A 72,089-nucleotide genomic window follows, 5' to 3' on the forward strand; every position below is an offset into this window, starting at 1 on the left:
CTGATCTTTTCACTGGAGCTATCTGGCAAGTGAAAATTCATCAGTGTATAAACGAATCCATGTGCTTGTGTAAGAAGCTTCTAATTAGCACATACGGTGAATTGTGAGAGTTTTCTGTACAACATTCTCTGGCTGAGGTTTAAACCAAGGTCTGTCCTCTGAAATATGTGGACAGCTGCTAGGCACTTTAACAAAATAAATAAATAAAAGGAAAGGAAATAAGTTGTTAACTTGAGACTGTGGTATGGATCTTGACTGTATCTCCAGAACAGATGTTTCAGGTCTGGGACATTTTACATGGAGTCATTAGAGACTTCATATCCAAAGGCTCCTGGGAGCTGTCTGACTGTTTTGTTTAGTTAATATATCTCTTCGCAACTTAGAAGCAGAGAGGCAAGGAGACAAGGATAGATGTGTAGTATTGTTTTTCCACCTGAAAACTGGTTATGTTTGCTCCAGGTGGCCTTGGAGTGATCACCAAGCTTCCTTATCCTTAATTGAAGAGGATACGAATCCTTCCCTGTTTCACAGGGAGATGTCAGAGGACCCAAACTAATGAAGTATACCAGTTGTGTGCTTCCTGACAACCCATTTTTTTTTAATACTTAATGCTTTCTTTTTCTCTAAAATCATCATGAATTCAAGGCTATCATAATTTGGGGGATTACAGCCACATAATATAATATTTTCACAATTGTTTAATGGCACTAAACAGTTTATATTTTTCATCATGTATGTTCAAACATTCAACAACAAATTTAGTATTAAGCAATTTCATAATAGCTTAAAAAAGAGAGAGAGAGACTTTGCTCTCCTGTGCTCAGTGCACCCCTCTTTGATTCATAAACCTGGACACTTGGAACACTAAGGAAGTGAACATGAAACCCTCAATAGTATGCTTTGTACAACAACTAAAAAGGGCATCTTTCTTCCTGTTCTGATGATTTACAAAGTAATCGATGATAAGGAACATCACTAAGCTCCATGCCTAACAAAGTACCACTCTTCAGCTATTAAGAGGATATTGTCTTAATATTGACAAGGAAATCAAATGTTTCCCTGAGTGGTGGTTGCATGTTTTCTTCATGGTGGAATATGATTTCCTATTGTCCTTGGGAGGAGAACATACCCACCCCCCCGCAACATCCTCACCCCACTGGAAATATTTCCACTCTCTTTGCTTCCTCAAAGGAAGAGACTTTCTATTCACTTAGTTTAGTTCCCTAGAGACCTGAAGTCATTTCACCTATAGAAGACAGATGACTTCAACCCTCAGTGTTGAGCCTGAATTGCAATACAAACTAAATTAGATAAAATAAATCAATAATACCCTTGCAGGCCAAATTCACTTAAGTAACATTTACAGTACAATTGCCCACTTTGCCCATATACTTTAATCCATTAACACTGTACATCTGGTACCTGAATAAATATGTTACCCCAACTGAATATAATAAATGAAGTAGGATCCCACCATTATTTTGTGTTGAGTGAAAGGTTAGTAAATTTTCATTTCTTTTAAAAAATGATTTGAAATGAAGCAAAAGCTGGTATATTGTGAAGCCCTAAGATTGTGAGTAGCTACTGCAGTACCTTCCAAGTTTATTGATGGCTTATAAGTTTATACTGAATTATGGACCATTGCATTCATACATTATGATTCTCCAAATACAAATATGGCCCAATACATTTATATTTGGATTATAACTTAGAAAGCAGACCTCAGATAAGGAACAATAGACATACATGCTGAACTTTGGCATAGAAAACTTCAAAGTGGGTTTTGTGCTTACAAAATTAATAAGACACCTGTGGCAAACATGGAAATAACTGAAAGATATTGGTCAGTCCAACTTGTTCCATTTTTTATGTAAATTACAAGTAAATTAGTCCCTCTAATTCCCAAAGTACCAATGGAGTATAATACATTACACTGTGGGTAAGGTCTTTAATTAGTCATTGGTTTCAACTTAGGGAGAGCTATCAAACAATTTTTTTAAACCATTATCAGAGCCATAGTAACGTCAAAACTTGCTCTCAGCTGGAAAGGTGACACTGGAAATCAAGTCCCGGGGTTTAAGAATTAGAATGAAAAGCAATCAAGGTATATGGCTAGGCAGATATATTTAAGACCACTACAGTTACAAGATTGTTAGTGACATAATTCTCACCAAATGTACTTTTCCCAGTGCTTGACTACCTTATGTTTTTGGCTTTTTTTTTTTTTTTTTTACCCTCACACACTGCCGAGGCAGACTACTCATGGGCATGTTTTACATTATAGCACAGGGGTTAGGATAAAAGCTTTAGTGTTAGGGAGCTGGATTCAAAAGCTGATACTGCTACTTACTTTCTGAATGACCACGAGAGTGTCACTTATCCTTATCTAAACTTACTTGTCAAAGATCTACAACCTAATTCTTAAAGGTTGATAGTGAGAAATAAGAGAGATAAGGATGGAAACACAAAAGGAAAAGGAGAGAATGAATGACAATTTAAGTAGGAAGCGGGCTTGACATTGGCCTCAAGGCAGGTAGATATGGAATGGAAATGAGTTGGTAAATGGGAGATTTGACTCTCTTGTCTTTTCAGATGGTCCTAATATATAAGCCTCTCATATAACATTGTCCTAGATCACCATGCTGAGCATGATCCTAATAACTAAAGATGTAGAGTTTTGCTCATGATGACCAGTGAACATACCAGTATTTCACCTGGTGCTCAAAAAATCTTTTCCATCCTTAGGAGAAAGACTGTGTTTATACTTGAAACAGTAGTATATTGGTCTGCAACATGTCACTTTCCTTAAGAGATTTTTGGTGGTTAATAGACTATACCTAATTTTCATCATATGTGATGACTTTAAAATGTTACCCAGAATAACAGAGAACCCACCTTTCTGGGCCAGACCAAACTCTAGAAAGTACTCTAGAATGTTCATAGATCAGAGCATACAAACTGACACACACTGGGGATTAAAGTGACTCAGGGACCACCAAATGGGTACATTAGAGTCTTGAGAAATGGCTCCTCCATTCAACTGGGTTCTAGAGTTCTCTCATACTTAAAACTGGTTGTTGATTCAGTAGGGAAAGCCATAATTCGAAGATAACTCACAGTACTTATCCAGCAAATTGTGTTGATGAAAAGGGAAAAATTAACTGCAAAGAGACAGAAAGCGTTTGTGCTACAGCCTAAATCACATGAAAAACAATTTACATAATGAGCATTTTAATAGAAAAAGCAGGATGTTTTTACTGGTTAAAAAATGCTGCAAAATGTTGGCAACAATAGTTTGCATTCAAATAGTCAAACCTAATTGTTTGTGAATGCAACATAATTGAGTCTTCATTGTAAGAGCTTTAAGAAAAGCAAGTAACATGGGTTTTATGACATTAAAAACAAATAATGTGTACAGAGTTATTATGTTTGAAGAAACACACACCCACCAACCCATTAGATTTCATTAGAGACAGACACAAATTGTTAAATGTTTTGTTTTGTATCTGCTTTGAATTTCACAAAAGATGAAACTCATTTCTTTTAAACATTTTCTACTCTCTACCCTTAGAAATAAACTTTTAAGGTATGCATTAAAATAAAGCCACACTTAAACACAGCACCCATAATTACTAGTAGCTGTTAATTTTATTAATCAACTCTCAGGAGCATTAACAGTACTATCAAAACCTCTACAACTGAAATCGATGCTCAATAAACACTGAAAATTTTGACCTCATTGACTTAAGTGCAAATTTTTATTATTAATGAAGATACTGCTCAGTCAAGAAACAAAAGGAGGGATTCAAAATAACCTGGATGAGAGCAAATAGAGTAACATATCAAAAAATAAAGTCAAGTCAACAAATTTAAGTGACTTTCAGGAACTTTAAAATGATACCCAGCTTCTGCCTTTGTTGAGCCCTATTGCACACGTAACACTGAAGTGAGAAAGAATTAAGCAGAGAAGCAAGTTATGGATCACACACTCCAGTGTAATCAAACTCCAGCAGTTACCGCAAGAACAAAATGTCAACTCTAACTAACTGCCTTATTGAATTCTCGAAATCTATGACCCACAAGATAGCCATATTAATTTGGTCATGCCCAGAGCCTAAGGGAAATCAGTCAGGGAATAAAGAACATCTGACAGAGACAAAATGAAATGCAAGATAATCTAGCTTCTACAATAGGCAAAGAATTATTTCACCATAATGACCAATTTGCCAGGTTTGCCTGGGACTTACCTGGTGTTAGCCCCAAAAGTCCTGCATCCCAAAAACCTTGCAGTCCCAGAAAAACTAGGAGAGTTGATCACCCTCCCATTTAATCTGAGAATATCATTACTGCTGACTTACTCACCTGAACTTACATTTGACTAAACTATATAGAGAGCAGTGTTGTCAGACTTTATGGTACATAAGAATCACCTGGAGAGCTGTTAAAACAGTGTGTCCTGGGCCCTACCCCTTAGATTCTGATTCCATAAACTGAAGTGGGGCCGATGAATCTGCAGTTCTACCAAGCTCACAGGTGATATGAATGCTGTTGGTTCAAGCATCACATTTTGAATAACACTGTTTCTAACTTCATATACCCCTTTCATTTCCCAATTTTTTCTTCCCATGTCCTTGAGTTTAGTTTTCAAGGATGTATGCATGAACAGACTACATAGGTCTTTTAGAAATAGAAATGTCTTGGCATAAATGATGCCAATATAATTAATGGAAAACTTATCCAATAAACTAGTTATTTCTACAATATTAAAAGATGTGATGAATTTGGGGCGGAGCAAGATGGCAGAGGAGTAGGAGACCTAGATTTCGTGTGGTCTCAGGAATTCAGCTGAATAGGGATCAAACCATTCTGAACACCTACGAACTCAACAGGAGATCGAAGAGGAGAGTAGCAACAACTCTCTGAACAGAGAAGCGACCACTTACTGGAAGGTAGGACGTGCGGAGAAGTGAATCCGAGGCGATATTCGGGAGGATAGACGGCGGGGGAGGGGGCCTCCGCCTGCCGCTTCTGGCAAGTGATAGAGCTGAGGAGCACAAAATCGGACCTTTTAGAAGTCGGCTCCGCTGAGGGATGTCGCTACAGTGGCTAAGCGGGGAGTGGAATCCTCCCGGGACAGTGTGGTCTCAGGACCCTTGGGGTCACAGAAAGACCGGGGGTGCCTGAGTGTGCCAGAGCTCCCAGGTATCGGAGCGGGGAAGCCGGCTGCAGAGACGGAGCCAAGGCGCGGGCTCTCAGCATGGGGTTGCCATAAACTGTGATCCGTGGCCCAGTCGGGCCACTGCTCCTCCAGCAGGGACCCAGCAAGTGGCAGAGCCAGGGAGACTCCCCTTTCTCCCCCGGGAGGAGCAGCGCGGGAACGCACCGCAGGGATCTGTGGGTTTGGAGACTCCCCACGGGGTCGGGTGCCAGAGATAGAAACGCTCGGTCACAGGCCGAGTGAGCATGGAGTGCGGCCGGAGACCAGGGAGACGGGAGTGACTGCTTTTCCCTGGAGGCGCACTGAGGAGCGGGACCCCGAGTTCTCAGCTCCTCCGGGTGGAGATTGGGAGTCCACCATTTTCGCCCTGGTCCTCCAAAGCTGTACCGAGAGCTTGCAGGGAATAAAAGCTCCTGAGAGCAAACCCAAGCAGCTTGCTTAGCCCGGACAGACAAGGGCGGGGCAATTCAGCCTGCGGCAAAGACATTTGAAAACCACGGCAATGGGCCCCTCCCCCAGAAGATCAGCATGAACAGCTAGCAAGCCAAGACCAAGTTTACCGATCAAGGAGAACGGGAGAACTCCAGCGCTAGGGGAATACTGCACATAGAATTCATGGCTTTTTTTTTAACCATGATTCATTAGTTCATCAAAGTTAATTTTTTAACTGTTTTTTTTTAATTTTTCTTTTTCCCTTTTTAAACCAACATCTTATCAATCTTTTTAAATTTTTTTTTATTTTTCATTTTTAGAGTCATATTTTATCCCTTCATAGTAGTTACCCTTATTTTTGGCATATATATATATAAGTTGTTCTCCCTTTAAAATTTTGAGATACAGTTTCTTCTAACAGATCACAATATACCCTAAATCACTAGTGTATGGCTTTGTTCTAGTCTCCTGCCTGATCACATTCTCTCCCTTTTTTCTTTCTTTTTTTTTAAATCTTCTTCTTTCTTTTTTCAAACAACTTATCAATTCCTTTTATAAAATCTTTTATAATTTTCATCTTTACAGTCATCTTCCATCCCTTCATTGTATCAACCCTTATTTTGTACATATATGTCTTTCTTCCTTTAAAATTTTAGGAGGCACTTTTTTCTAACAAACCAAAATATGCCCAAAATCTAGTGTGTGGCACTGATCTATGTACTAGCCTGATCATATTTAATCATATTCTGCTTTTTTTGTATTGTTCTGTTTTTGTTTTTATCTTTTTTTTTCTTTTTTTTTCTCTTTCTTTTTTCTTTCTTTCCCTTTCTTTTCCCCTGGTTTCAGGTCTTTTCTGATTTCTATACAATATATTTGCTGGGGACGTTGTAAACCTGTTAGCATTTTGTTCTCTCATTCATCTATTCTCCTCTGGACAAAATGACAAAATGAAAAAAATCCCCTCAGCAAAAAGAACAAGAGGTAGTACCGTCAGCCAGGGACCTACTCAATACGGACATTAGTAAGATGTCAGACCTAGAGTTCAGAATCATGACTTTAAAGATACTAGCTGGGCTTGAAAAAAGCGTGGAAGTTATTAGAGAAACCCTTTCTGGAGAAATAAAAGAACTAAAATCTAACCAAGTGGAAATCAAAAAGGCTATTGATGAGGTGCAATCAAAAACGGGGACACTAACTGCTAGGATAAATGAGGCAGAAGAGAGAATCAGCGATATAGAAGACCAAATGACGGAAAATAAAGAGGCTCAGAAAAAGAGAGATAAACAACTACAGGATCACGAGGGCAGAATTCGAGAGATAAGTGATAGGATAAGACGAAACAACATTAGAATAATTGGGATCCCAGAAGAAGAAGAAAGAGAGAGAGGGGCAGAAGGTATATTGGAGCAAATAATAGCAGAGAACTTCTCTAATGTGAGGAAGGAAACAGGCATCAAAATCCAGGAAGCACAGAGAACCCCTCTCAAAATCAATAATAATAGGTCAACACCCCGACATCTAATAGTAAAACTTACGAGTCTCAGAGACGAAAAGAAAATCCTGAAAGCAGCTCGGGAGAAGAGATATGTAACCTATAATGGTAGAAACATTAGATTGGCAACAGACCTATCCACAGAGACCTGGCAGGCCAGAAAGGACTGGCAAGATATCTTCAGAGCACTAAACGAGAAAAATATGCAGCCAAGAATACTACATCCAGCTAGGCTGTCATTGAAAATAGAAGGAGAGATCAAAAGCTTCCAGGACAAACAAAAACTAAAGGAATTTGCAAACACGAAACCAGCCCTCCAAGAAATATTGAAAGGGGTCCTCTAAGCAAAGAGAGAGCCTAAAAGCAGCATAGATCAGAAAGGAACACAGACAATATACAGTAACAGTCACCTTACAGGCAATACAATGGCACTAAATTCATATCTTTCAATAGTTACCCTGAATGTAAATGGGCTCAATGCCCCAATCAAAAGACACAGGCCATCAGATTGGATTAAAAAACAAGACCCATCAATATGCTGTCTGCAAGAGACTCATTTTAGACCCAAAGACACCTCCAGATTGAAAGTGAGGGGGTGGAAAACCATTTACCATGCTAATGGACACCAAAAGAAAGCTGGGGTGGCAATCCTTATATCAGACAAATTAGATTTTAAAACAAAGACTGTAATAAGAGATGAGGAAGGACACTATATCCTACTTAAAGGGTCTATCCAACAAGAAGATCTAACAATTGTAAATATCTATGCTCCTAACATGGGAGAAGCCAATTATATAAGGCAATTAATAACAAAAGTGAAAAAACACATTGACAACAATACAATAATAGTGGGGGACTTTAACACCCCCCTGACTGAAATGGACAGATCATCTAAGCAAAAGATCAACAAGGAAAAAAAGACTTTAAATGACACACTGGACCAAATGGACTTCACAGACATTTTCAGAACATTCCATCCCAAAGCAATGGAATACACATTCTTCTCTAGTGCCCATGGAACATTCTCCAGAATTGATCACATCCTAGGTCACAACTCAGGTCTCAACCGGTATCAAAAGATTGGGATCATTCCCTGCATATTTTCAGACCACAATGCTTTGAAACTACAACTCAATCACAAGAGGAAAGTCAGAAAGAACTCAAATACATGGAGGCTAAAGAGCATCCTACTAAAGAATGAATGGGTCAACCAGGAAATTAAAGAAGAATTAAAAAAATTCATGGAAACCAATGAAAATGAAAACACAACTGTTCAAAATCTTTGGGATAGAGCAAAGGCAGTCCTGAGAGGAAAGTATATAGCAATACAAGGCTTTCTCAAGAAACAAGAAAGGTCTTAAATACACAACCTAACCCTACACCTAAAGGAGCTGGAGAAAGAACAGCAAATAAAGCCTAAAGCCAGCAGGAGAAGAGAAATAATAAAGATCAGAGCAGAAATCAACGAACCAGAAACCAAAAGAACAGTAGAACAGATCAACGAAACTAGGAGCTGGTTCTTTGAAAGAATTAATAGATTGATAAACCCCTGGCCAGACTTATCAAAAAGAAAAGAGAAATGACCCAAATCAACAAAATCATGAATGAAAGAGGAGAGATCACAACCAACACCAAAGAAATACAAACAATTATAAGAACATATTATGAGCAACTCTATGCCCGCAAATTAGATAACCTGGAAGAAATGGGTGCATTCCTAGAGATGTATCAACTACCAAAATTGAACCAGGAAGAAATAGAAAACCTGAACAGACCTATAACCACTAAGGAAATTGAAGCAGTCATCAAAAATCTCCCAAGAAACAAAAGCCCAGGGCCAAATGGCTTCCCAGGGGAATTCTATCAGACATTTAAAGAAGAATTAATACCTATTCTCCTGAAACTGTTCCAAAAAATAGAAATGGAAGGAAAACTTCCAAACTCGTTTTATGAGGCCAGCATTACCTTGATCCCAAAACCAGACAAAGATCCCATCAAAAAGAAGAATTACCAATATCCCTGATGAACATGGATGCAAAAATTCTCACCAAAACACTAGCCAATAGGATCCAATAGTACATTAAAAGGATTATTCACCACGACCAAGTGGGATTTATCCCTGGGCTGCAAGGATGGTTCAACATCCGCAAATCAATCAACGTGATACAATACATTAACAAAAGAAAGAACAACAATCATCTGATCCTCTCAATAGATGCCGAAAAAGCATTTGACAAAGTACAACATCCCTTCTTGATCAAAACTCTTCAGAGTATAGGGATAGAGGGTACATACCTCAGTATCATAAAAGCCATCTATGAAAAACCTACAGCGAATATCATTCTCAATGGGGAAAAGCTGAGAGCTTTTCCCCTAAGGTCAGGGACATGGCAGGGATGTCCACTCTCACCACTGCTATTCAACATAGTATTAGAAGTCCTAGCCACAGCAATCAGACAACAAAAAGAAATCAAAGGCATCCAAATCGGCAAAGAGGAAGTCAAACTCTCACTCTTTGCAGATGATATGATACCGTATGTGGAAAACCCAAAAGACTCCACCCCAAAACTGCTAGAACTCATACATGAATTCAGTAAAGTGGCAGGATATAAAATCAATGCACAGAAATCAGTGGCATTCCTATACACGAACAACAAGACAGAAGAGAGACAAATCAAGGAGTCGATCCCATTTACAATTGCACCCAAAACCATAAGATACCTAGGAATAAATTTAACCAAAGAGGCAAAGGATCTGTACTCAGAAAACTATAAAATACTCATGAAAGAAATTGAAGAAGACACAAAGAAATGGAAAAACGTTCCATGCTCATGGATTGGGAGAACCAACATTGTAAAGATGTCAATGCTACCTAGAGCAATCTACACATTCAATGCAATCCCCATCAAAATACCATCCACCTTTTTCAGAGAAATGGAACAAATAATCCTAAAATTTGTATGGAACCAGAAGAGACCCCGAATAGCCAGAGGAATATTGAAAAAGAAAAGCAAAGCTGGCGGCATCACAATTCCGGACTTCCAGCTCTATTACAAAGCTGTCATCATCAAGACAGTATGGTACTGGCACAAAAACAGACACATCGATCAATGGAACAGAATCGAGAGCCCAGAAACGGACCCTCAACTCTATGGTCAACTTATCTTTGACAAAGCAGGAAAGAATGTCCAATGCAAAAAAGACAGTCTCTTCAACAAATGGTGTTGGGAAAATTGGACAGCCACATGCAGAAGAATGAAACTGGACCATTTCCTTACACCACACACAAAAATAGACTCCAAATGGTTGAAAGACCTAAACATGAGACAGGAGTCCATCAAAATCCTAAAGGAGAACACAGGTAGCAACCTCTTCGACCACAGCCGCAGCAACTTCTTCCTAGAAACATTGCCAAAGGCACGGGAAGCCAGGGCAAAAATGAACTATTGGGATTTCATCAAGATAAAAAGCTTTTGCACAGCAAAAGAAACAGTCCACAAAACCAAAAGACAACCGACAGGATGGGAGAAAATATTTGCAAATGACATATCAGATAAAGGGCTAGTATCCAAAATCTATAAAGAACTTATCAAACTCAACACCCAAAGAACAAATAATCCAATCAAGAAATGGGCAGAAGACATGAACAGACATTTTTCCAAAGAAGACATCCAAATGGCCAACAGACACATGAAAAAGTGCTCAACATCACTCGGCATCAGGGAAATCCAAATCAAAACCTCAATGAGATACCACCTCACACCAGTCAGAATGGCTAAAATTAACAAGTCAGGAAATGACAGATGTTGGTGGGGATGTGGAGAAAGGGGAACCCTCCTACACTGTTGGTGGGAATGCAAGTTGGTGCAACCCCTCTGGAAAACAGTATGGAGGTTCCTCAAAAAGTTGAAAATAGAGCTACCATATGATCCAGCAATTGCACTACTGGGTATTTACCCCAAAGATACAAATGTAGGGATCCGAAGGGGTATGTGCACCCCAATGTTTATAGCAGCAATGTCCACAATAGCCAAACTGTGGAAAGAGCCAAGATGTCCATCCACAGATGAATGGATAAAGAAGAGGTGGTATATATACACAATGGAATATTATGCAGCCATCAAAAGGAATGAGATCTTGCCATTTGCAACAACGTGGATGGAACTGGAGGGTGTTATGCTGAGTGAAATAAGTCAATCAGAGAAAGACATGTATCATATGACCTCACTGATATGAGGAATTCTTAATCTCAGGAAACAAACTGATGTTGCTGGAGTGGTGGGCGGTAGGAGGGATGGGGTGGCTGAGTGATAGACATTGGGGAGGGTATGTGCTATGGTGAGCGCTGTGAATTGTGCAAGACTGTTGAATCACAGATCTGTACTTCTGAAACAAATAATGCAACATATGTTAAGAAAAAAGTAAAAGAAGATAACAGGAGGGGAAGAATGAATGGGAGTAAGTCAGAGGGGGAGACGAACCATGAGAGACGATGGACTCTGAGAAACAAACTGAGGGTTCTAGAGGGGAGGAGGGTAGGGGGAGGGGTTAGCCTGGTGATGGGTATTCAAGAGGGCACATTCTGCATGGAGCACTGGGTGTTATGCACAAACAATGAATCATGGAACACTACATCAAAAACTAATAATGTAATATATGGTGATTAACATAACAATAAAAAATTTTAAAAAAAGATGTGATGAATTTATTCATATATACAATTGGTTATTTCACTTGTAAAGTCTTACCGAAATGCTAATTCACTTCGGGAAGTTAATAGAAATAATAGCAAAACAGAGGGAAGCCTTGACCATAGCCAATGGGTTTATACAACTATAAAACTGGAATAACCACAAACTATCTGAAAAAGCTCAGTAAGGGAAATCTCAGCTAAGTTATATTAGCAGGCCTATGACTTCCCAAAACCAACTGGGTGTGAAACAATTAAATTCTGACACTGTCAGGATTTAATGCATACTCCAGAGGTTAAGGGCTCAGGCCCACAAGACTGCCTCCACTTCAGATGCCAGTCTCAGAAGTCCCAAGAGCCACCTGTACTTCTTTTGACCTACCAGCTACAAATTTGGCATAACTCCTTCCTCAGGTTCTATAGTTGCTAGAATGACTCACAACCCAGGAAAATACCTTATGTATATTTACTGGTTTATTATAAAGGATATAACTCAGGAACAGCCAAATGGAAGAGATGCACAGGACAAGGTATGGGGAGAGTGGGCATGCAGAGCTTCCATTTCTTCTCCAGGCATACCACTTTCCAGGCACCTTGAAGAGTTTGTCAACCTGGAGTCTCCCCAAACTTCATCATTTAGGGGGTTTTACTGAATTTCATTACATAAACATGACATTAAATCATTGGCTGTTTGTGATTTAACTTAATCTCCTCCAGCTCCCCTTCTGAAGCGTACCGGGGCTGCTAAAAGTTCTAAACCAAGTTCTAATCATTTCGTTGATTTTTTTGATGATCAGCACCCCTGTCCTGAAGCTCTCTAGACAGGCCCCCCACCGGCCATGGCCATGTCATTTGCATACAAAAGAGAGTAAATTCCATGCATCTTAGGAGTTGTGTGCCAGGAACCTGGAACAAAGACCATATATTTATTTTCTTACACTATAGTAGGACTTTATTTTGCATTTATCTTCTCCAAATAAAAGATACAAGTCATGAGAGAAAAAGCTATCTTTGACCAGGGGTACAGTTTCAAAAGTTACAGCTCAATCTCTAACACCTATAAACATAGTATGAACCAAAGACCATGAGCATCCACACCAATGATACAAGGTTATTATGTTCCATCCACTCTAGTTACTATGGTGAGAAATTCAGTGAATACATTTTACAGAGACTTTTCAATAGCCGAAGCCAAAGCTGAAAGAAATTCTCAGGATAAATCCATTTAACTAGAATGTCATACTTCATGAGCATTTCAATTTATTGAATGTTGAATGTGCTATTTGTTTAAAGATAATCTTTACAAATTCAACATCTTTTTATAAATGTTAACATTCATAAAGAGGCTCCAACTTATTCATTTGACATTTCTCATATAATAAATTAGAAAACGAGCGCATACACACTCACATTCACATGCACTGTCCAGTCTTCACAGGTCACCTATGGGAATAAGCTCCTGATCTTTCCTTTTAAGCTGAAAATATTGCCAATCCATTATCATAGTTGTGTTTTTCTTTTAATTCACATTAATATAGTGGTAATTTTCCACAATCTTCTCTAAAGTAATCATAGCAACAATAATAATATTAGCAACAATTACATATTATTCAGTGTTACCTATGGTACTGGCCCTCAGCTGTGTAATTTACTTTAATTATTATTGTTAATCTTCACCAGGGTCAAGTCTAAGGTGAGGTGAATGAAGTTCTTACCTTGGGTGCAAAATCTGAGGGGCCATAAAAAACTTAGCAATCAAGATAAATAATATTTTAATGCACTATTTTTCAATGAAATATCCAATTTCAATGAAATATCCATGATGAACAGAATATAAAAATTTTAAATAAAAAATAGATCAGAATTATTGATTTTTCTCTTTGCCTCGGGTTCTGATATGGTTTGGCACAGTACTGTCACAGATTTCTCATAACAACCCTACAAGGTACAAAATAGTATTACTTTGGTTTTATGAACAGAAACTCAGAGAAGTTAAATAACTTGCCCAAAAGCACATAGTTGACTAATAGCAGAGCCAGTGTATTTGACTTCAAAGCTCTTAGTCTATGATGTTACAGCACCTCTTCATATTTATTGAGTGTTTTGTATGTTTGTGATGTTAGGGGATAGAGTGCCCAACCTCAGGCCAATGGTTCCTTCGAAGGGCTCATAATACTCACCAAAAGCTGTTATCTTCATGGTTATGTTTTATGATAGTGAGAGGATACAGATTAGAGTCAGCCAAGGGAAAAGATGCATGCGAGCAGAATCCAAGAAGTTTCCAAATGTGGAACTTCTAATTAATCTCTCCCAGTAGAGTCACAGACAGAAATACCTCTCCCAGCAATGATGTCTGACAATATGCACAGAGTACAGCCAACCAAGGAAGCTCACCAGGCTTCGATGTTCAGTTTTTACTGGAACTCAATCATGTAGACTTGGCTGACTGCCTGTGTGCCTGACCTTTAATCTCCAGACCCTCCAGAAGTAGAGTAGATACCGTGTGGCCCAAAGCCTTTATCATTAGTCACTATGTTAGCCTGACTAGTATGGCCTGAGGTCCCAAGGTAAACAAAGACACTCTTAACAGGCAGGACATTCCAACAGCCTAGAGATCAGTTCCTAGGAACCACAGGCAAAGGCCACACCTCTTTTTGGGAAATGTTAATTATTTACTATACCACATGCCAGCACCAGACGCAAAACAGGGCTGTGAATAAGGATACAGACACTTCTTTTTTGGAAGAGAAGATGTAAGTCTTAAGTAAATAGGGTAACATGATCCCATATTTACAAATCAGCAACACTGCCCATATCTTTAGTAGAATGAATACATATGGAACGGAAATGGCTTTCCTTCTCAGTTTCCAGACTGCCAAAAGGAAAAAGAGCACTTAGTCTTTAGGTGCAGCCTGATTTTACTTCCTAAATCTGCTTCTCTATTTTGGTGAGAGAAGATGAATTCCTATAAAAATAATCAGTACTGAAGTCAGGAGATTAAAGAAGATGCACACACAACCATATAGTATTTATAAAACACAACCATCAGAGGCCACAGCTGCTCCACAAATCCTTAATATATTTCCTTAGCACTTAAAGAACATTATCCCTATTGTCCTAGCTTGATAAAGAGAAAAGAGTGTTTAAGAGGTGGAAGGTACACATCCATGTGAGATGTTTTAGGTGTTATATAAACAAACAGGTTTTAATCTTAATAACTATTTTTTTATTTAATGTGTATTAGAAAATTCTATTACATGCAATTAGAATCATACTAAAAGTATTTATGCTTTTAAAAAATTATCAATTTAAAGAAAAACATTAAGTAACTTAAAAATGAACAGAAGCTATTCTTGGATATGAATACAAAAGTAAAGATACAAAAGTAAGGAAGGAAAGGAAATATCCAAAGTTTAAGATGCTATAGATGAATAGGATATGGACCTTATCCCATCTTCTTAAATAAAAGGATTTTAATTCTAAGGCTGTTAAAAAAAGTTTCTGAAATGGAAATCTAGCCATGTTCAATTTAGGTTTTTATTTATTTAAAATGCTCAAAACTGAGGGATTTCCTCAAACTTCCTTTTTTTGCTAGAGATCAGTTTTGAAGGGGACAGGGTGAGCCTACTTCTTTCTAATGGGTCAGTCTGAAATATTTTTAGTCCTGAATCAACTAGCTGATAAAAACTTTCTTTTTTATCACAGTTTCCCCAGGGCTAACCATTGTCCTCAAATGCTACAACCTGTCTTCCCTGTGCCTGATAACTGGATCTCTTCACTAGAAAATCAGTAGGCGAGGTGAGGTGGAGGCAGGTGGGCCTGGTGGGAAGGGTACCCAGTTCCCCAGGGCTCCTCTCCCACCACAGTATGACCTTTAGAAAACTGTTCCTCCTCCAAATACCTCACTTTCACCATTTGGAAGGGATGGGATGGTGACCTTCTCAGCACATGGTGGGAGGAAGGAGTCCCTGTCTGCTGGCACCCTGAAACTCTTGAAATGCAAAGAGGGAGGAGGTGAAGGAACAGCAGGGTTTCTGGCTGTGTCTGTGATCACACAGAATGAACAGAGCAGGTGGCTAGTTGATGGAATGCAAGGGCCCAGTTCTGAATATGGAGGAAGCTACCGACTGTACTTGGAACCCCCACACTCCTTTGTTGTAATAAAGCATGATTAAAATGAATGAGCAAAAATTAAACTGGAGGGTGAAACCATTTCCTTGATTTTTTTTTTTTCTTTTTGTGTTCCGTTTAGTTATTGGTTTAAAATGGACTAGGAAAAAAAACAGTGTTCTTCAACACTGGATTTTAAGACTCATAAGCTAGAAAGGTAGAACAGCATAGTGAGTAATTGTCAGATCTGGTTCTCAGTCTACTACTTACTGTGTGACATTGAGGAAATAACCTCTCAGTGTCCTCAGCTGTAAAGTGAGTATAGTAATAGTAGCAGCCTCTTGTTATATTTGAGATAATTAAATGAGATAATGCAGTGAAGCATATAATGTCTGGCACATAATTCTGCCTCTGTTGTTGCTGTTGTTATTAGTTTAATTTAACCTCTCAAAGTTGCATTTCCTCGTCTATAAAATGCTAACAATAAATACTTTGTGCCCACTGTATTATGTTAATGTGAGAAAATCAAAAGAGATAATGGAAGTAAAGTTCTATATAACCTGATGTGACTTGGGGGCCTTTCTGTCCCTTGAAGATTTAAGTAAAATTGGGTGGAATGCACTGAGCTTACTAACACATGCACCCACACACCAACACAATTTCTGCAAACTTCCATCTTACTTTCTCATCATCCCCCTATCTCTAGGCCTGAGTTTTCATGGGCATTCCCAGGAATTCCTGCATCATATCTGGACACAAAGTTCTGTTCTCATGTTATTCTCCTAAGAAACCTCATCACTTTGAGTAGGCAGGATCTTAGTAAAGATCTTAGTAACTTTACTGAAGATCATGACATACAGTCTCATTACTGCACTACCTCAACCTTCTGTTCTGTGCCACACCTCACCACTGTCAGCCTCCCCAAAGCCTGTCCCACCACATGCCATCTGCCCTGTCACACAGAGCTGACTGGGGAAGGTAATCTAACGCCCCTTAACTGCAACTGCTTTTCTAAAAGGACTCCTCTACCACCTTCCCTCAAAATGTCTTCTTTTGTAAACTAAAAAGTAATTCTAAAGTATCAAAACATGCAAATTATAAGAAAACTGGAATTTTAATTCCAAGTCAATTCAGGATGTATTTATTGATGTTCATCCTATGCCACAGATTATGCTGGTTTCTAGAATGCCATAATAACTAAAACATATTTCCAGCCTTGAAAGAGCTGGCAGCCAGGAGCAGAAAGAGCCAAGAAAATGAATACTTTCAGGATAGCTTCATCAGTGAAAGAAAGAGTTCAGGGGAGATAAGGAAACAACAATGGGTAGAGGCCCCAGTACTGGAGAAGATGAGAAAAAGGCACAGCAGGGTAATGAGATCTTAAGCAATGAAGACAAAACACTGCAAGAAAAGAAAAAAGAAAGGGAGGAGGGCGGGAGGAAGGAAGGAAGGAAGGGAGGAAAGAAGGAAAAGGGGAGGAAGGAAATAGGAAATTCATTTCGGATAGAGGAAAAGCCATTGCAAACAAATAGCCAAAAAAATTAGAAGCAAGATATTTTAGGGGAACAGAAAATAATTCATTGTAGTTAGAGCCCAGTTTAGACACTGACTTTAAATCTCTACTCCATTATGTAAAAATTTCTAAAAACAAAAAAAAAATTGAAAAGTCCTATTTCAGTACTATTTCTATAAAAGTAATGATCAAGTCTAGCTAAGAGTTATTTATTGGAGTAAAAGCAAGCCCCCAAATTTCAGGCTTATTGTCATAATATATTCTACAATAAATAGACTGAATCAATGATGATAAGAGTTTTATGAAATCTTGACATCTATGGAGGTGACACACAAAACATGTGCTACTGAAACAGTGTGAATCTTTCACATTCTATGCAAGAACCACAATTTATAGACCTTTCTAGGGCACAGGTAGATGCAGCCTTGGATGCTAAAATAAGAGACAAAACAAAAATGTATCACTTGTTGCACCGTCCACTTTGGGGGCAAATTTCTCTATTCTCTATTATTACCAGTTACTCACTGCAATGAAAATAGAATTTTACCAAAATTTCCACTTAAAAAATAGCCAAAAGAATATAATTATCGGGGGAAGAGCAAGATGGCAGAAGAGTAGGAGACCTAAATTTCGTCTGGTCCCAGGAATTCAGCCGAATAGGGATCAAACCATTCTCAACACCTACGAACTCAATAGGAGATTGAAGAGAAGAATAGCAACAACTCTTTGAACAGAGAAGCGACCACTTACTGGAAGCTAGGACGTGCGGAGAAGTGAATCCGAGGCGATATTCAGGAAGATAGACGGCGGGGGAGGGGCCCTCCGTCGGCCGCTACCGGCAAGTGATAGAGCCCCGGAGCACAAAATCGTAACTTTGAGAAGTCTGCTCTGCTGAGGGACATCGCTCCAGTGGCTAAGCGGGGGGTGGAACCTTCACCGGGACACTGTGGTCTCAGGACCCTCGGGGTCACAGAAAGACCGGGGGTGCCTGAGTGTGGCAGAGCTCCCAGGTATCAGAGCAGGGAAGCCGGCTGCAGAGACGGAGCTGAAGAGCAGGCTCTCAACTCGGGGTTGCCATAAACCATGATTCGAGGCACAGTCGGGCCACTGCTCTTCCAGGAGGGACCCAACAAGTGGCAGATCTGGGGAGACTCACCTTCCTCCCCTGGGAGGAGCGGAGTGGGAGCGCACCACAGGGATCTGCTGGGTTTGGAGACTCCACATGGGGTCAGGTGCCAGAGATAGAAATGCTCGGTCACAGGCCGGGTGAGCACGGAGTGCGGCCAGAGACCGGGGAGATGGGAGTGACTGACTGTTTTTCTCTGGGGGTGCACTGAGGAGCGGGGCCCTGAGTTCTGAGCTCCTCTGGGGCAGAGACTGGGAGGCCGGCATTTTCATTCTCGTCCTCCATAGCTGAACGGAAAGCTTGCAGGGAACAAAAGCTCCCAAGAGCAAACCCCAGCAGATTACTGAGCCTGGCCTGGCAAGGGTGGGGCAATTCCACCTCCAGCAAAGACATTTGGGAACCACAGCAACAGAACCCTCCCCCAGAAAATCAGCAAGAAGAGCCAGCCAAGACCAAGTTTACTGATCAATGAGAACGGCAGAACTCCAGCGCTAGGGGAATACTGCACAGAGAATTCATGGCTTTTCCCCCCCTAATTCTTTAGTCTTTCAGAGTTAATTTTTTTAATTTTTATATTTTTCTTTTTTTTAATTTTTCTTTTACCCTTTTTCAGCCAATATCTTATGAATCCCTTTTTTAAAAATCTTTTTTATTTTTCATTTTTAGAGTCATATTCTATCCCTTCATAGTAGTTAACCTTATTTTTGGTATATATATGTAAGTTGTTCTCTCTTTTAAAATTTTGGGCTACAGTTTCTTCTAACACACCAAAAGATACCCTAAATCTCTAGTGTATGGTTTTGTTCTAGTCTCCTACCTGGTCACATTCCCTCCTTTTTTTTTTTTTGTTTTAATTTCTCTTCTTTCTTTTTTTAACCAAATTTTTATCAATTCATTTTATAAAATCTTCTATAATTTTCATCTTTACAGTCATAGTCCATCCCTTCACCATATTTACCCTTATTTTTGTACATATATAACCTTTTCTTTCTTTAAAATTTTGGGAGACAGTTTCTTCTAAAAGACCAAAATACACCCAAAATCTAGTGCGTGGCACTAATCTATTCACCAGCCTGATCATATTTGATCATATTCTTTTTTTAATCTTTTTCTTTTTTTCTTCTTTCTTTTTTCTTTCTTTCCCTTTCTTTTCCCCCAGTTACAGGTCTCTTCTGATTTGTTTAAGAATATTTTTCTGGGGTCATTGTTACCCTGTTAGCATTTTGTTCTCTCATTCATCTATTCTCCTCTGGATAAAGTGACAAGACAGAAAAAATCACCTCAAAAAAAAAGAACAAGAGGCAGTACTGACTGCCAGGGACCTAATCAACATGGACATTAGTAAGGTGTCGGAACTAGAGTTCAGAATGACGATTTCAAAGATGCTAGCTGGGCTTGAAAAAAGCATGGAAGATATTAGAGAAATTCTTTCTGGAGAAATAAAAGAACTAACATCTAACCGACTCGAAATCAAAAAGGCTATTAATGAGGGCAATCAAAAATGGAGGCTCTAGCTGCTAGGATAAATGAGGCAGAAGAGAGAATTCGTGATATAGAAGACCAAATGATGGAAAATAAAGAAGCTGAGAAAAAGAGAGATAAACAACTACTGGATCACGAGGACAGAATTCAAGAAATAAGTGATAACATAAGATGAAAAAATATTAGATTAATTGGGATCCCAGAAGAAGAAGAAAGAGAGAGAGGGGCAGAAGGTATATTGGAGCAAATTATAGCAGAGAACTTCCCTAATCTGGGGAAGGAAACAGGCATCAAAATCCAGAAGGCACAGTGAACCCCTCCTCAAAATCAATAAAAATAGGACAACACCTCGACATCTAATACTAAAACTTAGGAGTCTCAGAGACAAATAGAAAATCCTGAAAGCAGCTCAGGGCAAGAGATCTGTAACTACATTGGTAGAAATATTAGATTGGCAAGAGACCTATCCACAGAGACCTGGCAAGCAAGAAAGGACTGGCATGATATATTCAGAGCACTAAATGAGAAAAATATGCAGCCAAGAATACTATATCCAGCTACGCTGTCATTGAAAATAGAAGGAGAGATAAATAGCTTCCAGGACAAACGAAAACTAAAGGAATTTGCAAACACGAAAACAGCCCTCCAAGAAATATTGAAAGGGGTCCTCTAAGCAAAGAGAGAGCCTAAAAGTAACATAGACCAGAAAGGAACACAGACAATATAGAGTAACAGTCACCTTACAGGCAATACAATGGCACTAAATTCATACCTTTCAATAGTTACCCTGAATGTAAATGGGCTAAATGCCCCAATCGAAAGACACAGGGTATCAGATTGGATAAAAAAAACAAGAGTCATCAATATGCAAGAGACTCATTTTAGACCCAAAGACACCTCCAGATTGAAAGTGAGGGGGTGGAAAACCATTTACCATACTAATGGACACCAAAAGAAAGCTGGGGTGGCAATCCTTATATCAGACAAATTAGATTTCAAACCAAAGACTATAATAAGAGATGAAGAAGGACACTATATCATACTTAAAGGGTCTATCCAACAAGAAGATCTAACAATTGTAAATATCTATTACCCTAACATGTGAGCAGCCAATTATATAAGCCAATTAATAACAAAAGCAAAGAAACACATCAACAACAATACAAAAATAGTGGGGGACTTTAACACCTCCCTCACTGAAATGGACAGATCATCTAAGCAAAAGATCAACAAGGAAATAAAGACTTTAAATGACACACTGGACCAAATGGACTTCACAGACATTTTCAGAACATTCCATCCCAAAGCAAAAGAATACACATTCGTCTCTAGTGTCCATGGAACATTCTCCAGAATAGATCACATCCTAGGTCACAACTCAGGTCTCAACCAGTACCAAAAGATTGGGATCATTCCCTGCATATTTTCAGACCACAATGCTTTGAAACTACAACTCAATCACAAGAGGAAAGTCAGAAAGAACTCAAATACATAGAGGCTAAAGAGCATCTTACTAAAAAATTAATGGGTCTACCAAGAAATTAAAGAATTAAAAAAATTCATGGAAACAAATGAAAATGAAAACACAACTGTTCAAAATCTTTGGGATACAGCAAAGGTAGTCCTAGGAGGAAAGTATATAGCAATATAAGCCTTTCTCAAGAAATAAGAAAGGTCTCAAATACACAACCTAACCCTCCACCTAAAGGAGCTGGAGAAAGAACAGCAAATAAAGACTAAACCCAGCAGGAGAAGAGAAATAATAAAGATCGGAGCAGAAATCAATGAAATAGAAACCAAGAGAACAGTAGAATAGATCAATGAAATAGGAGCTAGTTCTTTGAAAGAATTAACAAGATTGATAAACCCCTGGCCAGATTTATCAAAAAGAAAAGAGAAATGACCAAAATAAATAAAATCATGAATGAAAGAGGAGAGATCACAACCAACACCAAAGAAATACAAACAATTATAAGAACATATTATGAGCAACCATATGGCAGCGAATTAGATAATCTGGAAGAAATGGATGCATTCCTAGAGATGTGTAAACTACCAAAACTGAACCAGGAAGAAATAGAAAACCTAACAGACCTATAACCACTAAGGAAATTGAAGCAGTCATCAAAATCTCCCAACAAACAAGAGCCCAGGGCCAGATGGCTTCCCAGGGGAATTCTACGAAGCATTTAAAGAAGAGGTAATACCTATTCTTCTGAAACTGTTCCAAAAAAAAAAAAAAATTGGAAGGAAAAACTCCCAAACTTGTTTTATGAGGCCATCATTACGCTGATCCCAGAACCAGACAAAGACCCCATCAAAAAGGAGAATTACAGACCAATATCCCTGATGAACATGGATGCAAAAATTCTCACCAAAATACTAGCCAAAAGGATCCAACAGTACATTAAAAGGATTATTCACCACGACTAAGTGGGATTTATCCCTGGGCTGCAAGGATGGTTCAACATCCACAAATCAATCAATGTGATACAATACATTAATAAAAGAAAGAACAAGAACCATATGATCCTCTCAATAGATGCAGAAAAAGCATTTGAGAAAGTACAGCATCCTTTCTCGATCAAAACTCTTCAGAGTATAGGGATAGAGGGTACATTCCTCAATATCATAAAAACCATCTATGAAAAACCCACAGCAAATATCATTCTCAATGGGGAAAAATTGAGAGCTTTCCCCTTAAGGTCAGGAACACAGCAGGGATGTCCACTATCACCACTACTATTCAACATAGTACTAGAAGTCCTAGCCACAGCAATCAGACAACAAAAAGAAATAAAAGGCATTCGAATCGGCAAAGAAGAAGTCAAACTCTCACTCTTTGCAGATGATATGATACTTTATGTGGGAAACCTAAAAGACTCCACCCCAAAACTGCTAGAACTCATACAGGAATTCAGTAAAGTGGCAGGATATAAAATCAATGCACAGAAATCAGTGGCAGTCCTAAACACCAACAACAAGACAGAAGAAAGAGAAATTAAGGAGTTGATCCCATTTACAATTGCATCCAAAACCATAAGATACCTAGGAATAAATCTAACCAAATAGGCAAAGAATCTGTACTCAGAAAACTATAAAATACTCATGAAAGAAATAGAGGAAGACACAAAGAAATGGAAAAAGATTTCATGCTCATGGATTGGAAGAACAAATATTGTGAAGATGTCAATGCTACCTAGAGCAATCCACACATTTAATGCAATCTCTATCAAAATACCATCCACTTTTTTCAAAGAAATGGAACAAATAATCCTAAAATTTGTGTGGAACCAGAAAAGACCCCAAATATCCAGAGGAATGTTGAAGAAAAGAAAAGCTGATGGCATCACAATTATGGACTTCCAGCTCTACTACAAAGCTGTCATCATTTAAGACAGTATGGTACTGGCACAAAAACAGACACATAGATCAATGGAACAGAATAGAGAGCCCAGAAATGGACCCTCAACTCTATGGTCAACTCATCTTCGACAAAACAGGAAAGAATGTCCAATGCAAAAAAGACAGTCTCTTCAACAAATGGTGTTGGGAAAATTGGACAGCCACATGCAGAAGAATGAAACTGGACCATTTCCTTACACCACACTCAAAAATAGACTCAAAATGGACAAAAGACCAAAATGTGAGACAGGAGTCCATCAAAATCCTAAAGGAGAACACAGGCAGCAATGTCTTGGACCTTAGCCGCAGCAACTTCTTCATAGGAACATCGCCAAAGGCAAGGGAAGCAAGGGCAAAAATGAACTATTGGGACTTCATCAAGATAAAAAGCTTTTGCACAGCAAAGGAAACAGCCAACAAAACCAAAAGACAACTGACATAATGGGATAAGATGTTTACAAATGACATATCAGATAATGGGCTAGTATCCAAAATCTATAAAGAACTTATCAAACTCAGCACCCAAAGGACACATAATCCAATCAAGAAATGGGCAGAAGACATGAACATACATTTTTCCAAAGAAGACATTCAAGTGGCCAACAGACACATGAAAAAGTGCTCAACATCAGTCAGCATCAGGGAAATCCAAATCCAAATCTCAATGAGATACCACCTCACACCAGTCAGAATGGCTAAAATTAACAAATCAGGGAACGACGGATGTTGGCGGGGATGCGGAGAAAGGGGAACCCTCCTACACTGTTGGTGGGAATGCAAGCTGGTGTAGCCACTCTGGAAAACAGTATGGAGGTTCCTCAAAAATTTGAAAATAGAGCTACCATATGACCCAGCAATTGCACTACTGGGTATTTACCCCAAAGATACAAATGTAGGGATCCGAAGGGGTATATGCACCCCAATGTTTATAGCAACAATGTTCACAATAGCCAAACTATGGAAAGAGCCAAGATGTCCATCGACAGATGAATGGATAAAGAAGATGTCGTATATATACACAATGGAATATTATGTAGCCATCAAAAGGAATGAAATCTTGCCATTTGCAACGATGTGGATGGAACTGGAGGGTATTATGCTGAGCAAAATAAGTCAATCAGAAAGACATGTATCATATGATCTCACTGATATGAGGAATTCTTAATTCTAGGAAACAAACTGAGGGTTGCTGGAGTGGTGGGGGTGGGAGGGATGGGGTGGCTGGGTGATAGACACTGGGGAGGGTATGTGCTACGGTGAGTGCCGTGAATTGTGTAGGACTGTTGAATCACAGACCTGTACCTCTGAAACAAATAATACATTATATGTTAAGAAAAGGAAGAAGATAGTAGGAAGGGTAAAATGAAGGGGGGGGGAAATCAGAGGGCAAGACAAACTATGAGTGACTATGGACTCTGGAAAACAAACAGAGGGTTCTAGAGGGGAGGGGGCTGGGGGGATGGGTTAGCCTGGTGATGGGGATTAAAGAGGGCATGTATTGAATGGGGCACTGGGTGTTATATGCAAACAATGAATCATGGAACACTACATCAAAAACTAAAGATGTAATGTATGGTGATTAACATAACATAATAAAATTTAAAAAAAAATAAAGGGAAGAATATAATTATCATAAAGAGAAAAAAGACAGCACGAAGTTGGAGACTACCAAGGTCTAAAAGGAACCTAGATTTAATAACACAGAAGTCAGAGAAGACCAATGTAACAAGTGTTGATTCGGTGTGCCACCTTGGAGAGATGAGAACTGTCATGTTTTCCATACACAGAGATACTTTTTCTTATTTATTGCAAATATAATTTAGATCCTACCTTCTAGGTTTGAGAAGAAATCTAGACATGTTCGAATTCCAGGATTTATTCATTCCAAAAAAATTCAAGGAATGGCTTCTTGTTTTCTGGTCTCCTTGGCCCAATATGCCCAGCCCTACTTCTTTTATTCAAGCTTGATTTTATTTTTTTTTTCCAGTGCATCAGCAGCAACTGTGTGATGAGCATTTATTTAAAATAACTTTCGTCTACACTGTAAGAGTAGTTGAACAACATTTGAAGTACCTTAATCAGGAATCCATACTCCAGGTGTTTCATTAGCACCTAAAGTTTCTTAATCAGTTGTATACACTCCAGAGGTGGCTGCATTAGTGCTTCAAACATCACTATATAAATATGTTACAGTGTTTTTTAGTTAACATAAAGGATATTAAAAATTACTTTTTATTATTGAAAAGACACAAAGGTGGCTTTGTGGAGAACACTTTGTTGAAAACCGTTGTTGATAAGCTAACTACTGATTGCTTTTGGATTATTACTCTAGATATGGAAGTGCTTTGAGAAGTTTATTTCCTTGAAAATGGAGGAATTTGTGACCTGATCCAATCAGTAGTCTTGCTGATTCTGCTGCATGCATCCCCGTGTAAATGAATCTTTCACACAGTGGGGTTTTTTGAAGGGTCTAAAAGAATGGAATGTCCTTACTGAGCATAAGAAACAGGTTGCATGACTGGTTATGTACCTAGTTATTAACAATGTTTGTCTGTGTGCCAGATTTTGACTTGAAACTTAACACCTGATAGTATTGCTGGACTGGGTATAGTCCCTAGTCACCTCTAACGGTTAGAAGCAACCAATATAGATGAAAAGAACTTGAATGATTGTGAAGGCTAAATGATCTTTGCCTGGGCTCCAGAAATTTCAACCTCCATAGATACACACACTTGAAAGCATCCCTTATCATCAAAGTCCTGCCATTTAGCACTATGGTGATTTTGCTTCTTGGGCATTTTTTGGCAATGTCTGGAGACATTTTGATTGTCACAACTGGAAATGGGAGGGCTATGAGTATCTGGTGGTTAGGGGCCAGGGACACTGCTAAACACCCTATAGTGTATATAGCACAACACACATCCCTCCAACAAAGAATTATCCAGTTCCAAATGTCAATAGTGCCAATGTTGAGAAATCCTATACTAAAAAATGTAATTGTAAAAGATAAAATGTAAAATATAGTAACTATAATTGGTAATACTGGATTATCTGGTGAAGTTTCAAATCCTCTAGATGACATGTACATGTTGCCACAGCACAATTTCTAATGCTTTAATCATTTATTGTTTATCTTTGTTCTGAAAAAGATTTGTTTTTCACCTGTTTTTGTTTGTTTCCTATGTAAATATTTCCTATGTAAAACTGAATTCTTCCTTCAAGTTTAGAAGACCATTACTTATAAAGAATGTTTAGGAAAAGATATTAAAACTAGCTAAATGAAAGATACTGTGTGGCAAGCATTTTGTATTCTGTAAGAGAACAAAGACATTTTGTCACTATTCTATGGCCATGAAGTGGGGGGAGGGGGAGGGGGGAGTTGGCACTAAATAATGCTCCAATGGATTGTGACATGAGACAGATCATAAAATTGAGATTTAAACTGGAAAAGACCAAACAAAGCAATGAAAATTAACTTAGTCAAAAAGGAAAATTGAAAAGGCAAGGAAATGAAACTTACAGAAGAAATACAAAACCACAGTAGGAAGTACTGCTCCTTTGGATATTAGCATGGTGGAAACTGAACTCCTAAGTGCTCTATCGATAAACAGAGCCATCATTAATCTTTTGTGACAAGATGCTTTGGAGTAACCAAATTGTGATTGTCCTGGGCCCTGAATATCCTGTATTATCCTCAGAATTGAAGATGACTTCTATATACAGTAATTGTTGTATCGTGTTCTCCACTGCAGTAAATTTTAACAGAAATGGCTTTCAAAAGCTGTCTTAATAAAAAGTGATTTAGGAAAAAAAGAAAGAGTACCCAACTCTAGTTATTCCAGTTATTTCTTTTACATAGTGTTCACTTAGATATATTTGATTTTGAACTTCTTTTTAGAGGGGCAGAGCTACTATGTCATTTAAAACACAAGTAAAAAGTGGAAGGTTTACAATTGGTTGAGGATTTTCTGGCATAAGACATGCCCCAACCCCCAATTATATAATTAGAGCTGTTTATACATCTTCTATAAATCTCATCAGATGATATTTATGCTCTTATTGAGATTTTCAGAGAGATGTTAAGATCAAAGTTGGACAAATCCAAATCTAAATTATCTCTCAGAGGAAAACCAGAATTTATACATATGAGAAGGCTTTCCTTAGCACATGAGAGAGATCAAGAGGGTCTTCATATTCGCTGCAATAATTACTGAACCTTACAAGAAGATGACAAATGGGTGAATAATAACAAGACAGAAATCAGGCCCCCCACAATGTGCTCCCCATGGTTAAAGAAGAATCGCATTACTGGGCTGGGAGTATAGACTCAGAGATCACCCTGTGTTTCATCTCAACTCTGGTTCCTTTCAGTGTGACCTTGAGCAAATTATCTAATCTCTCTGAGTCTGTTAGACCATCTGTTCAGTGTAGATAATAAAGGTATCTATTTCACTTAGGCTTGTTTTGAAAATTAAATAGTTGAGGTAGAAATGCTCAGTAACCAGTGCCTGCCACCATAGTAAACATTTACAATAGGGTTTGAGCTTTTAGTGGGTTGAATGGTGCCCCCCTTCCAAACATATCCATGTCCCAGATTCTGTGAATATGACTTTATTTGGAAAAAGGATCTTTGCAGATATAATTAAGGATCTCAAAATGAGATCACCTGGATTATCCAAGTAGTCCCAAAATGAAATATAGTGCCCTTTATAAGAGACAGAAGAGGAGAACATACACAGAGGAAGAGACAATGTAAAGATGGAGGCACAGATTGGTGTGATGCAGCCATAAACCAAGGAATGTCAGGAGCCATCAGAAGCTAGGAAAAGGGATGGAAAGATTCTCCCCTGCAGTCTCAGAGGGAGCACTGTACAACTGACATCTTAATTTCAGACTTCTGGTCTCCAAACTGCAAGAGTAAATTTTTGTTGTTTGAAGCCACCCAGTGTGTCATAATTTATCATGGAAGCCCTGGACACCTAATACAGAAGTACTTTTTAAACAGCTTTTATTGAACTACAATTCACATATCCTAGAATTAATCCATTTAAAGGCTACAATTCAGTGGTTTGGGGGCATGTTACATCATTAACTTTTTATACTGTTTTACAATATATATAATGTTTTAACCATTTTTAAGTATACAATTCAGTGGCATTAATTACATTCGTAATGTTGTACAACTATCACCACTGTCTATTTCCCAAATTTTCATCACCCCAAATAGACACTCTATACCCATTAAACAATAATTCCACATTTCCCCCTCCTCCCAGCCCTTGGTAACCTCTAATCTACTTTCTGTAATGCAGAGTTTTTTATTACTTACTATTCCAACTAATATTACTTGTGCCATAGTTAAGTATTTCAAGATATGACAGTGCTTCCTCTATTACTAGATTGAGGTGATTTCGGCAAAATCTAATTGCCAGACAGTGGCCTAAAAATGAAAATATCTGCCAATTTCCCCTTTGTGTGCTATATGAGGAACCAATCAGCAGCCAAAGAAGGCAGACAAAGCTCTGAAGGCAATTACACAAGAAAAGCTGCCTTCCTATCCAACTCAAATTTCTATAGCCTGATACCGCCTTGCTTTATCAGTGGATTTAACCCTCTGTCCACCTAGGTATACTTGGCAGGCAATTGTGATCTCCAGAAACCTTATCTATAAAACATAGACTCTCTGCTATATTGACAGTGGGACAGGATTTCCAGTTCACTCTCTTCTCAATATTATAAAAATTGCTTGTATTTTATCCATTAATCCACTTATAATTTTCTTTTCCATTTGAAATACAGCATTCTAGGGAGATATTATATAGTGTTTGTTTTATTTATGCATTAATTCAACAAATTTTAATTAGGGGAAATGACACACTATTCTAGGTGCTATGAAGGAGATAAGTATTAGTAATTTACTTGTTCTATACTTTTATTTATCATCCTAATTGCTGCCTACCAGGCTTTGGAGTATGTACAAACCATAGAAAATTCTTTCACTGGTTGTTTTAAAGACCATTACACATAATGGTTGGGGCTTAAGTCATAGGGGATCATATTTCAAATATTTGCCAGAAAAAAAATTCTGTCCCTTGAAAACATAATGTCCTTTTTGATCCAAGACATCTCATATAGGGTGTAGCACATATAAAGATAGTCATATCTGGGTCCTAGTTCTGCTAGTAATAGCAGAGAGACCTTAGGCAAGATACTTAACCACTCTAGGCCTAATTTTCCTCATTCTTAATAAAGGATAATTCTTGAATCTACTTCTTATAATTGTAAGAATTAAATGAGATTAATTATTTTAAGCTATTAGCATAGTGTCTTGCCCATGAGTGTTTCAGAGATGATACTCTACTTATCAGGTTACAGGGCTGGAGGATCTAATACAAGTATTATGTAGTCTTCAGTTTCAGAAGGTTTTCTTCTCTATAAGATGTCTTCCATTATTTTTAAGGACATATTCTTAGAGTTCTTTTTTATCTTAATTTTAAAGATAAGAATTCTGTGGTTTGAAATTAGACCTAGATTGAAGGGCTATTTCCCTTAGAAGAATGTTGCCCTCCTCATTCGTTGATCCAGTGAGCATTTATTAACCACTTACCATTCCCAGGGTGCGAGGTTCCATGCCATATCCCAGAAGTTCATGATGTAGTGGTACACAGACATATAAGCAAATTATTAAATGATTGAATAAAGGTTATATTAGCAGGCTGTACAGGGCAGTAAGAGAAGTACTTTAAAAAAAAATGAGCACTTAACTCCATCCTGCAAAGTCAGAAGAAGTGACGTTTAAGAAGAATTTGGAATCATATATAAAACACAAATAGGAAGAAAGGAAAGATAAGATTTGAAGCACAGGAGAAAGCACAGCATGGTTGGGGGACTTGTATGTTTGGTTTATATACAAGAGCCAGATACCCATGTGAGTGTGGCAGGAGATAAGATTGACAAAAGCTGATCTAGATCTATGGTCCTTGGCTTCTCTCAAGATAAATGAGGAGCAGTATCTCAGAGATAACGAGGAGCAATTATACTTTTAAATAATTAGAAATCTGAATCATATTTCCTACCTCACCTCGTTCTTTCCACAAACACCTGTAGAGCACATATTTTGCATCAGGTGCTTTGTCTGATAAATGATAGAGCCCTGGCTCTCAAAGCACTCACAGTCAAGTGAAGAGTGGGTGGATAAGCATATAAGCACACCATGATAATGATACACTAAGTACTTTTAGAGAAGTATGTGGAAGGTGCTCTGTGAGGTGCCAAAAGGCACCTAACCAAGTCTTGCAAGGTTAAGGAAAGGGCTCCATAAGTATTCCCTAAACTAAGCTTTGAAAGATCAGCAGAGTAAAACATTAAGGGAATATGGATAGAAAAGTGCACTAGGCAGAGGAAGTAGCACATACAAATCTATTGTACCAAGGCAAGAGAGAGCATATGGAATTCAAGACACCAAAAGTAGATTTGTCTGACTAGGGCTTAGAGTATAAAGTGGGAGATGGGAAGAGACTGGGCTGAAGAAAGAGATGAAGACTTTTTTTCAAGATTTTATTTATTTATTCATGAAAGACAGAGAGAGAGAGAGAGAGAGGCAGAGGGAGAAGCAGGCTCCCAAGGAGCAGGGAGCCCGACGCGGGACTCGATCCCAGGACCCTGGGACCATGACCTGAGCCAAAGGCAGACGCTCAACCATCTGAGCCACCCAGGTGCCCAAAGACATTTTTGTGAAGGGCTCTCTAAGCCATATTAGGGACTTTATTCTGAGGTCAATGCATATCTACAAAAAAGATCTGTGCATAAAGGTAGCATAATCATATCTACCTTGGAAAGATCACTCAGGTGCTTGAGGGATTAAACTGAAATAAGGAGACCAGATAGGAGGCTGCTGCAATAATCCTGGTAAAAGATAAGAGTTTCTTAAATAGGATGGTGGTAGTAGGTATAGTTTGGAAAGATACTTAGGAGATAGAACTGACTGGACTTGCTGATGTGAGAAGTGAGGGATAAGGAGGAATTAAGAAAAACGCCAAGATTTCTGTCTTGGCAGTCAAGGGCTGATTATATTTTCATTCTGATGGGGATCTCAGAAGAAGGAGTTATGCTTTGGAAGAAAATGAAGAGCTCAGTTTGAACATATTAAACTGGAAGAAATATTCCTATGGAATCTTTAAACAGAGACAAAGAATCTAGAATGGAAGTGATTTCAATATGTTCTAGAAATACAAAGTTAGGAATCACCAGCAAAGAGGTGGTCACAGAAGCCTTAGGACTACTTCAGATTGCCCAAGGTAGAAGAAATAGAATGAAAGGGGAATAGGTATGAAGACAGAGACTTTGAAATACCAACATTTATGGAATTGGCAAGTGTAGAGAAGCATATAAAAAGACTTGACAGGGACAGGAAGAGACTTAAGAAGAAAACCGAAGAGAGTATTATTGCATTCTGATGGGCGTCTCAGAAAGAGGAATTGTGCTTTGGAAGGAGTAGTAGGAAGAGAAAGAAGTCAATATTATCATGAGTTACAGATAGTTTGAAATAAGGACTAAAAAAATAATTTAAAATAGATAACTACAGACACATATAACTAATGGTCAAGAAAATATCAAGAATAAAGGTAAGAAAATCAGTTATCAAACAGATGCACTTGTTCAAGCAAGAGATGATGAGATCTGGGAAAGAGTTACAGATCTGGACATATTTGGGAATTACAGATGACAAGACTTAGAAATGAAGGATGAGGGGAAAAACAGAGTCAGGGAGAAGAGGGATGGTTCATTTAATTAGGAAACTGTGTAAAGTTGAGGAATAACTGAAATTTCCAAGTAGAACACTAAGTGAAGAAAAATGATCTTCAGCTCAAAGAAGTCAAAAAAAGAGAGATCCCGTGGAGAATCACCAATTACCCCTGTGAGTGAGGACTATATGCAGAGGGAGAGGAGAAAGACATGATGATTCGGGGAACACCATCCAGTGAAGGAGCAGAAGGAATGCCTAGAAGAGCATTCACTGAGATAGAAAAAGAGTCACAAGAAAAGTATTGTCTAAACTAGAAGAAACAAGATGAGGAGTATCCACAATATCAAATGCTACAGAAAGTTTCAATTACATGAGAGGGTTCTTCTGGACTGACTCAAAGAAATCCAATATCTTATCCTGGTTCCATACAGTGCAAAGTTACAAGAAGAGAAGACCCCTGGAAATACCCAGGACTTGCATTAGCAAATTAATAGATGTGTATAAAGATGTATATCTGAAACTCATGATGTACTATATGTTGACTAATTGAACTTAAATAAAAAAAAGACTAAATGCCCAAATGCAAAACTTAAAAAAAAAGATATATGTAAATGTTAATATGAAATGGATACAAGTATCTCTGGCAGAAGTTTAAGATTTTAGTTTTGGTAAAGTTCATTGTCAAAAAGTGATTCTTTAATGACATGCTAAGTAAGAGCTGGAGTAATGAATTGATAGACAAAAATGAGAAAAAAAATCTCTAAGCAACAATTTGAAGAGAGCACAATATGAAATGTTATCTGAAATATTACATGGTCATTCGCTAAAATCCCATGGACTTGCTCAGCTGCTTGTTGAAGCCAGATTATACTTAGGAAGTTGGCATCCAGCATCCTTCAAGTCTATTATATATACTAGAAATGACATTTATTCCAGAAAAAGTAAACATTCTAATGACAATCAGCACCATATTCTAACTGAATATAATTTCAAAATAGATACTCTGGAGAAAGTTGAAAATGTTTAAACAACTGTAAATCAGAACTCGATAATGTAAACCATGGAAAGAGAGCAGGCTTAAATTCAGAAACTGTTCTGAAAACCACAGACATTTTAACCCACAGTGAGATACTTTGGTTGAACCTAAATGTCTTAAATTAGATAATGATTATATTAATGGATAAATACATCAACCATAATATAGGCTTATCTTCTTCCATACACAAGCAGTTTTCCTTCATGTGTCTGCTCATTTGTTTTCTTATATAATTAAATTGGTAGTTCTAATAAAATAAATGCTCCATACTAAATGCTAGGTTGAATATAAATATATTGTAAATTATCTTGATGTACAATGACTGCAATAAGAATTAGGTATATCTCAGTGCACTGGATCTGTCCCCTGGAATGACGCCAGGTTTTTACCACTCCCCCAATTCACTCCACCCTCACACCTCTGGGCTGTTTTTGCACTGAAAAACCCAAGATTGTTTGCAATTCAGTAAGTCCTTACAATATGAACTCAGACTGCCTGAAATTACTTGATGTCCAGATTCAACAATCTCCCAGCCTATAATAAATCCACAAATGGAATTTATAAGCAACAGAAACAATAATAGAACATTTTGTTCTTTTAAACTAAAGTTCTGGACCAGTGGCTAGCTTAGTGGCCAGTAAAGTTATGTTTTGGCTCCAGACCATTGTGAAGTGCCTCTTGCAGATTCAGTAATAAAAACAGAACCTCTAGCTTTGAGACTAAAACAGCCACATTCTGATCTAATAGAGTAGCCATATTTATTAATATCCATATCATCATTTCAATACCCTACTTTATCTTTCCAATAGAGTGCATAGAGTGCAATGAAAGCCACATTTTACAAGCCAATTTTAAATGCCTTTTAATGATGATTCACAGTACTGTAATGCAGATTTCTCATCAATACCACCGTCCTACAGGCATGCATTAAAGCTGCAAATCATTTCTTGGGTGGTGTTTCTGTCAGATTCCAAATGTACTACAAACATAACTCAGAGGTCTGAGTTAAGCATCACCCTTGGATACAATGGGTATAATCTGATTTCTGCAAACTGGAAGTAATGCCAGTCATGCTAGAGATAGATTTGAATGCCCTTGTTTGGAAGATAAGCTGGAGTCTCTCTCTCTTTCTCTCTACTCCAGATGAGACAATTTTGTGTCTCCAAGGCAGACACTTTTCAGTTCAGAACCACCCCCGAACCCTCCCAAAATAACCATGAGTTGAACATCTGTCTAAGTTTTTATAAGTTGTAAATTGTTTGATTATTTAAATCCTTTTTCCCTACTAAATGTTAATCAGCATTCCTGCTGGTGGTCCTTAGGGGCTGTTACCATGGAACTTGTAAATTATTTTAAAGATGTAGCTTAGATAAAGGGGGACACCTGTGGATGAGTTCTTTCCATTATCATTAGCATAAACCCTTACAGGCCAATTTCTGCAACATTGTGATAAACTGCTGGAAATAGAAATGCTTGATACAAAACATGGTGGAAAGACTTAAATTGTTCTGGGTCTTTAGCATATTTTCACATTGGCATTAAGAATGTTAGAAATAATTTAATCATTGCCTGATTATAGCGATGTTAGAAGTAATGAAATCCTTGCCTTATTACATATGGACTCATTCAGAGCCTCATTATTTATTTGGCAAGCATTAAGCATCAAATCAATTTAGTCAGATACTTGAAAATGGAAAATTCAAGATGAAAGTTAAAGTGAAGATTAAGAGGTAAAATTAAAACTATTTATTTCTAACAAGCACAGAGCAATTTCCTTTGCAAGAGACCTAGCCCAAAAGAGTTTAAATAAGAAGGGCCAATGGTAGAGGCCATCCCAAAGAAGGGAACTGAAAATGAACTGTTGGCAAAGCATTCTCTACTTACATGTGCCTGGGTCAAATGACATAGGAAGAAAAGGGTGATAACTTTGATTTGTAGCTATGGAATATACTCTGTGCTTTTATGCATCTGATTATTATTGGAATGGTTTCCATTTCCAGCTCGATAGAAATGGTTAGAAGGGAAGTACATGCTAATCATCTGGGAATTTGTAGTTTCATTTTACACATGAAGAGCTACTGACATTAATAGGATGCAATAAATGTATTCAGTAATGTTGCGATTTTGGCCTTAGAGCAGTGGCCACATCAATGAAACATATTTTCACACTGCAATGTATATGGGAAAGTATCCCACCCACACTAAATTGAGGCTGGAGATAATGCCATTGTAAGCAACTTTCTGGTTGCTCCTTGTAAGGAAATTTTCTAATGTATTGATCCATGACAATAATTAGTGGATTGGGTCACAGGAAGCTGATCAAACTCATTGCATAATGGGAAATAAGTGCCAATAAAATCATACAGGAAGCCTTAAGGAAAAAAATAACTTCTTCCTTTTGAACACAAAGGTAATTAGAAGTAGAGCCAAGACTATCATAGGCCAGTATGTAGATTTGTTACCCTGGCTCTAACACACCAGATAGCAATACATATGATCACACACAGAACCAGTGGCAGATGGGAGAAATTGGAATTAATTCTAGTCTTTGTGAATAAGGTGAGAAGCTAGACATTTAGACTGAATGCAGGAAGTGGGCCAAAGCATTAACTACAGAAAGAGCCATGTTACTACTGAAAGGAATAGTGTTTAGTGTAGGAACAGAAGGAATATATACTTTATATTAAGGAAACGGGACGAAAAATACAAGAAAATGAAAATCAAAAATCCTTTCTTTAAAGATATATATATTTGTTTGGGAGAGGGAGAGGGAGAGAGAGAGAGAGAGAATGTAAGCGATGGGGAGGGGCAGAGGGAGGAAAGGGAGAATCTCAAGCAGACTCCCTGCTGAGTGCAGAGCCCAACTCAGGGCTCAATCTCACCACCTTGAATCATGACCTGAGTCAAAATCAAGAGTTGGAGCCTTAACTAACCGAGCAACCCAGGCGTCCTGAAAATCAACATTCTTATTCACTGAGTTATAAGCCTTGCATATAGTGTTTCATGTGATCCCATTAATAACCCTTCAGGCTGTGTAAGCTCAAGGTTAATAGATGATAAAACAGAGTTAGGCAGATTATGTCATGGTTCCCGGTCATACTTGTTGGAAATGACTGACCTGGATATAAAACCAGCTGTCTGATTCTAAAACTTACACTTATTAAAAAAAAAAAATGCACCTTGGTTTACCCAGCATGTACCATCAGGTAAGATAAACCCTATCTCCCCCCAAAAATCATCCATTTGCAGACCCTATCTTGGCATTTTCCACATTTCTGTCAGTCAGCTACAGACCTGAGGTCAAACAGCTTCTGTGAAGTGACCCCAAATTCAATAAACAGTCGTTTAATCTGCTGAAGTGGTGAAAGTGACTTTAGTCTCAGTCAGGAGTGGATCAATCCATCCCCATTGGAATTTTTTTAATGCTTAGATTTTACTAGTCAGCTCACTAGAGTCAAGTGGAGGGTAAAGGAGGAAATCTTTTGTTTCACTTGGTTTGCTTGAGGATCTTATGTAAAAAGAGACAATATTAATATAAAGAAGAGAAACTAATGAGCTTTTTTGCTGGGGTTACCTTTGGGTAATATTGCCACCCACTGCCAGTCTCTATGCTATTTTCAGGAAAGACCTATTTATTTCTCATATAACTCATCATTACTGGGTTGCAATATTCTCTTTATCATATCAAGGTTTGCTCTGTTTATATCCTGTCTAATAACACGTAGCTATCCAAGTATAATCAAACATAAATGATAGTCAGTGTATTTGGAAATGCTCTTTGGCTCTTTGTAGAAGTCAATTACTATACTCAATGCCTTTGTGAATAATCCTTTCATTTTTAGGAAGTTTATATTTTTCCTTTTTAAAGAAATTTTAACTGCCTAGTATTTCATGAATTCATAATTGTCCATGTGAATAAGATAAAAATAGTCTTACTACTCTGATAAAGATTTGCTGTCCCATGTGGTCATTATAACCAAGCCTAAAATTTTTTCTTTATTATTTATTTTTTTATTTTATTATGTTATGTTAATCACCATACATTACATCATTAAGTTTTGATGTAGTGTTCCATGATTCATTGTTTGCATATAACACCCAGTGCTCCAGTCAGTATGTACCCTCTTTAATCCCCATCACCAGGCTAACCTACTCCCCACCCCCCTCCCCTCTAGAACCCTGTTTGTTTCTCAGAGTCCATAGTCTCTCATGATTCATCTCCCTGTCTGTTTTTTTAATTTTTTATTTAAAGATTTTATTTATTTTTTGACAGAGAGAGAGACAGTGAGAGAGGGAACACAAGCAGGGGGAGTGGGAGGGGAGAAATAGGCTTCCTGCTGAGCAAGGAGCCGATGTGGGGCTCGATCCCAGGACCCTGGGATCATGACCTGAGCCAAAGGCAGATGCTCAATGACTGAGCCACCCAGGCGCCCATAAAATTGTTTTGTTTTTTAAATAAAGATTCTTTGCAAATAAGAGACATCTCATTGCCAATGCTACAGAGTCTTTCTAAGTAATAAAGGGAAACAGTATTGTGAGTATACTGGAAGAGAAAGATGAAATGTGGTATCTTTCCAAATATTTCATCAAGGAATATGCATGGGAAATAATATAAAACACAGGTTAAAAAGAGAGTCAAAGAATTTGACCACAGGAGGCCCTAGTAAAGTCTTAAACTATTCCAAATACAGACACATCTCTTTTTTTTTTTTTTTTTTTTTTGGATTATAAAAGTTTGGCGATGTTAGAAATTTTGCAATGTTTAAATATTACCCAGTAAATGTTAGGAACTGTTTTGAGGCATTGAGTGAATGTGAATTCAAAGTAGTGAGGGAATGGAGGATGTGCTGACACCAATAAAGGAGGTAATTTTTACTATTTAAAGGAAGAATGTTCAAAAAAGAGAAGATGTAAGGAGGAGTTTACACTAAGGTAAGCAAAAAGAGAGAATTAGAATCACATAAGAACTTTGTGTGGGATGAGCTGCTACAGCAGAATGAAAGGACAAAGAGAACTACAGTACACACACTGTTCATCAAGTATTTGAGACTAAATGAGTAAGCCTTACATTTCCATTATTTTTTAATTTTGCTTTTTTATGTGAATCATTTATTTTTCTCATTTTCAAAGGTTTTACAAGGTCATCTTGCTAATAGACATCAAATCAGGCCATGTAGAGCTCCCATTTCCTTTTTGTGGGGAGGGGGAGTTCATTAATGGGCAAAGGAGTTACATTTCCTGTCATGGAAATAAATTCCATGTGGCCAACCATCCCACTCTATCTACTCAGACAATATGCTACTCCAATATAGTTCTATAATCATCAACTTTATTTTTGGATTCCCCATACTGTGGAGGAGAAATATTAAAAGAAAAAATATTAGTGACAATTTATATCAAAACACTATCCATCTAAAGAGTTATTTTAGAAGACTATGTCAAACTAGCTTCAGGATACCATATCATTCCCATATTCATGTAGACTAACAGAGGATGTATAAAAGTGAGCCCTTTGAATGTCCCTGGTTATATCTCTTTGTAAAAGGGAATGCTCCATGAATAAATCCTATCAATGCAAAGAGTGATATAATTTCTCTCATCCTAAAAAATATCCACTCTGAATACCATTTACTCCTCCATGCACCATCCATTATGAGTGGTCAGATAAATGTATTTTAAATTTCAATGTTCATTCTTTTTTTTTGTAGAGATTTTATTTATTAACTTGAGAAACAGTGCATGTGAGAGAGCACAGGAGGCAGGGCGGGGGCGGTGCCAGGAGGAGAGGGAGAAGCAGATTCCCCACCACCAAGCATGGGACCTTACAAGGGCAGATCCCAGGACTCTGAGATCATGACCTGAGCCAAAGGCAGATGCTTAACTGACTGAGCCACCCAGGTGCCCCTCAATGTTCATGCTTTTAAGGATCATTCAATAAGTAGAAATTCTTAGGTATAATATAATCAGTTTAGATATCTTTTCCTTTGTAGTTAATGCCTTTTTTTTGTCTTACGTAGGAAATTCTCCTAGAAGTCATGAAGATATACTATTATCATCTACAAATTCATTATTTTGACTTTCACAGTTATGTTCATAATTCACCTGTAATTAATTTTTCCATACATTCTGGGGCTTACAACATCTTTATTGTCAAACAAGTGTTCATATAGGCATGGGCCTATTTCTGAGCTTTTATTTTGTTCCATTGGTATATTACTCTACTTTTAAATTAATGATTAATTACCATAGCTTTAATCAAGATTTGATCTTCAGAAAAGCAAGTTTCCCTACTTTGTTTTTTTTCCACTTTGGAATATTTTAAACTTTTTATTATATCTTTTCAAATATACAGAAATGTAAAATATTAGTATATTAAACTTCTGTGTTCTTCTGAACTGGTTTTAATAATTATCAGCTCATGGCCAGTCATGTTTTATGTCTATAACACCACACAGTTATATCCTTCATATCCAATACAAGATTGGTTTCAGGAAAATCCAGATGCCATATCATTTTGTCTGTACCTAATCTGAAGATACTCATTTTTTCACTTTTTCATAGTCATAGTACTATTAATATAGGAACAAAGAAAATAAGTGCTAATTCTTCAAAATGTTGTACAAACTACCCTGATTATGTGAATACACAGAGATAGATGTGTGTGTATATGTGCACTTTTTATGTATACATACATTTTATGTATGTATACATATGTATGTATGTAAATGTATGTTTTATGAATGTGTATCTTTATGTACATATATTCATGTATATAGTAGCAGATACGTATACTTCATATATTCATATATATGTGTGTATATATACTTTCATGTATATATGTGTCCTAATATACACTTTTTATGTATATATTTTTTAATGTATGATGTATGTATATTTGTGAATGTACACACAATAAAAAAAATCTGAATACTAATTTGAGGTATTGTAGATCTTCTAGGTCACTACTGAAATGCTAAGAAAAATGATAAAATTTAGCTTGTATAATGAAATAAAAGGTGTTTTCTGGCAGGTGAAATTTAGCCAGTAGTAGGATGCTGGTAATTGGTTTCCAAAGGCTTACCCTTCAGATAATTTTAAAAGGTCCAAAGGCTATAGATTGACTTTAACTTCTATCAACACAAGGATCATGTCTGTTTTGTTTACCACTGTATACTGCAGCGTCTGAGATATGGTAAATGTTCGACGTTTTTGTTGTTGAATGACTATGAAATCATATTCTGACAACTTACTCTACTTGCTGCATGTCCCTTCATAGCCAAGAAGGATACCTGTAATCAGTGACCCCAACCATGAACTTTTTATCTCTTTCTGATAATTCCTGCTTTAACCTTCTAGTGAATGGGGTAGAATAAAATATTAATATTAGAATGATGTATTAAATTTGTTAGCTTAGTACAGTTCAGATTATTGTGAGAATCACAGAAATATCTGTACATTTAAGAAATATGAATTTTCTTGATGTTTATTCAAACACTCCATATATTCTCTGGTTTCTTAATATCTGAGTAGCTGCCAGGAGTCTGTATCTGTCTCAGATAGGTAGCCTAGTTGTATTATCATCAGAGACATGTTGAACTGACAAACCATGAACACTTACCTTGCAACCTGCCTACAAATGCTTTACAGCTGTTAAATGTCTTGGAATCCAGAATGAGTGACAGTAAACATTGATTTCAACACTTCCCAATTCAACAGGTGAAATTATATTGTGTGGTATCTATTGTATAGCACCTTGCTTCTTCACAACAGAATGAGATGAGGTTCAACATAATTGCATGCAAGACGATGGGTTGGATTTGCTGGTAATTCAAGAGCTACTGAATCTGTCCAGCTCATTTCTGGCATTTTGTCACAGGCTTTTCTATCTGTGTATATTTTGTTTCCCTTACATCATATATTCCCATTCCTTTTTAAGGGAAGGAAACAAAGTAGTAAATTCTACATCCCCTTTAGATTACTTTTACATGTCTTTTGTGACCAAGTAATTACAATATTGATAAATTCTTCTATTATTGCTACAGAGAGGGAGAAACCCAGGCACCTAGATTTATCATAGTTTTTTCTTTCCCAAAAGCATCTTGTAAAATCAGCTTTAGAAGAGTACGTTAATTTTAAATTAGTTTTCAATTAGTTTAAAAGCAGGAACATGAATAACTAAACTAAAATTTCATTTGGAACTTGCAAAAGCAGATGCTTACTTTACAATGTTAAAAGGCATCTTTGTGGGTAGAGCTCTGGACTATAAGCTAGGAGGTCTGGTTTGTTTGCCTTGCTAGGCCATAATCTAATCCTGAGACTGTGGATAAGATCCTTGAATAGTGTATATTTCATTTTATATGTTGAATAGCAATGATATTTTACATACATATAAAGTTTAATATGAAAAGCAAGTTCTGCGAATATATGGAAAATGCCTAGGAAAGTGTTATGCAACGTACAAATTTTTTATCACACAGATTCTTTTATGTACAGAGAACATTGTGCCATATTTGATGCAGAAGTGACTCAGGCATGAAATAAGTCAATCAGAGAAAGACAGGTATCATATGATCTCACTGATATGAGGAATTCTTAATCTCAGGAAACAAACTGAGGGTTGCTGGAGTGGTGGGGGGTGGGAGGGTGGGGTGGCTGGGTGATAGACATTAGGGAGGGTATGTGCTATGGTGAGTGCTGTGAATTGTGTAAGACTGTTGAATCACAGACCTGTACCTCCAAAACAAATAATACATTATATGTTAAAAAAAAAAAAAAAAGAAGACAGTAGGAAGGGAAAAATGAAGGGGGGGGAATTGGAGAGGGAAACGAACCATGAGAGACTATGGACTCTGAGAAAGAAACTGAGGGTTCTAGAGGGGAGGGGGGTGGGGGGATGGGTTAGCCTGGTGATGGGGATTAAAGAGGGCACGTACTGAATGGAGCACTGGGTATTATATGGAAACAATGAATCATGGAACACTACATCAAAAAGTAATGATGTAATGTATGGTGATTAACATAACATAATAAAATAAAATTAAAATTAAAATTAAAAAAATAAAAAAAAAGAAGTGACTCAGGCAGATGAAATCATCAGGGCTAGCCAATCTCCCTTTGGTAACCACTTATAAATTCAGTTACAATCCCCCAAAGAGCAAAGAATGGCTTACATATTTTCAGCTTCTAGATGCTGAGTAACTCAGGAACCCGATAGGGGAAAAACTAGTTGAACTTTAGTGCCTTAATTGAGATGAACAAGAGAAGTGACTCAAGATATATACTGAATATTAACTATAATACTGTCCCTTGTCTTCATGGAGTTTAGTGTTTAGCATTTTTCACAGAACTAGAACAAACAATTCTAAAATGTGTATGGAACCACAAAAGACCCCAGATAGCCAAAGCAATCTTGAAAAAAAAAAAAAAGCAAAGCTGGAGGCATCACAATTCTGGACTTCAAGTTATATTACAAAACTGTAGTGATCAAGACAGTATGGTACTGGTACAAAAAAAGACACACAGATCAACAGAACAGAATAGAAAACCCAGAAATGGAGCCATAACTATATGGTCAAATAAACTTTAACAAAGCAGGAAATAATTTCCAATGGAAAAAAAAGTTTCTCCAACCAATGGTGTTGGGAAAACTGGACAGCCACATGCAAAAGAATGAAACTGATCCCCTTTCTGGCATGGGACACAAAAATGAATTCATGATGGATTAAAGGCCTAAATGTGAGAAAGGAAACCATTAAAATCCTAGAAGAGAACACAGGCAGCAACCTCTCTAACATCAGCCGCAACAACTTCCTACTAGATATGTCTCCTGAAGCAAGGGAAACAAAATAAAAATAAACCACTGGGACTTCATCAAAATAAAAAGCTTCTGCACAGTGAAGGAAACAGTCAACAAAACAAAATGGTAACTAATGGAATGGGAGAAGATATTTACAAATGACATACCTGATAAAGGGTTAGTATCCAAAATATATAAAGAACTTATAAAACTCAACACCCAAAAAACAAATAATCCAATTAAAAATGGGTAGAAGATGGGGCTCCTGGGTGGCTCAGATGGTTAAGTGTCTGCCTTCAGCTCAGGTCATGATCTCAGGGTCCTGGGATTGAGCCCCACATTAGGCTCCCTGCTCAGTGGGGAGTCTGCTTCTCCCTCTCCCTCTCCCCTCCATGCATTCTCTCTCTCTTTCTCTCAAATGAATAAATAAAAAGTCTTTAAAACAATGGGTAGAAGACATGAATAGACTTTTTTTTTTATTTTTCAAAGAAGACACACAGATGGCCAACAGCCACATGGAAAGATGGTCAACATTACTCATCAATAGGGAAATACAAATCAAAACTACAATGAAGAAGATGTGGTATATATACACAATGGAATATTATGCAGCCATCAAAAGGAATGAGATCTTGCCATTTGCAATGACGTGGATGGAACTGGAGGGTGTTATGCTGAGTGAAATAAGTCAATCAGAGAAAGACATGTATCATATGACCTCACTGATATGAGGAATTCTTAATCTCAGGAAACAAACGGAGGGTTGCTGGAGTGGTGGGAGGTGGGAGGGATGGGGTGGCTGAATGATAGACATTGGGGAGGGCATGTGCTATGGCGAGTGCTGTGAATTGTGCAAGACTGTTCAATCACAGATCTGTACCTCTGAAACAAATAATGCAATATATGTTAAGGAAAAAAAAGAAGATAGCAGGAGGGGAAGAATGAAGAGGGGGAAATCAGAGGGGGAGACCAACCATGAGAGACAATGGACTCTGAAAAACAAACTGAGGGTTCTAGAGGGGAGGGGGGTGGGGGAATGGGTTAGCCTGGTGATGGGTATTAAAGAGGGCATGTTCTGCGTGGAGCACTGGGTGTTATGCACAAACAATGAATCATGGAACACTACACCCCAAACTAATGACGTAATGTATGGTGATTAACATAACAATAAAAAAATTAAAAAAAAACTACAATGAGATATTGCCTCACACCTGTCAGAAGGGCTAAAATCAACAACACAGGAGACAACAGGTGTTGGCAAGGATGTAGAAAAAGGGGAACCCTCTTGCACTGTTACTGAGAGCAAACTGGTGCGGGCACTCTGAAAAACAGTAAGGAGTTTCCTCAAAAAGTTAAAAATAGAACTACCCTATAATCCAGCAATTGTACTACTGGGTATTTACCCAAAGGATACAAAAATACTGCTTTGAAGGGATACATGCCCCCCAATGTTTAGCAGCATTATCTACAATAGCCAAATTAGGGAAAGAGCCCAAGTGTCCAATGACATATGAATGGATAAAGAAGAAGTGATATATATATTCTACTATATATATATATATATATAAAATATATAGTGGAATATTACTCAGCCATGAAAATAATGAAATCTTTTTTGCATGAAATCATCATTTGCAAAGATGTGGATGGAGCTACAGAGTATTATGCTAAGAGAAATAAGTCAGTCAGAGAAAGACAAATACTGTATCATTTCACTCATATGTGGAATTTAAGAAACAAATAAACAAATGAGCAAAGGGGGTGCAGGGAAGAGAGACAAACCAAAAAACAAACTCTTAACTATAGAGAACAAACTGATGATTGCTGGAGGGGACTTGGGCAGGGGCGATGGGTTAAACAGCTAATGGATATCAAAAAGGGCACTTGTGATGGGCACTTGCAGTTGTATGTAAGTGATAAAGCACTAAATTCTACACCTGAAACTAAAAAAAAAAAAAAAAAATTGAGGGAAGAACAAAAAATATTAGTAAATCAATCGGAATTATACTTTGAAGTGAAATCTTTCTGTGATTCTTACTGTGATTTCCTGTAAAATTCATATTATTTCTCAGCACATAGAAAATTGTTTAACAATGGAGGAGAGAGGGTTGGATATGAAGATATGAACTTTAAGATACCCTTGAGAAAGGAAAGAACAAAAGAGATGGTGTGGAGGAAAACTTCTCTAAAATGAAGGGAGGCATGTTGGAGGCAACAGTAGAAAGGAAACCAGATAAACAGGAAATTTAACAGGGTGAAATAGAAAGGAGTACAGAATGAGAGAGTTTTTAGCTACTATAACTCTAAATTCAATCATATTAATATATATTCACAAACTGTATCAAGCCCTGTAACTGAGGATCTAGTGCTTGGGTTTTTTTTTTTTAATTTTTTATTGTTATGTTAATCACCATACATTACATCATTAGTTTTTGATAGTGCTTGGTTTTGATACAGTATAATGGCAGAAATTTTCCTAACTGGTCTCATTGAAGAAAAAAGAGGAGGCAAATAAATACTTTTCAATTCAGTTAAATCAAAAATAGTATTTCCAAATTGGCTAAAATTGAGGAATTTAAGACAATTTTGAGAATTTCTGAGTTTTTAAAATGTCAGCATATTGGGTTTAATACTATTAATACTAAGGCCTTTCAGCCCCACTTTTTTATTGTTATTGTAAAGTCTTTTTCTTTGATAAATGGCATTACCTCTGAGTGACTAAATGTTTCCTTTTTTTAAGAGGAACTGGATATTTTACAGGAATATCCACAATTTTTATTTACCCAAACCATTACATTTGAAACTTCAATAGGTCCAATGTAGTGTATAAAAAGGAGTAACTAGAGTTTTAAAACGTATTTATAGAGACACTATATTGTACACCTGAAAATAATATGGCACTGTATGTTAACTAACTGGAATTTAAATAAAAACTTAAAAAAAGCAACTACAAAAAATAAAAATAAATTTATAATAGCCCCATTTAATAAATATCCCTTGTATTATCCATTATTTTACAAATATTTTGAAAGCTTGAATAGGCTCATTTGAATATATAGTTCCCTGCTAGAATCTGTGTAACTTTGCTGTCACCAACAGGTTGCTGTGTGAATTAAATGTTTTTATCTCCGTATGTTTTCATTGTATCTAACAGTTAAAAATCAAGGAATAAGCTACACTGTTATTTTTCTTAAACTTGAGATGCTCTGTAGAGTGCAATTAAGCATTAACATATTACATCTGGGAAAGTAATTATTATTTTTTGATTTGCCTGAAGAGGATAGTGTGGACATATATCAGCCAAAGAGCCATTTGTATTTTTTTTCTCTAGCAGTAGATTTATTTCTCCATTAAATGTAGAAAGATCATCAATATCCACTACATGGCTTCAATTAACTGAACATTTTGTCAACCACTGCTGTTCTCCAGCTGCCAGATATACCATATGAAATAATAGAGAACCTGTCCAGTTTTCTCATCTTCCTTCTCAATTAAATAGAAGAAAATAGAACAATATGAGGATATTAAAACTAAGGCTGCCTTTTAGTTGGCATCTGCTCATCTACAGAAAATTATAAAAAGTTGTGTAAAGGAAGAACCAATGTAAAAGCAAGGACACAAAGGTCATCCCATTTTCAGTCACCTTGGTTCTTATGCTTCCCAGAAGGTCTCAGGATCACCAAGGCATAAAAGAGAGGGATTCAGAGAGTATTATCCTTTGATGATGACAGAAATAGCCAAGAAAACTACTGGCCAATCATGAATAACACAAATAGTTTATTAATGTAATTCCACATTACAACAAACCGTTATTCTTTTATTTTTTAACAATCCAGATTGTTTTATTATCAATTAATATTTTTCAAGATTTCATTAAACCTAAAGTATCCCAGAGTATTAAAACATGTATTAAACTTAGGCTTATTTCTTTTTAATAAGGATTAAAAGAATTTAGGATCATATACATTACAACATTCAAGTAAGAACATAAAATATTCTTACTCTGTCACATTTAAATGTAGCCCATATGGACAGATTGATTTGGACTATCTAAAAGAAGTGCTCTATTTTTTTATATACATATTCATTTATTCGACCACCTACAACATGCTTGGTAAAGCGCTGGACAACTGGGATGCAGATCTCCACTTTAAGGCTCATCATCCAGTTAAGAGTGGATGAAGATCCAAGCCAATACTTATAATACAGTGTGACAAGTGCAATAATATGTGTGTGTGTGTGTGTGAGAGTGTGTGTGTGTGTGTGTGTGTGTGTGTGTGTGAGAGGGAGAATTTATATGAATTTGGGAATAAGAAGGAAGTGGTAATGGGAGACTTCGAAGAGAAAAAGTTACTTGAAATGAGTCTCCCAGAATTTGGTTAGGACACTTTAGGATGAAAGAGTATTTGGGATCAAGACATGAAGATATTTCTTTGTTATTTTTATCTTAATTGGGCAACTATAAATCAGGCCTTATGCTACATGCTTTAAGGAAGACACCTACTTTAATCCTCCCAACCAGCTGTGAGGCATTTACTATTATTATCTTTATATAAAGGGTAAAGTAGACAATTTGCCCAAAGTCAAACATACTGGATTTTATCTCAGAGAGTCTGATTCCAGAGCCCATTTGGTATAACACTAGAGATAGCATGGCACCTCTAGAAACAACCTATTTTTCTCCATGATTAAGAATTTGTAGTATTTGGGAGTTGAGGGGGCTATAAGAGGTGACACAAATCGGAAATGAAAGTGTGAAAAAGATGGTCTTCTTATATGACCATCTTATTTTCTTATATGAAAATACTATGTTGGGACTTTATTCGGTTGACTATGCAGTATCACTGTAGGATTTAAAGAAAAGATAGACAAAACTACATATTAGTTTTACAGTAGTTAATTATTTATTAATTTTATAATGACCAGTACAGAAGATAGATAGGAGAAGTAATCATTAGAGTTAGGAGTTATTTCTCTCTCTATCGTAAGTCTATCTCTAACTTAAGAAACTGTGGCAATATTTCAAGCAGGATATGGTAACTTTTGAACAGACTGAATGGGAGTTGAAGAAAAATGGACAAATTCAGGAGATACTGAGGAAGAATAATACACAGGGCTTTTCTGATAGATTGTATGTGTGGAGAGGGGCAGAAAAAGGAGGAACCTGGAGTGACTCTCACATGTCTAGCCTCAGTAATAATTGGACTGTAGTGACTTTTGCTGATAGGGAATATAGAAAGAAGACGCATTTAGGAATAGAACGAGGGAAATGATGGATTCTCTTTGGAGAACGATACTGCTGAAATACCTCTAGACAGTATCATGGCAGTCGAATACAATGATCTTGGATGCAGAGAGAGGTTGAGGCCAAATGTGTATTTGTGTGTAACTAATTTACAGACTATTGAACTGTGTCAGTTGACAAGATCAATCAGGAGGATAAACTGAAGTAGAAGATAAATTGGCTTAGATATCAAGAAAAACAGGATCCCATGAGAGAGGCTGAGAAGAAATACCAGTAAAGAGAAACAGAAGCAGAAAAAAATTGTGGAACAAATCATTTTAGAGTATAGGCAATGTCATCAGTGTTAAATAATAGAGAGAGTGTTAAGTTCAATAAGGACCCAAATGTGTTTACTGTATGTAGCCTTTGAAGGATCAAATACGGTTGTATTATAGGGCAGAAGTTAGACTACAGTTAGAGGGGAAAAGATTTTGAGTGTCTAGGCAAAAGAGGGGCTGAACTGATGCATCATGAGGTCTATAGGGGCTAAAGGAGAAATTCAAGTCAGATCGAGCCTAGGAACTAGAGGTTGTGATGAACTTAAAAGAAGTTATACATTATCAAGGTACTAAGGAAATTGAAAGACTGGATGGTTATGGTGAAAATAAGTGCCTCTAACTTTTAAGAATCCAGAGATAAGACATCCCTGAGTAATTATACCATCTAAGCATCTTGCCACAGACAAAGAGAATGGAAATGAAGGTCATTGGAGAAGAAAAGGTCAGAAATTTGGGTAAATGACCATGTAAATGTCCTAAAGTACCTGACAGCAGTTGGAGTAACTAAGGCAGGAGCATTCAAAAAATATACATGGTTGGGGAGCAGGGTTAGATAAGAGACCAGCCAGATAGCATGAGCCTCATGTGAGAATGGCTTTCCCCAAAAGGTAAATAAACACTAGGTAAGGAGGTGGAAATGGGAAATTGAAGAAGGTCAGCATCTCCTACCAGCTCCAAGATAGGCAGAATATGGAAAATCAAGGTATCTCCACCAAAGAGAGCAGTAGAATAGAAATTAACTTCCTCCTATAAGCACCTGGTAAGCCATGAACTCACCTCATAGCAAACAGAATTTCCTTTTACATAATATTCACTGTACTTGTCATTACAACAGCGTATCTGTCTTTGTCATAGTTAACTTCTATCAGAGTTACTAGATTATATCTATCACAGAATTCATTATTATGTTCATTGCACTTTCCATAGAAGAGCTATACACATAATACCCTTCTAGGAAGTACCGTATGAATGAAGGGATAGGTAGGTATACTGATCAGAAATACTCCTGTGTCTTTTCCAATTGTTTAACATAAAAACAACAAAAATATGGATATGTCTCCTCCACATTTGTAACAATACATTTGCATTTTACTCATATCATCAGTAAACAAGCTAGCTAGGGCTTTGAAGTGTTTATTCCAGCCTGAATGATTATCCAATGCCACTATATATTTTGACCAAATTAATTGGTAATATGGCAATAATCCTACTTCAATTTATGTTGTGCATAAATAGTCACAGAGATGAACAAATCAAACTAATTAACTTTGAAAAAAATCTAGATAACAAAAACCACATTTATGAAAAGAAAAAAAAGATCAGGGGTAATATTGCCAAAGATGCATTAAACATTCTAGTTTTGACTTTAGGCTCCCAATTTAATTCTCTTTAATCCGTCTCACTTTTATATTTCCTGATGATGCTTCCACTTGCAGTTTCAGAATCTGTAAATTACAACACCAGGGACAGCATCAGAATTCTCAATGCTCAGAGTGACTGTTGTAACGAGCAAGGCTACAGGTTCAGTCACTGTTTCAGTTAAAGGATCAATATTTGTATCTTGTCCAAAGTCTGCTATCTTTCCTTGACAATAACTCCCACCATTCCCTTGAGGAATAACCTGTAAATGTCTGCAATTTTGTATCTAAAGTCCTCCTTTCTCTCTCACTATCCATTGTCCTGGCAAAATACTTTTCTTTCTCACTACTTCAGAGACTGCCCTTGGTACTCTCTCATCCAATCTGGCATTAGCAGTACTATTGGATAGAAGAACTGCAATTGGTATAAGCTCATTTTAAAGGGGTCAGGTGGTCAAACTGATATTTAGATTTTTGAAACTTTTATATCCTATCAGTAGAAGCAAAAATTCCAGATAAAGAGCCAGACACCAAGTGCCAAATGCCAACAAAGGATCAAGATTTGATTATTTTTTTAAGTTTTTATTTAAATTCAATTTAGTTAACATACAAGGTAAAATTAGGTTCAGATGTATAATATAGCGTCCAAGGCTTCCATACATCACCTGGTGTTCATCACAAGTGCCCTCCTTCATACCATGACCTGTTTAACCCATCCTTCTACCCATCTCTCTTCTGATAACCACCAGTTTGTTCTCTATAGGTAAGAGTCTGTTTCTTGATTTGTCTCTTTTTTCCCCATTGCTCATTTGTTTTGTTTCTTAAATTCCACATATGAGTGAAATCACATGGTATTTGTCTTTCTCTGACTTATTTTGCTTAGCATAATACTTTCTAGCTCCATCCACATTGTTGAAAATGACAACATTTCATTCTTTTTTATGGCTGAGTAATATTCCATTGTGTGTGTGTGTGTGTGTGTGTGTGTGTGTGTATACCACTTCTTTATCCATTCATCAGTTGATGGACACTTGGACTCTCTCCATAATTTGGCTATTGTAGATAATGCTGCTAAACATCGGGGGGCATGTATACCTTCAAAGCAGTGTTTTTATATCCTTTGGGTAAATACCAGTAGTACAATTGCTGGATTATAGGGTAGTTCTATTTTTAACTTTTTGAGGAAACTCCTTATTGTTTTCCAGAGTGCCTGCAATAGTTTGCATTCTCACCAACAGTGCAAGAGGGCTCCCCTCTTTCTACATCCTTGCCAACACCTATTGTTGATTTTAGCCATTCTGACAGGTGTGAGGTGATATCTCATTGTAGTTTTGATTTGATTTCTGATGATGAGTAATGTTGAGCATCTTTTCATGTGTCTATTGGCCATCTATGTCTTCTTTGGAAAAAAATGTCTATTCATGTCTTCTACCCATTTTTAACTGGATTATTTTGGGGGGTGTTGAGTTTTATAAGTTCTTTATATATTTTGGATATTAACCCTTTATTAGATATGCCATTTGCAAATACCTTCTCCCATTCCATGGGTTGCTTCTTAGTTTTGTTAACTGTTTCCTTCACTGTGCAGAAGCTTTTTATTTTGATAAAGTCTCAATAGTTTATTTTTTATTTTGTTTCCCTTAACTCAGGAGATATATCTAAGAAGCTGCTGCAGCCAGTGTCAAGGGAGATTACTGCCTGTGTTCTCTCCTAGGATTTTAATGGTTCCCTGTCTCACATTTAGGTCTTTAATCCATTGTGAATTTATTTTTGTGTATGATGTAAGAAAGGGGTTCAATTTCATTCTTTTGCATGTGGCTGTCCAGTTTTCCCAACACCATTTTGTTGAAGCAACTGTCTTTTTTTCATTGGATATTCTTTCCTGATTTTTTGTTAATTAATTGACCAATTGGTTTTCTATAAAAGTATCAGTTTTATGAACCCAAATCTAATAGTTGAAATAGCCAATATTTCCTATCGATTAGCAGATCACATAAGTAAAAGATAAGGTTGAATTCCTTTGATAAAGCAGAGTTCACAAAAATGACACCTGCTTTATAGCTTATAAAGACTTTTCTTAAGATTTATTTATTTGAGAAAGAGAGAGAGTGTGTGAGTGAGGGGAGGGGCAGAGAGAGAGAATCTCAAGCAGACCTCCCTCTGGGTGTGGAGCCTCACATGGGGCTCGATCTCATGACCCATGAGATCATGACTCATGAGATAATGTCCTGAGCTGAAACCAAAGGGCTGACACTTAACTGACTGAGCCACCCAGGCACCCCTATAAAGGCTTTTTTAAAAAATATGACAAAAAGACAAACCTCATGGATCTGTTTATATCAGGAATCTTAAAATATTTTTAATAATGTATTCATTTCGTTTGATTTTTAAATTTGAATTATTGAGGGCTTGCAAGGAAGTGAAATCATTAAATGCAGAAGAGAGCACATGGTAGCAGAAAACAACTGGGATTAGAAGATGAGATCCCTGGATTCTAGCCCTACTTTTTCTCTCTGCTTGTTTGACCGGTAGGCAAGTTATTTTGTCTGTTTCTTTGTTTGTTCATTTGTAAAATGAGAGATATAAATGGTATCCTTCTGAGTTTACTTCCTATTTGTGATTCAAATGAAAGTGTGCAAAATATTATACTGTTAGCCAGATCACATAGCTAATGCTACTCTAATTACCTACCAAGATCTGTCTTCCAAATATTTTACGCCAAAGCTTTCTCCAAGAGGAGCAAATTCTAATCATCTTAAAGAATAGTCTATGGAAAGATGTTGAGAAATACATCTAAGCTTTCCTATATTTTAGGAAATACATTGCAGGACTTGTCTTTTCATAGATACTTCGTCAAAACAAAAGATGCTAAAATTCTTATTACATAATTTTATTTTTTCCAAATAACACCATCAAGTATAAGCCAATTAATGAAAGCTTTTACTAATACATTCAGTGCTAAGCTTCAAGGCAGGCTTCTTTCAAGTGCTCTGTCAAGGTCATAATCAAAAAACTGTTTTAGATATAATGCATGCTGTCACTGGGTTTTCAGGCATGTATGACATCACCAAACTAGCTAAGCCAAAATCTATGTCAGTCTCCATATTAGTATATTTTTATTGATTGGCACCAGATTAACTCAATACAGGTATATCATACACCACATTTTGAGAAACAAAATATATGCATTATTTTAATATTTTAAATGGAAACAAATGCTTATGTTATTTAAATTTAATTGATTTCACTATTCAAAGAAATAGAAATGAATGAAAGAGTAAGCAAGTGAATGAATGAACAGATATAAAATTGTAAGCTGGGACTATGCTAAGTATGTTATATGCATTATATCCTTTGATCTTCACAAAACTTAAAAGGTGCTTATTATTATTATCTTCCTAGTAAAAGCAGACTTAAAGATTAAGTAACTTGTTCAAGGACAGAGTAGGGAAGAAGAAAAGTGAGTCCATGAAGCCCATCTTCAGAGCCTACACACTACCACTAAGCTGCTATATCCACATCATAAAATAGTTAGCATTTCATTACACAGCATGTATAAAATGGTTAGTACAATATGTGGTACATGACTAGACCATGATATGAAATAGAAGAGGTAGCAGGGAAACGTGTAGAGTCAGGAGCAAAAATCCAGAATTCAAATCCTACTTCTGCCACTTACTAGTTATGAGACCATAGGTAAATCACTTAACCTCTTTGTGCCCTAATATGCAAAGATGTAAAATGGTAAATAATAAAAGCACCCATAAAAAAAATAAATAAAAGCACCCATTTCATACGATTGTTGTGAAGGTCAAATAAATCAATACAGGTAAAGCCCTAAAATAATGCCTAGTCTATAAGAAGAACTGCGATTATTATTAATGTAAATGTAAGCTTGTATCATTTCCACATTTAAAAATAACTAAGTATTTTGTACAGCACTCCAGAGATGACAAAGAATCTACGCAGAGAATCTTTCCTTGTTCCTCATCTTATTATAATCATAATTCCAATTTTGTCGATGAGGAATTTAAGAATCAGAAATATAAAGTAATTTTCCAAAGTCACATGGACAAGGAGTGCCTCAAACTCAGGACTTTATATTCCAAAGCCATTTACTGTAGTATATGTTGTATTACTTTGGCCATGAATCAAAATCAGGGCCCTCCCAAGGGAGGTAAGAATTTTTTTTAATTGACATATAACCTGACATACAATATCCTATTAGTTTCAGGTGTACATCATAGTGATTCGATATTTTTATACATCATGAATGATCCCCATACAAAGTTATTATGATATTATTGACTATATTCCCTATGCTGTTCATTACATCCACATTAACTATTTATTTTATAACTGGAAGTTTATACCTCTTCATCTCCTTCACCTATTTTGCCTGCCTCCTTTGTCATAGATTATGTGTGCATGATCATATGTGCATTGGTTTATTTCTGAGCTCCCTATTCTATTATACTGATGTATGTATTTGTTTTCATGTCAGTACTATACTGTTCTGATTACTACAGCCTTGTAGTATAGTTTGAAATCAGGGAGCATGATGCCTCGAGCTTTGTTCTTCCTTCTCAAGATTAGTTTTGGCTATTCAGGGTTTTGGGGTTTGGTTTTTTGGGGGTTATTTTGGAGGAGGCAGTTTGTGGTTCCATATAAATTGAGACAATACAAATAAACGGAAAGATATTAATTATGTGTTCATAGATTTGAAGACATCAACATCTATATTACAGCTAAAACATCTATATCACCCAAAGCAATCTATATATTCAATGAAATCCCCATCAAAATACCAGTGGCATTTTTCATAGAACTAGAACAAGGCATCCTAAAATTTGTTAGGGAGGTGAGAATATAACTGCCAATTCTTACTTCTAAATACCATTGGAAAGAAATATGGGTAGCATCTTGATATAAACAAATTAATTAACAAACAAAACAAATCAACCAATCTAATGAATTAAATTGAGAATTCTACTTCTCTTCTAGAAATCAGAGTGCTTAGAAGAGTAAAGCAGGTATGGGCAATCCAGCCAGCCACCTAGTTTTGTAAAACCCATGAGCTGAAAATAGTTTTCACATTTAAATGGGGAAAAAAATCAAAAGACTATCTTGTGCTATGTATATATTACCAGAAATTCCAAATTCATGATCCATAAATAAACATTCATTGGAAGATAGCCACGTCCATTAGTTTACATACTGACTATGGCTACTTTGCATTACAACAGAGTTGAGTACCTGTGACAGAGACTGTAATGGGCCACAAAGTCTAAAACATTTATTATCTAGCTTTTTACAGAAAAAAGTTTCTTGCTTGCCTTGCCTCTGCATCTTAGTGTTAGTGGTACTGGACTGTCCAGAAGAAATGCTGAAACAAATGTCTTCTGATCCCCTCATACATGCAGCAAATTCCCTACAATAATGGTTGGCTATGCTGCACTATGCTGTGTTATGCTAGGTCTCTGAATAAGGGTACTTGGAGTTACTGGAATAAAACACTGAAATAGTCACCTTTTGATTACAGATCTTTACATCATGCCTGTTTTTAAGTTCTCATATGAAAGTCCGACAAAAGTCAGCTCTCAGTGTTTTTCCACAGAGAAAAGAAGAATAAAGATGATGACTTACGTTCACACCTAGGCTGAAAACTGAAGGTCCCCAGGCTGCCATGTGCCTAGGATGCATACTGAGCCTGGTATTCTGAGACAGAGGAAAGGGCTAGTGTATCCTAGATAAAGGATGGCATCCTAACCCTAGGCTCACATTGTAGAATCAGCTGATTTTTCTATTTGGGGGCTAAGGAGCCTGATGATGGTCAAATGTTCAGAACCCTGGGACTGATAAATGATTGGATTTGGTATCAGCTCAGGCAATGGTGTTCTGTGGTTTAGCATTTCTAATGACCTTTTGAAACTATAAGCTCAACATTACTTTTTAATGAATTTCCTTTGTCCTTTTTCAGGAGCCCTCAGCACTCCTTGGTTACACTTGGGTGACTCATAATTAGTTCTGCAATACAAACATAGATTACAATTTTTAAAAAGAGTAAAAACAAATATGCTTTCAATCACAGCAAAGGGGGACAAAAGGAATTGTAACAAAATGTGTTGGTATTGCAAACTACTTAGTTTTATTACTTGTTCTCTTATCTATTTACTAACTTATTTAATTAGGATTCTAGGTCCTTTAACCCAGTCTTGTTCTTTCAATGACATTTTATATTCTAAGCTTTGAAGAAGTGATTTAAAAAAAATATTCTTTAATGTTTATGGCAGTTCGCTCAGATAAGCCACGCTGGTCATTAAATTTGATCTTCAAGTAAACAGTATAGTGATTGCTACATGGCACATCTAAGAATCATGGAATTGCATATCCATGAGCATCATGGTAGAAGCTATATGGGGTTAAAATTATGGTATTGGGTCTGATAAATCCTGGTTTGAAACCTATTCCTGCTATTCACTAGCTTGTAATCTCAAGTAATTTATTTCAATTCTCTAAGCCTCGGTTTCAAAGGACTTGTCCTCATAGAATTGTGGTCCAAGGAAATCTAGTAATTAATGTAAAGTGCTCAGCACAGAAAGTGCTCATTAAACATACTTATTATTATTATTCTATTCTAACACGGTCTGACAATCTTGTACCCTACTGAATCAATGCATAGTGATAAATGCATGAGTGTTCTTCTATAGTGTCCCTGAAGGCCTTTTGGCTGTGTGGTCTCTACCTGAACTCAATACGTGCCCTTAAAGATGCCCGTTTTTGTTCCATATGCTCAAATCACTATAATTCTTCTTATATTGGTCTTCAATCTTTAAGTGTCTCTCCTTAGTCCCACTCTGCTTCCTAGAGCTACACAAAATTAATCTGTCCTATAATCATCCATATAAGTTTCTGCTTCCTCAAACTAATTAACCCAAGTTATCTCAACAACTTCTCATATTTTATCAATGGTTCTCAACACTAGCTGCACATAAAACTCATATGGAACTTTTAAAAAACCCTGATGCACAAAAAACCCATGAGAAAAATTAAATCAGAACCCCTGGAGGTAAGACCAAAGCACTGGTATTTTAAAAGTTCCCCAGGCAGATTAAGGAGTGTACTTGTTGTGATAAGCACCGGGTATTGTATGCAAGTTTTGAATCACTATATTGTACACCTGAAACTTACACTGTGTATTAAGTAACTGGAATTTAAATAAAAACTTAAAAAAAAAAGCTCCCCAGGCAGCTCTAGATATACAGCCATGGTTGAGAACCACTGTATATGTATTTTCAAATTATTTCATTTTGATGATTACTTTATTCCTAAGTAACTTCAGTTTCTAACAACTGCCTAAATTACTGCTCTCAGGTATTGTGTTCTTGATGGCTGAGGTGGATCACATATATTACACCTTATTTAAACAAATGCAGTCCAATACTTCTCAGACATTACTGTGCATTAAGAGTAACTTGGGGATTCTGTTAAACTATAGGTCATGATTTGGAATCTCTGGGATGGCACCCAAGATTCTGCACTTCCAGGAAGCTCTTACATAAAGCTGATGTTTCTGGTCCAAGGACCATACTTTAAGTAGTAGATGTCTACCTGCTGATAGAATCACATGAGTGACATCCCAGTACTGAGAAAGAGAACAAATACTGTCTTGGTCACATTATACGTAATTCAATTCATTCTTTTATAAATCTGTATGTATTTGGTGAGTTTGTAAATTGGTTGGCAAGCCACCTGTCTCAAATATTGGCTATTTTCTCAGATATTCTTCTTGGTGCCTGGTTTGAAAATCAACATCCATTTGTCTTTGTGGCAGATGTGATGGTGAATTTAGCTAGCTGGAGGAATTCATAGAAGTATTAATTTTGTACTTTCAATATTCTAAAAAAATTTCTAAAATATTTATATAATTTGAGAAAATAAACATCCTCTTAAGTATAAGGATTATGTCTTTTCTTAATAATGTCTTTTATTACACCCAGTGTCTTCAACATGATAGACATAAAGATGCTAAATGAAAACTGGTTTATTAATAAATTGATGAGACATACTGAACAATAAAACATGCTTTTTATGCCCATGGAATAACTAAGGAGGGAGAGACTATGCAAAAAAAAAATGATAAATTGCACAGCATAAACAGGGAATGTAATTTGGCTAATAAATGAGAAAACTGAAGGGTTGAAACAAGGCTTTGAAAAAAGTAATAATCTGTAAAAAGGTAGAGAAAAAGGGCAGGCAAAAGACATTTCAACCTTTAATATGTATAGTTTTACATCCAGAATCAACATCATGCTTGACTTAGGATATCTAATGAGACTGCAGACCCAAATGGTGTACTTGTAGGACCTTCTGTCACATAATGTCAGGGATAATATATTAAGCCAAGGAACATGTGAGTTATATTACAACTGCAAGGGAATAAAAATTAAAACCCCTTCATGTGGAAATAGACATAATCGTGCTACATTTCCCTGTAGAAGAGCTTACAGTGGCAATTTTTCTTCATATAATATTACATTAGTTTTAATTCTTATTAATAAGATACAAGAGTCATTAACACTATTAAAAATCTAATTATATTAGCAATTTTCCATCATGTCATATTTGAGCAGTTAAGTATTGGTATTTGTTTTTCCTAATGGGATTCAAAAGTCTAATTAATAGGCTTTCTTTTGTGGTTAAGTGGAATGAATCTCTATGAGAAGAAAGCCATTTTTAATATCTGCATGCAGCTTATTTTCTCATATAGTATACTACCAAGTCATCTGCCCATCTGTGGTATAAATAACTAGATGCAAATTACGAGATTATCCTATGAAATTGAATAATGCTTTTCATTATATGTGGTGTGGCAACTACTATGTTCTAAAAATGTTGCTATATTTAGTAGACAAGAAGTGTAGAAAAAGAGTATGCAGTAGATTATTATTTAAGGAAATTTGTGGAAACTGAAGATGGCATACTGAATGGGTCAGATGCTTTTTCTGCTTGAACTGGTATTATCTGGGGGCAGTGCACATTCAAACAACTAAGTAAAAAGTTATGTTTCTTAACTCAAATCTTGTTTAATTTAACCTAAAGTTAATGTGTTTTTTTTTACATTTTACACTGTAATTTCCTGTTTCTCTAATTTCTTTTTTTTAATTTTATTATGTTATGTTAATCACTATACATTACATTATTAGTTTTTGATATAGTGTTCCATGATTCATTGTTTGCGTATAACACCCAGTGCTCCATTCAATACATGCCCTCTTTAATACCCATCACCAGGCTAACCCATCCCCCTGAACCCTCTGTTTGTTTCTCAGAGTCCATAGTCTCCCATGGATCATCTCGCCCTCCGATATCCCCCCCTTCATTTTACCCTTCCTACTATCTTCTTTTTTTAACATATAATGTTTATTTGTTTCAGAGGTACAGGTCTGTGATTCAACAGTCTTACACAATTCACAGCACTCACCATAGCACATACCCTCCCCAATGTCTATCACCCAGCCACCCCATCCCTCCCACCCCCCACTACTCCAGCAACTCTCATTTTGTATCCTGAGATAAAGAATTCCTCATATCAGTGAGGTCATATGATACCTGTCTTTCTCTGATTAACTTATTTCGCTCAGCATAATACCCTCCAGTTCCATCCACGTCGTTGCAAATGGCAAGATTTCATTCCTTTTGATGGCTACATAATATTCCATTGTATATATACACCACATCTTCTTTATCCATTCATCTGTCAGTGAACATCTTGGCTCTTTCCACAGTTTGGCTATTGTGGACATTGTTGCTAAAAACATCGGGGTGCAAGTACCCCTTCGGATCCCTACATTTATATCTTTGGGGTAAATACCCAGTAGTGCAATTGCTGGGTCATACAGTAGCTCTATTTTCAACTTTTTGAGGAACCTCCATACTGTTTTCCAGAGTGGCTGCACCAGCTTGCATTCCCACCAACAGTGTAGGAGGGTTCCCCTTTCTCCGCATCCCCGCCAACATCTGTCATTTCCCGACTTGTTAATTTTAGCCATTCTGACTGGTGTGAGGTGGTATCTCATTGAGGTTTTGATTTGGATTTCCCTGATGTGCTGACTGATGTTGAGCACTTTTTCATGTGTCTGTTGGCCATTTGGATGTCTTCTTTGGAAAAATGTATGTTCATGTCGTCTGCCCATTTCTTGATTGGATTATGTGTCCTTTGGGTGTTGAGATTGATAAGTTCTTTATAGATTTTAGATACTAGCCCTTTATCTGGTATATCATTTGCAAATATCTTCTCCCATTGTGTCGGTTGTCTTTTGGTTTTGTTGACTGTTTCTTTTGCTGTGCAAAAGCTTTTTATCTTGATGAAGTCCCATTAGTTCATTTTTGCCCTTGCTTCCCTTGCCTTTGGCGATGTTTCTAAGAAGAAGTTGCTGCAGCTAAGGTCGAAGACGTTGCTGCCTGTGTTCTCCTTTAGGATTTTGATGGACTCCTGTCTCACATTTAGGTCTTTCAACCATTTTGAGTCTATTTTTGTGTGTGATGTAAGGAAATGGTCCAGTTTCATTCTTTTGCATGTGGTTGCCCAATTTTCCCAGCACCATTTGTTGAAGAGACTGTCTTTTTTCCATTAGACATTCTTTCCTGCTTCATTGAAGATTAAGTGGCAGGATATAAAATTAATGCACAGAAATCAGTGGCATTCCTATACACCAACAACAAGACAGAAGAAAGAGAAATTAAGGAGTCGATCCCATTTACAATTGCACCTAAAGATACCTAGGAATAAATCTAACCAAAGAGGCAAAGGATCTGTACTCAGAAAACTATAAAATACTCATGAAAAAAATTGAGCAAGACACAAAGAAATGGAAAAACATTCCATGCTCACGGATTGGGAGAACCAACATTGTGAAGATGTCAATGCTACCTAGAGCAATCTGCACATTTAATGCAATCCCTATCAAAATACCATCCACTTTTTTCAAAGAAATGGAACAAATAATCCTAAAATTTGTATGGAACCAGAAAAGACCCCGAAGAGCCAGAGGAATGTTGAAAAAGAAAAGCAAAGCTGGTGGCATCACAATTCCATACTTTAAGCTCTATTACAAAGCTGTAATCATCAAAACAGTATGGTACAGGCACAAAAGCAGACATATAGATCAATGGAACAGAATAGAGAGCCCAGAAATGGACCCTCAACTCTATGGTAAAGTTAATGTCTTTTTTTTTTTTTTATTTTTAATATGTAGCCTTTTCAGATTGGCTGCTTTCTTTTTTTTTTTTTAGATTTTATTTATTTAAGAGAGAGAATAAGAGACAGAGAGCACGAGAGGGAAGAGGGTCAAGGGAGAAGCAGACCCCCCGCTGGGCAGGGAGCCCGACGTGGGACTCAATCCTGGGACTCCAGGATCATGACCTGAGCCGAAGGCAGTTGCTTAACCAAATAGCCACCCAGGTGCCCCGGTAAAGTTAATGTCTTAATGAGAAACATCTGTGTGTTAACTATGGCACTTTATTACTTAGTAGTATGCTAGTGTGTGTACAGAATATAATATGATATATATCCTATATAATATATAATACATAAATAGTATAAGTAATACATATAATGTGTTGGTATATATGTTACATACAGTATATATAATATCACAAAGACAATATACATATAGTATACATAGTATATATATCTAATGTAATAATAGATGTAATTATATGTAATATAATATAGTGTACTTATAATATGTATTATACATATAAGCATAGTACAAAAGAATAAAGAATATTTATAAAGGTAGCTCTTTCTTGGTAGTTGTTATTACTAAAAATGCTCCTGTGGGGGCACATGGTGGCTCAGTCAGTTAAGTGTCTGCCTTCAGCTCAGGTCATGATCCCAGCATCCTGGGATGGAGCCACACATTAGGCTCCTGGCTCAGTAGGGAACCTGTTCCTCCTTCTCCCTCTGCCTGCCGCTCCCCCTCCTTGTGCTCACTCTCTCTCTCTCTCTCTCTCTGTCAAATAAATAAATAAAATCTTTGAAAAGATGCTTCTGTGATATTCTAGTCATTTGTTATTAATCATATAGTCACAGGAATTAGGTCATCATATTTTTCCTTTCAGACTGTTATTATATATATTATATTATATATATAATATTATAATATATATATAATATAATATATATTATGCAGACTTTCTTGTAGAGTAAGTTTTAGGTCCTTTGGGTAAATTCCAAATTTTATAAGAAACTAGTAAACTGTCTTCCAAAGTAGCTGTACCATTTTTGTATTCTTGCCAGCAATTTATGAGACAGTTTCACATGCTTGTCAGCATTTGGAATTATCAGTGTTCTGGATTTTGGCCATTCTACTAGGGGTGTGGTGGTATCTCCCTGTGTTTTAACTCGCATTTCCATAATGACATACAATGTGGAATATCCTTCCACAAGCTTATCTTCCACCTGTACATCTTCTTTGCTGAGGGGTCTGTTGTTTTTGGCTTATTTTTAAATCAGGTTGTTTTTTATTCTTGAGTTGTAAGCATTGTTTGTATTTTAAATAACAGTCCTTTATAAAATGTCTTTCGCAAATATTTTCTCACAGTCAGTGGCTTGTCTTCTCATTTTCTGGACATTCTCTTCTGCAGAGCAAAAGTTTTTAATTTTAATTAAGTCCAGCTTATTGATTATTTCTTTCATGGATTGTGCCTTTGGTGTTACATATAAAAAGGCATCACCAAACCTAAGGTCATCTATTTTTTTCTTATATTGTCTTCCAAGAGTTTTATAGTTTTGTATTTTGCATTTATGTCATGGTCCATTTTGAGTTAATTTTTGTGAACAGAGTATGGTCTGTATCTAGATTCATTTTTTTTTCCAGGTGAATGACCAGATATTCCAGCATCATTTCTTGAAAAACACTATCTTGGCTCCACTGTATTGCCTTTGTTTCTGTGTCAAAGATCAGCTGACTTTATCTATCTGGGTCTATTTCTGGGCTCTCTATTCTGTCCCAATCATCTATTTGTCTATTATTTCACCAATACCACATTGTCTTGATTTTTATAGTTTTAGAGCAAGTCTTAAAGTTGAGTAGTGTCAATCCTCCAACTTTGTTCTTCTCTTTCAATATTTTCTTGGCTATTCTGGGTCATTTGCCTCTCCATATAAACTTTAGAATCAGTTTGCCGGGCGCCTGGGTGGCTCAGTTGGTTAAGCGACTGCCTTCGGCTCAGGTCATGATCCTGGGGTCCCGGGATCGAGTCCTGCATCGGGCTCCCTGCTCAGCTGGGGGTCTGCTTCTCCCTCTGACCCTCTTCCCTCTCGTGCTCTCTGTCTCTCACTCTCTCTCTCAAATAAATAAATAAAATCTTTAAAAAAAAAAAAAAAAAGAATCAGTTTGCCAATATCCATGAACTAACTTGCTGAGATTTTGATTGGGATTGCACTGAATCTATCTATCACTCTGGAATCTATTTTTCATTCCTTAATGAGACTTAATATTACTCTATCTCATACTATAAACATGTATATACTTATTTTAGTAGTCCTAGTAAACTGTAAATTCTTTAAGATTATGCATAATTTGCATAATTATTTTTGAAAATTGCTGATTTGTTTGAAATATATAAATTGTACTCAGCCCAATGGAGCTTTTCAGAGATATAAGGAAAAGGGTGGGATTTGTTAACACACTAACATATATAGTATTTAAAAATATAAAACTGGATTAATTATATCCATGGCTCATCCCCCTAAAACAGACCATCCCTACTTATGTCTATTTTGCATCTTAATCGTCTGTATTTTTTAAAGGGTTTTACAACTTTAAAAAGGTTTAAAAATCAAGGTTGAGATTTGCAGGTAAGATGGTAGATTGAATACACACTTTTATCTCTGTTCCCTCTCCAAGAACCAGTAGAATGACAACAAATGATTTTTAATGCCTAAAACCATAAAAATAAAGACAATGGAAAAGGAGAAAGCCCCAACTCTGGGAACCAGAAGGCAGGTAGACGAGTGCTAAGTGACAAAGAATTAATTGTTTGCTAAGCAGTCATGGAGGTAATCTAGGAAGCAACCATACTTCACAACTACAAAAGCTCAGGAATTGGTTATACCACATACTCCTGGAAGTGGGGATAAAGGTGGCATCCAAAACAGGAAGCTGCTTATGAAGTAGTTAACTGCCAAATCTCCCCTACACCAGCATGAGTCTAGAGGGCTACCTCTTCTGAGGGGAAAAAAGAAAAAGTTTTTCTAAACAACACTAAGTACAGTTAGGATGGAATATCATACTGAGAAAAGGAGGAGAAAGGAAAGTGAAATAAATGGTTATACACAGAAGGTCAGATCCCCTAGCTTTTTCTCACACAAAACTTCCAGAATGTTTGCATTCTAGAGAGGAGTTAGAAGAGATCACTCTGAACTTTCTAAGAAAGAGAGAGAATCTAACAATACTGACATTTTATGTTCACCATTATAACTGCCCATCTATTGACCTTATGTTAAAACCTCATTTGATAAATCCTCAAAAGTTCAGAATCTCAAATCAACTTTCAGTTTCCCACTTTTGAAATCAGCAGAAAGCCAAGGATTACCAGATGAGGAAATTTTTGTAATGAAACACAGAGAACAAAACAAGCATGCAAAAATATGAAAGAAACAGAAATATGCAGATAAATTTTAAAAATTAGAGAGTCACATTAACATATTTAGAAAGACAGGGGTGCCTGGGTGGCTCCATCAGTTAAGTGTCTGCCTTCTGCCTTCAGCTCAAGTCATAATCTCAAGCCCTGGGATTGAGCCTGGCATCAGGTTCTGGGCTCAGGGGACGAGGCAGCTTCTCCATCTCCCTCTGCCCCTCCCCACTGCTTGTGCATGCTCTCTCTGTCAAATAAATAAATAAAATCTTAAAAAAAATTTAGAAAGATAAAATATATTAGATGAAACAATAATAGACTGTTATAAAAGAGAAATGCTCATAAAATAAAAAACTCTTGTAAATAACTATGATAGCAGAAATATCAGATTCATCAGAAGTGTTAATAGTAGAACCAAAACACAAAAAAAATGGAAAAATAGCATAGAAAAATAAGAAAATTAGAAAACTAGAGCAAGAGGCCCAATATCTGTACAATTGGAGTTCTACAAAGAAAGAACAGAGAAAGGAGAGAAAGAAATATTTAAAAATCAAGAAAAAATTTCAAGGGACTTGAGTTTTGAGATTAAGTCCACTAAGTAACCAGCTTAATGGACAAAATATACTGGCACTAATGACAGACACTCACTATAATACCATCATGAAATTTTGTAACACTAGGAATTGAGAGAAGATGCTCCAAACATCCTTATGGAGAGAATAAACAGTCCTGATAATAGGAAGAGTCAGAACAACATCTGAGTTTTCAGCAGCCATGTTAGATGACAAAGCCAGAATGCCTTCAAAATTCTTAAAGAAAAATATTTTCTAATTTTGGACCTGGTTGAACTTAAAAAGTATAAAGGTGGAAGAATGATTTCTACAGATATGCTACAACCAAATTAATTAATTAAAGAAGAAGAAAAAACATTTCTCATTAGCTCATTCTCTGAAAACTACCAGAATGGGCTTCTCCAAGAACGTGTAATTCAAGAAAGAGGAAGGCAAGAAATCCAGGAAACAGAAGGTCCAACTCAAAAAGAGAAAAAAAAAAAATCAGTCCCCGGGAAATCATGAATGAAACACTCAAGACCACAGCTGGGTAGATGTTTGGAAAACAAGTCTAAATGGGAACACGTGAGGGACCAGGAGAAGCTGCTTTTACAGTGAGACAGATAAATTACCCAGTGCCTTCTTCCATGTTAAGAGAAAACACACACAACTGGGGGAAGAATTTGTAGTTGGATTTGTGATAAGTTCACAGAGAGCTAAGCAAATAAATAGCAACGAAAAATTAATTCTGGGGAAACAAAAATTTGATAGAGAGGACAATTAATCATTACCATGCTCAACTGAGAACAGCATTTGTATAGTCAAATAATGTAAATGCTTAATATTGATCCAATGAATTTATAACATAGCTGCTTGGGGAAGCCAGGAGGGTTGGAAATCTGTATTTAGGAAGGGGGAATATGTGTGTAAGTGTGTAGGCATGTAGGCAGAACAGTTTGGAGCAGAGAAAAAGCAATAGATGAAATGCTGATATTCTTTAGAGGAAATTCAACAGATAATGTTTAAAAGGGGAAATAGCATATATTATTTAGAAATATGAATGAACTAAACAGATGGAAAATAATTACCCGAAGAGTAGAAAATAATTGGGGCACCTGGGTGGCTCAGTCATTAAGCATCTGCCTTCGGCTCAGGTCATGATCCCAAGGTCCTGGGATCGAGCCCCACATCAGGCTCCCTACTCAGCAGAAAGCCTGCTTCTCCCTCTCCCACTCCCCCTGCTTGTGTTCCCTCTCTTTCTGTGTCTCTGTCAAATAAATAAAATCTTAAAAAAAAAAGAGTAGAAAATAATTGAGTGAATTGGATAAGAGGACCGTTATTTTCCATAAAATTGCTTATACTTGATAAAATTATACATATATTTAAGTACCTTAAAGTATAGGCATATCCTTTCATAAACACAAGACTAATTTTAAATATCTGAAGTAAAAATCAATAATAAAATTAGTTGCCTAAAGTCTAAAATATGGTATGTCTTCAATAAATACTTGGATTTAAAAAGCCTGGACTAAACTCCACTTAACTGAAGATACTGCACTAGAACACAATATACCACACAGGATGACAAGAATTTCTAAACTCATTGCCATCTTTGACCAAAGGTAGTTGCTTACACAATGATTTATTGAATAGGATTTTGAAACTGAATGTAGGATTAGTGGAAAAGAGTCCTGTGATTGATTAACTATGTCTGTCATGGGTAGAAGAGTGGAAAATAAACAAAGAATTTTCTTTTTTTCTTTTTAAGATTTTATTTATTTATTTGACAGAGAGAGAGACGGCGAGAGAGGGAACACAAGCAGGGGCAGTGGGAGAGGGAGAAGCAGGCTCCCCGCTGAGCAGGGAGCCTGACGTGGGGCTCGATCCCAGGACCCTGGGATCATGACCTGAGCTGAAGGCAGACGCCTAACCAACTGAGCCACCCAAGCGCCCCTAAACAAAGTATTTCCTAACCTCAGTTAATGAGACAGCAGTAAGTTCTAAGAAGTTTCTCCACTGTTCAGTGTGTGGTCTTATCCCGATCAGCAGTATTATAAATGAAATGATCATATAATCTATCAAACAAATGGAGGTATTTTTGAAAGTAAAATGAAGAGGGTGAGGTGGCTATTAATAATTATGCAGGAGCAACACATATAAATGGGGCAAACCAGGGCAGTCTCCAGGGCAGTATTTTATATGTAGATGTTTACAAGTGATAAATCTGCATTTGGATTAAACCCTGTTTCATAATAAAATGTCTTCTTGGTCTCTCTTCAGTGGTTTTTTTCTGTGAGAGGAGAGATAAGTCTTAATTCAACTTGTTTGATATTAGTATCATGACTGCTTTCTTTGGCTTGCCTTGGTTAGGTATATCCGTTATCATCTCTACTTTTAATCTTTTTGAGGCAGTGAGCTTTATATTTCTTATACTTAGTTTACAGGTTAATTTTCTTTTGATGTAATTGGAGTATCTTTTCATTTTAATAGTTAAATTTTGTGAAGTTACAATTTTTGATAGGACATATGTATCAGCAAACTTTATGTCAAATGCTTTCCATTTTCATGAATATTTTAATATTTGTTTTATAATAAAGTATTTATTTTATTTATCCTTCTGATGACTTTTAAAATTTATAGCTGATATAAAGTTTATAACTAGAAAGTATCAATGCTTACTTTTACAAGTATAGCTTTATATCATATTAAGTACATGATAATATGTTATTTTTAATATTTACTACTTCCTCATATATATAATGAGGAATTTACTATTTTTCCAAATTCTCTTGTACCACTTTAGTAGATAGTATCTTTTTCATATTTACCTTTATATTTTTTAATATACTTACAGCTCCATCCTTTGATTACTTGCTTTCAAATTTCATTTCTGACTACCATTTTCTCTACTATCCCCTCTATAAAAATTAAAGAAAATTAAAGACGGTATTCTGATGACTATCTTCTCTACCATCCCCTTCCCAGATAACATTTGTTAAGCTCATTTTCTATCTTGTTAGCATTTTTAACATTTACATTCTGTTTGTAACCATAATCTTCACAATTCTTTACTCTTTGTCCTAGAATTAAATGGACAATTCTAACCAGCAGTCATTTTACTATAGTAGCTTCAATAATTTTATCTTTGGCTTAAATTTTTCCTTGAGAATTTATTTTTTTATAAATGCCCATGAAACGAATAGTACCTGAATTGTTAAATATTCAAATAAGTTTTAAATTATCTTTATATTTGAGTGACATTTTAAATGAATATAAAATTTTGGGGTCACCTTTTGCTTCCTGTGGGCTTTTCGACATTACTCCTCTGATTTCTGACATTAAGACCTGTGATGAGGGGGGTGCCTGGGTGGCTCAGTTGTTAGGTGCCTGCCTTTGGCTCGGGTCATGATCCCAGGATCCTGGGATCGAGCCCCACATTGGGCTCCCTGCTCTGCCCCGCGGGAAGCCTGCTTCTCCCTCTCCCACTCCCCCTGCTTGTGTTCCTGCTCTCACTGTCTCTCTCTGTCAAATAAATAAAATCTTAAAAAAAAAAAAAAGACCTGTGATGAGGTAATATCTCATTGTATTTTTAATCTGTATTTTCCTGATGATGAGTGATATTGAGCTTTTCATGTGTCTGTTAGCCATCTGTATGTCTTCTTTGGGAAAATGTCTATTCATGTCTTCTAGCTCATTTCTTAACTGAATTATGAGATATCACCTCACAATTGTCAGAATGGCTAAAATCAACAACACAGGAGACAACAGGTGTTGGCAAGGATGCAGAGAAAGGGGAACCCTCTTACACTGTTGGTCAAACATAAATTGGTGCAGGCACTCTGGAAAACAGTGGAGTTTCCTCAAAAAGTTAAAAATAGAACTATCCTAAGATCCAGCAACTGCACTACTAAATATTTACCCAAAGGACACAAAAATACAGATTCGAGGGCATGTGGGTGGCTCAGTCAGTTTAAGTGTCTGCCTCAGGCTTAGGTCATGATCCGAGGGTCCTAGGATTGAGCTCCCCCCTCCTCCCCATCATGCTCCCTGCTCAGTGGGAAGTCTGCTTCTCCCTCTGCCTCTGCTCCCCTCCGCTTGTGCTCTCTCTCCCTCTCTCAAATAAATAAATAAAATCTATTTAAAAAGAATACAGATTCAAAGGGACACATGCAGCTGGATGTTTATGGCAGCATTATCAACAATAGCCAAATTATAGAAAGAGCCCAAATGTCCATCAACTGATGAATGGATAAAGAAGTGGTAGATATATACAATGTATCTTACTGAGCCATAAAAAGGAATGGAATCTTGCCATTTTCAGGAACATGGATGGAGCTAGAGAGTATTATGCTAAGTGAAATAAGTCAGAGAAAGACACATACCATGTGATTTCATTTATATGTGGAATTTAAGAAATGAAACAGATGTACAGAGGGGGAAAAAGAGAGACAAACCATAAAACAAATGCTTAAATATAGAGAACTGAGGATTGCTAGATGGGAGGTGAGCATGGGGATAGCTTAAATGGGTGATGGGTATCAAGGAGGGCACTTGTGATAAACAGTGGGTGTTGCATGTAAGCAATGAATCATAAAATTCTACACTTGAAACTAATATTACACTGTATGTTAACTAACTGGAATTGCAACAAAAACTTGGAAGAAGAATAAAAAAAAAGACCTGTGATTAGTAGTATGGGGCCCTTTGATTACTCACTACCCCCAATGCCTTGATCATTAATTACCTGGTTGCCTAACAGACTCTTTCTCATTGAAATCCAATAGGTCTTAATCTTCCTAGATAAATATTGTCTGATATACATTTTACTCTTTCAAATAATAAATTTAAGTCCTCTTTTTCAGAATATTTTCATGTAATATATATGTATTTTTCCTACCCCATTATTTTACTCTTTTTCCAGAACACCAATTGTAAAAATGTTATTTCTCCCTCACAGAGTTTCAGCAGTATCTCTTCTTTGCACGGTTTTCAAACTGCGTTTATCTGTATGATTTTTTTCCTTCCCCTTATTTTCTGAGCTCTGAAAGCTCACATTTTATCTCTTCCTTTTATCTTGATACATTTTATCTTAATTCTTGAAACTCTAGTTGGGGTATTTATTTTACACTATTGACTGATGCCATACATTTTTAAATATAAATATATTTCTTCACAATTTTTACATGCCCCATTGCAACATGTTTATGAAGAATATATTCATCTGTCATTTTTTCCTCTTATTTTCTTCACGGTTTCTTATATTATCCTCACATAGAAACAGCTTTTATTTATATTAAAGTTTCATTCTTATGATTCCTTTTAGTGAGAGGACTTTTTGGAGCATCTACTTAAAGGAGATCCAATGGGAAAGGAGACCAGGGATATGTTACAGACTAGAAACAGATCCTATGTACTAAGACAGTAAACACTATGAGTTCCCTTAATATTTCCCAACAACCCCATACTGACAGTTAGCCCTTCTCACAATCCAAGATTTCTCTCCTTCCCTCTCTGTCACTGATATACTACTTCCTACAAAATTCTTGTTCACACTCAGCTTCTTGGGACTTCCAGGCTAAAAGTGTATCCTCGAATGATTCCATCATGCCCTTCGTGTTCATACTGGGTTTTGTCCTTATAGGGTATGCACTTTACTTGGAGAATGGTCCAGTTTTGGCTTTCTCTGAGTTCTGCATTCAATTTCCTCTTCCCTCACCATTAACCCATTGCTATCTGTGAAACTTACTGTATCTGGTAGTATTTCCTGAATCATTCAAATATTGTTCAATTGCCGGTTTTATTAAAGATAACACTGATATCTTCTTTTTCTTCTAAAAATGTTTGTATGAAAATTAGGGAACTATCTGTCTTTATTCCAGTATGTTAAAACCTACCAGTTGTGAGAATGGAAATATTTTTAAGTCTTAGGCAACGAAAAATACCTTCCTCTTAAAGAGATTAGCAATGTAGAATTAGCATTAGGATTCATGGGGTATGTGTTTTTTTCATCATTTGCCCTATCCAGTGATACATTATTTAGATTAGAGAGAGTTTTATAAATGTGAAGAAACTTCACAGAAACATTTGCCTTTTCACTATCTGATTTTAGGATCTAAGATAAGTATCTTAACAGCATATGAGAAAAAGATCAAAAAAGGTTTATTCCTTTTTTTTTTTTAAGATTTTATTTACTTACTTGAGAGAGAGAGCACAAGCAGGGGGAGCAACATAGGGAGAGGGAGAAGCAGGCTCCCCACTGAGCAGGAAGCCCCACACAGGGCTTGATCCCAGGACCCCAGGATCATGACCCAAGCCCAAGGCAGACGCTTAACCAACTGAGCCACCCAGGCCCCCCCAAAAATACTTATTCCTAAAAATGAAGTATTTGTATAATTCTTCCTTGCCTTTTATAGAACTCTGCTATTTTAATTAAAAAAAACTGACAAATGGAAATACCATTTCAAAACACTTTTATATAATGCAAACTTCAATTCCACTTCTATGAATATTCCTAAATATTTTAGTTTAAGATGTAATTTTAATCTTACAATGAAATTATTAGAAATAATAAAATTAGCCCTATATTTAACTATTAATAAAGCATCTAATGGCATAATTATAGCATATTTTATAGTATATAAATTACTATTTTAAATACAAAAATAATTTATATAATAACTTTGTATTTATCATTTAAACAATTGCAATCATTTATAGGATTTCTATTTTTTTGGACACCATGTCTACTATGTTAAAAAACAATAATAACCAAATGTTATCAATCACAGTAAATTTAAATGGATAAATGCTGTTAAAAGACAACTGGAAAAAAAGGAAAAAACCTAAATTATACCATTTTGCTAAAACGTAAGGATACAGAAATATAAGTAAAATGACAGAAAAAGATCTTTTAAAATAATAACTGA

The sequence above is a fragment of the Eumetopias jubatus genome, unplaced genomic scaffold (genome assembly GCF_037043125.1).
Source record: "Eumetopias jubatus isolate StellerSeaLion01/CBP00866 unplaced genomic scaffold, mEumJub1_p1.0 scaffold_5, whole genome shotgun sequence".
NCBI lineage: Eukaryota > Metazoa > Chordata > Mammalia > Carnivora > Otariidae > Eumetopias > Eumetopias jubatus.